The sequence below is a fragment of the Akebia trifoliata genome, chromosome 2, assembly GCF_017979445.1.
Source record: "Akebia trifoliata isolate Shusen 1 chromosome 2, ASM1797944v1, whole genome shotgun sequence".
NCBI lineage: Eukaryota > Viridiplantae > Streptophyta > Magnoliopsida > Ranunculales > Lardizabalaceae > Akebia > Akebia trifoliata.
Window position 1 is genome coordinate 31,980,456 of NC_141376.1, and position 69,297 is coordinate 32,049,752.

Below are 69,297 nucleotides of genomic sequence, written 5' to 3' on the forward strand. Positions count from 1 at the left end.
CTTGAAGAAGTTATCACCAACAAAAAAGAAAATCCGAAAGACACGTTGAAAGATGAAAAAGATAGTGCCAACAATGAAGAAAATCTTCGAGACGAAAAAAATAGTGACAACAAAGAAAGAAAGCCCATTGAATCCCTGGACAAGGGAAAAGCTATTGCAAAGGATGAAGAAAATCGAGGTGAATCGTCGAGATGTAGAGAAGATATTGTCAACAATGAAGAAAATCACAGAGAATTATTATCCAAGAAAGGTGAAGATACTATTAATGAAGAAGCTTGTCCATTAGAAGAGCCTTACCCATATAACCCAGAGTTTAGAAGAATTTTTGATGGTGAGCCTAGTTATTCCTATAAGAATAGTTGGAACCATCATAATGCAATTAGTGGTGATGATGCTAATGTGACAAACTTCTATTATATGTTTAGTGATGACAATCCTCACTCATGTAATATCTTTTAATATGGATTTTTTAGAAAGAAAAAAATATATTTGGAATGGAAATTTTTTTATTATAAATTTTTGTGTTGTTTTTTAATGAAATTTTATATAGTTCTGAATTATTTTTTTGTTTGATTTTAAACCTTTGGAAGTCTTCATAGGCAAGTTTTTTTTGCTTTAGCTTGTGACAATGAGGGGAGAAAATCAAGGTTGAGATATTTAGATATCCTTGGCCCATCACATAGCACACTCTAGGGCTCACTAACCTATGAATAATTTTGTCCTTTTTTCTGTCTTTTGGGACCAAGGTATTTGGGCCATTAGGGCACCCGACTAATACAACATGAAAAAGCCTATATTTGATGGCTCAAGACTGTGGAATTTCATAAAATTTGACGGACCAAGGTGTTTAATTTTTCATTGTCAAAATTTTTTTTCGACGGATTGAAACTATTAAATTAATGGAAGATAAGAGAAATTTGATGGCTCTAAACCTTTGAATAGGGGATCATAAAAAATTTCAAGGGCCATAGACCGTCAAAATTTGCTTTTTTAAATTTGTGGGCTTTGGCCTATCGAATTTTCTTGTCAAAATTTTCAGTTTTCACTTAGTTTAATCTTCGGGATACATGCACATTCTCCCCAAGGCACACCCTAAGGGAGGATTCAACACAAGACCTTTGCTTCTTGAGATGTGGTCTTGACTATCTCACAAACCCTCTGAGTTGACCCACAAATATTTGGCCTACCATTTTGTGAACCTTATCTTTCGAGGCACCTAGAACATGGGTAGAATGAAACTCTCGATTTATACATTAAATTTAATATTATTTTATCAAGAACATAAAATAAGTATCATATTTAATGTTAAAAGTATTACAAATGTATAATATAGTGACAATTTGACTCATCAATCATTGAGTTGACTCAACTCAATGGATTTCAAGTCAAATCAAGCTCTTAACAGAACTTCACAAATGCAAGATTATGTCTAGTTATGAAATTTCATTTATCTTACACAACTATAAACAAGAGTTCGGTGTTGTGTATATGAATACTTTTGTGAAACTTAGTAATTTAATCGAACACTTATTAGGTATTTCACCAAACCTCTTGTATGTTACACCTTCCAAGATCTTGTTTGATAATGACAATGAAGAACAAATTCGTTTAATAGTAGCTGTAAGCACCAAAATTTTGAGTAGGCCTTTACAAATTGTATAAATAAAAATCCCTAATTTTATAATATGCCTCAAATCCAAATTGAGTCCATTAAATGGGAACGTGCCTCTTACAAGCCTGGGTTTTAGGCTTTCGCAGATAAAGTCCGTGACCTAAGCAAATTCAAGTGATCCACACATTAAGCATTGGGCCTTACACCCAAACAAATGAGTTCGGCCCAATAATAATCCATAAAATCCATAAAATTGGATTTGGACAAATTTAGCCTTTTAAGTAGATCAGTTAAACCTTCTTAAGTTGAGGGTATAATTGGAAAGCTAAATTACCTTTAAGTCTATAAATACAAGAGCCTCTCTCATTGAGAGAGGATCTGGATCACTTTCTCTCAGAAGACAGAAGCTCTCCCTCTAGAGAAGAAGAAGCTCTCAAGCCCTCCTCCAGAGACAAAGCAAAAGTTCTTCAGAGATCCGGACTCCGACTAAAGAGAAGATCAAGCATAAAGCTCTTCTCCGGAAGCCAAGAAAACTTTCTCAGCCGATAAAGCGCGAAGCCCGGAGAGAAGAAAATATACAGAAGCCTCTACAGAAGATCAATCACAAAGCAAAGCCACCGTCCAAGCAACCTTCTCAGCCGATAAAGCGCGAAGCCCGGAGAGAAGAAAATCTACAGAAGCCTTTACAGAAGATCAAGCACAAAACAAAGACAACGTCAAAACATCCTTCTCAGCCGATAAAGCGCGAAGCCCGGAGAGAAGAAAAGCTACATATATCATCACTATTTTTGTATTTGACTGTTAATCAGAGGAAACATTGAGATCTGTATCTACTTTTCATCAAAAATCAATAAAATCATTTGCGATCATATTTCACGAATCTCGAGGTAGATCCGTTGAAATTTATTGTCGACAAATTTCTGGCACGCCCGGTGGGACCATCTCAACCTCTCATCTTTCAGTCAACTGCAAGAACATCACCTAAAGCATCGATGGCATCTCGCAACGTCAACGCTATCGCATCTGCCGCTACTGAGAAAGGTAAGAAAATCCTTTCTTCCAATCTTGAATCTGATCAGGTTACTAGTCACGATCATCATGTGACACGAACAAAGACAAAGACTGGTGGAATCAAGCTAATGGAGCCTCTCCAGCATCACTCCAAGAAACGTGTCACAAAAACGGCACTTACCACGAAAGAATCGTGGGCGGACGTGGTAGAAGACGACTCGTCAAATTCTGGATCTGATTCGAAGTCAAGCGAGAGATCGTCTAGATCTTTATCGATCACTTCTCCGTCACAAACTCACACATCCATCAGAGCAGTGATGACAGCTGGAGCGTTAACAATGGAGGAACAAGTTGCCCAAATGGCAGACACCATCAACAAATTAACAAAAGCAATGGAAGACAAAGACATTCAAATTGCAACTCTCGCCAGCCGTTTGGAGCATAAAGACAAGGAGAATGAATCGAGTGCCGGACCTTCCCATCCTCCAGGATTCACCCCTGAAGCATACATGGCTCCGCATGAAGAGGAACAACGGGCAGATTATTCTGGTTCACGAAAAGCTACTCGAGATCCACCACAAGGGTCTGTTGCCTCGCTTTCTGTCCAACAACTGCAAGCAATGATTACTGATACCATTCGTGCTCAGTATGGGGGTATGCTACAATCCTCATTGGTTTACTCCAAACCCTACACTCAACGCATCGAACAAATGCGTCTTCCGGCAGGATATCAACCACCGAAATTCCAACAGTTCGAAGGAAAAGGCAATCCAAAGCAGTATATTGCCCACTTCATCGAAACTTGCAACAACGCCGGTACATTCGGTGATTTCATGGTGAAACAATTCGTTCGTTCTCTCCGAGGCAATGCATTCGATTGGTACACTGACTTGGAACCCAACTCAATAGATAGTTGGGATCAACTTGAAAGAGTGTTCCTCGGCCGCTTCTACAGCACTAGAAGAACAGTAAATATGGTGGAACTCGCTGCCGTCAAACAAAGAAAAGATGAACCAGTCATCGAGTACATAGAGCGATGGAGAAATCTTTCCCTCAACTGCATGGATCGACTCTCCCAATCTTCTGCTATCGAGATGTGTGTTCAAGGGATGCACTGGCAACTCCTTTACATCTTGAAAGGAATCAAGTCACACACTTTCGAAGAGCTTGCTACTCGAGCCCACGACATGGAGCAGAGTATAGCTGTGCACCAGACTCCACGACCAAGCGAGCCTCGAAGGCAAGAAAAGAAGGATGGCAAGTCCTTCAAAACTAAGGAAGTCTTATCCACCACTACCAGCAAACCTATCAAAATCACAGGTAAAAGAAGAGAAGATCAGCCACGAGCTGATTCAACACAAGAAAAAGGAAAAGCCTGGAAAACTCTCAAAGAGCTTGAGGCAAAAGAATACCCTTTTCCCGATGCTGATGTCTTGGGCATGTTCGAAGAGTTACTGAAGTTAAAGCTCATCGAACTTCTAATACCCAAACGACCCGAAGAAGCAGGTCGCGACAATGATCCGAGGTATTGTTGTTATCATAGGGTGATTAGTCACCCAATTGAAAAATGTTTCGTCTTCAAGGAGAAAATCATAGATTTGGCACGTCAAGGGAAAATTGAACTGACTGTGCCGAAAATGTTGCTACTTCCAACATGACGTCTGTCACATTTGGATCTTTTGATCCAATATTCTTGGTAAGTCAGTATGCAACGCAGATTTCATCTTCACAAATCCCAAAAGTTCTACCTCAACCATCACAACTCATATCCGTACATTCCGATGTTGAAAAGGCCCATCCCACGTTGGGGGCAAGGCCAAATCAAAGAAAAATCATCACATTTCCTACTTCACTTCAACAAGGACCACAATCTCACCCGACTTCAAATTCAAAGTCGAGTATCTCACAATCTACTTCAGTTGACGACGAAGGGTGGACGATCGTCACTCGTCGAAAAAGACGTCCTACATACGTGCCAACTCTTTCTACTCCAAAGCCAAAGAGAAATAAAAGAAAGTCAAAACCAAGTACAGGGTCAAAGAAACGAAAGAAAGCAACAAAGAAGAAGGCTTTCCGAGTTCCGCCTGTAGACCCCGAAGACATCCTTCAGCAACCTCCTCGTGTGCCAGTCACACTTCTAGAATTCTTACCCAAGAAGCTCTTAAAGGAAGTCTGCACGGTTTCATGTCATCAAGTAGAAGCAGAAGTGCTAGAAGATGATGTCGGTGATAGGTCCGAAAAACATCCTACTACTTCCAGTAATGGAGATCAAAGACTTGACAAAGACAATAGCACTTCGGAAATAGAAGATTCGCAAGTCGACTTGGATTTGTCCAGTGAATTCCAAAAAGTTCAGCTTACTTCAAAGCAAAGCTCGACTGATTCAAAAAAGGAAGTTCAACCTGACATAAATCCACAACAAGACAGTATGTGTATGGCCACAATCACCTTTACTGACGAGGATCTCCAATTAGGGTCTCGACCTCACAATAGGCCTCTTTATGTTACAGGTTATGTGAGGGAAACTAAAATTCAAAGAATCCTCTTGGATTGTGGTTCTGCGGTCAACATCATGCCAATTCGTACTATGAAACAAGTTGGCATTTCATCGGATCAACTTGCTCGCAGTAAGTTGATGATTCAAGGTTTCAACTTAGGAGGTCAAAGAGCGATTGGCATGATAAGAGTCAAGCTTTCTATCGCAGAGTTGGAGTCCACAGCGCTCTTCCACGTGATTGATTGTAAAACTTCATATCACTTGCTTCTCGGCCGACCGTGGCTGCATGAAACTGGGGTAGTACCATCCACGTTACATCAATGCTTCAAGTATTACCAAGATGGTGTGCAGAAACGTATTTTGCAGATGCGAAATTTTATGTTGGAGGGGATGTCATTCAAGAAGCACTTCCAGTTTCGGTACCTCCTTCTAGTAAGCAAAAAATCGACAAAGGAAAGCATACTATGAAGGATACCGAGGAAATTTTTCCTGGTCTTCCACTTCAGAAAGAACATAGTAAGAAACAAGAACTAGAAACTCAACAGGTCAAGGTGAGTCAATCAATGGTAGACGCGTCATCCACAATTGTGTTGCCAACCCCAATGCTTCGTTATGTGCCGCAATCGAGACGGAAGCTGGGACAATCACCTTTCGAAGAGATTTCTTCAAAGACCAAACCTTCTGTCTCTAAAATCGAATTGGAGACGTTGAAAGAAGAGTTAACCTTTCCGGTTACACCTCTCCAAAAATCTTACATAGTAAGGACACCCGTGGAAAACGTTGTCCCAACTACGTCAATTGCGAAGAACCATGAAGGCAACCTTGCAAAAGTAGAGTCCAAAAGTTGGTTCGGTCCTAAAACTTCAAAGCTATTCAAGATTGCTGGTTACGGAAAAGGTGAACCCGTACAATTGGGTGAACTACTACCAACTGATCAAATTCATGGTTTAACTGCAACACAAGTCAAACTCGTTCGAGCGGGAGAAAGAGTTTCATTTACACGAGCAGGGCTAGGTTATACGCCAGAAGCTCCAATAAAAATTTCTAAGATGAAGACGGCTGCTTCGCAACATACTACAGTAGAAATCATTAATGAGTCTGAAGAAACACCAGTTCCATGAACATCGGTCTTTGATCGAATTGGTGGCCACATCTCGACCACGTCGGTATTTGACCGATTAGGTGCTTTAGATGATCATCATGATGTATAGATTCATAAACCTCGTGCGTCCGTTATATCTAGACTTGGTCAGAATGTTGGGGTAAAAATACGAAAAGAATCGCGATGTCGACCTAAGCCAATGGATAAACATGTGGAGCATAAAGATAGTAGTGGCTTGCATAGCACTATTCCATCTCGCATGAAACGACAAACGACTTTAGAAATCTCGATATCAGATGCATTGGTTGTGAAACGACGCACCATCATCCTCACAAACCAAACGAGCAACAACAGAACTTCAACTGTTGAAACAGACAATTCTGAAGATGTCGTTTCGGTAAATCATATTACCATCGAGGAATTCCCTGAAGAAGATTCTACGTCGTCAGATGAAGAACTCGAAAATGCTCCACCGGTCTTTGAAGAAGGCGGACAAGCCACTGTAGATGACTTAAAAGAAATAAATCTAGGGACAATTGAAGAGCCGCGACCTACGTTAGTTAGCACTCTTCTAAACCAGCATGAAGAAGTCGAGTACCTCAAGTTGTTACAAGAGTACCGAGATGTATTTGCTTGGACTTACAAAGAAATGCCAGGACTTGACCCGAAGATCGCTGTTCATCAACTCGCGGTTAAACACGGAGTTCGCCCAATAAAACAGGCACAACGTCGTTTTCGACCAGAGTTGATACCATAGATTGAGACAGAGGTCAACAAGCTGATAGAAGCTAGTTTCATCCGGGAAGTAAAGTATCCAACATGGATTTCTAACATAGTTCCGGTAAGAAAGAAGAATGGACAAATTCGAGTATGTGTCGATTTTCGCGACTTGAATAATGCATGTCCAAAAGACGATTTTCCGCTTCCAATCATAGAACTTATGGTTGATGCGACTACAGGACACGAAGCCTTGTCTTTCATGGATGGATCTTCTGGTTACAATCAAATTCGAATGTCGCCAAAAGACGAGGAGCTTACAGCCTTTCGTACCCCAAAAGGTATATATTGTTACAAAGTTATGCCTTTTGGACTTAAGAATGCTGGTGCCACTTACCAGCGAGCTATGCAGAAAATCTTTGATGACATGCTACATGACAAGGTGGAATGTTACGTTGATGACCTAGTAGTAAAGTCCAGGAAAAGGGAAGACCACTTACAACATCTACGTGATACCTTCGACAGATTACGGCGATATTAGCTCAAGATGAATCCATTAAAATGTGCTTTTGGAGTTACCTCAGGTAAATTTTTGGGATTCGTGGTTCGGCATCGTGGTATTGAAATCGATCGAAACAAGATTGAAGCCATTCAAAAGATGCCGACACCAAAGAACATTCATGAACTCAAAAGTTTACAAGGTCGACTTGCCTACATTCGTAGGTTCATCTCAAACTTAGCTGGGCGTTGTCATCCCTTCAGTCGATTGATGAAGAAAGATACACCATTTGAATGGGATGAAGCTTGTGAGAATGCTCTAAAAAGCATCAAGGAGTATCTTCTCAAGCCTCCCGTTCTTTCTGCACCAATTCCTGAAAGGCTACTGATTCTCTATATTAGTGCACAAGAATGTCACTAGGAGCATTGTTGGCTCAAGAAAATGATGAAGGAAAAGAAGGTGCACTCTACTACTTGAGTCGAACTCTTGTTGGAGCAGAAGTAAACTATTCACCCATCGAGAAGACATGTTTAGTGCTCATCTTTGCCACAAAAAAACTCCGGCACTACATGTTGTCGCACACAATCCGACTCACTGCGCGAGCTGATCCACTCAAATATATCATGACAAGGCCAGTCTTGTCGGGAAGACTAGCTAAATGGGCCCTTCTCTTATCAGAATTCGAGATTATTTACATCCCTCAAAAGGCTGTAAAAGGGCAAGCATTAGCCGACTTTCTTGCTGATCATCCTATTCCAACTGAATGGGAATTGTCTCATGACTTGCCTGATGAAGAAGTATTCTCTATTGATGTGTTTCCAGCTTGGAGAATGTTCTTTGATGGGGCTGCTAGAAGAGATGGAGCGGGGGCAGGTGTAATTTTTATCACCCCACAAAATGAAGTATTGCCATTCTCGTTTGTCTTGACGAAACTATGTTCAAACAATGTTGCAGAATACCAATCGTTGATAATTGTTTAAAACTCGGGCTAGAGATGAAGTTACACCAACTTTACATGTTTACTCTCATGTATGCATCATCATCAACTCTCAACGGAGTATGACGTTCGAAAACATGAATTGTACCTTATCACCAATATGCTACAAACTTCTAAGTCGTTGAAGATACCATCATCAAACACATACCAAGAGCCGAAAACAAGCAGGCTGACGCTTTAGCTAGTCTTGCTGCAAGTTTGGCTATGCCAGAGGGAGAGAAATGAGTATCCCTATCTGCCATAGGTGGGTACTACCTCCTTTGATAGAAGAAAATTGCGAGTCGCATGAAGCAAACATCATCGAAATAGCCGAAGTCAAAGATTGGAGACAGCCACTTATCGACTATCTACAGCATGGGAAGCTACCAGACGACCTAAAACACAAAATCAAAATACGTCGTAGGGCACCTCGATTTTTATATTTCAATAATAAGTTATATCGTCGCTCTTTCGACGATATCTTAATGAGATGTCTCGGAGATGATGAAATCCGAGATGTTTTAGAAAAAGCACACTCTGGAGTGTGCGGTTCACATCAGTCAGGGCCGAAACTCTATCACAGTCTGAAAAGGATGGGATTTTACTGGCCTACTATGGTGAAAGGTTCTCTAAACCATGCAAAGAGGTGTAAAGCTTGTCAATTTCATGGAGATTACATTCGTCAACCACCGGAGCCATTGCATCCTACAATCGCATCTTGGCCCTTTGACGGGTGGGGACTTGATGTCGTTGGACCACTCCCAAAATCTTCAAGGCAACATCTCTATATCCTCGCCGCAACAGATTACTTTTCTAAGTGGGCAGAAGCAATTCCCCTTCGAGAGGTCAAGAAAGAAACGGTAGTCGACTTCATCAAAAGTAATATCGTCTTCCGTTATGGCATTCCATGATATATCATGACAGATAATGGTAAATCTTTTAGCAATACGCTGATGGATCAATTCTGCATGAAGTTTAACATTAAGCAGAGATGTTCTACAATGTACAACGCTGCAGCAAATGGACTCGCCGAAGCCTTCAACAAAACTCTCTGCAAGCTTCTTGAGAAGGTTGTCTCAAAATCGAAAAAAGATTGGCATGAACAAATTGGAGAAGCATTATGGGCATACAGAACCTCATACCGCACCTCCACACAGGCCACACCTTACTCATTGGTTTATGGAGTTGAAGTTGTTCTCCCACTGGAACGACAAATACCTTCACTAAGGATTGCGATTCAAGAAGGTTTGACCTGCGATGAGAATGCTAAGTTACGTCTGGCTGAACTTGAAGCATTGGACGAAAAAAGATTGGAAGCACAACAACGACTAGAATGTTACCAAGCCCGGCTGTCACGTGCATTCAATAAGAAAGTTCGACCACGTTCTTTTCAAGTTGGCGATTTAGTTCTCGCTGTACAACGACCAATCATCCTCTCACACCGTTCTGGAAAGAAGTTTGATCCAAAATGGGATGGGCCTCATGTAGTGAAAGAAGTATACACTAATGGTGCATATCTTCTTATAACACCAGAAGGATTACGTCTTGGTCCAATCAACGGGAAATTTCTCAAACGATACTATGCTTGAAAGAATCTCGCTCCCCAGCACGAGCCTAAACTGTTTGATAATGCTCCCCAGCACGAGCCTAAACTGTTTGACAACACTCCCCAGCACGAGCCTAAACTGTTTGATAATGCTCCCCAGCACGAGCCTAAACTGTTTGATAACGCTCCCCAGCACGAGCCTAAACTGTTTGATAATGCTCCCCAGCACGAGCCTAAACTGTTTGACAACGCTCCCCAGCACGAGACTAAACTGTTTGACAACGCTCCCCAGCACGAGCCTAAACTGTTTGACAACGCTCCCCAGCACGAGCCTCAACTGTTTGACAATGCTCCTTGGTACGAGCCTAAACTGTCTAGCAATGCTCATTATCGTACGAGCTTAAACTACATGATACTCCTGATCTGCATGAGTTAAAACTGTGAACAGTCCAAAAAAAAAAAAATTCTCTAGATTGAAAACCCGAGAGGGCAATCTAGGCAAAACTTAGAACATTATCCATCTGAACTACGTTATGGTTTGATCCCATTTTGGGTACGTAGGCATCCTGTAAAATTACTTCAGGTTCAACCACATCAATCTAAAAATAAATCATGCTCAATAATGCTCTGGTTTTAAAAATTAGCCAACCGGCTAGACAAATGGTTCGTCGCATGATTTTTTCTAATCAGTTGACGTTTGTCAACCAATTGACGTTGCGATCCTGCTAGCCAGTTGACGTTTGTCAGCCAATTGACATCATCTACTCCTAAGCGTTACTGATAAATAGTTGCTTTAGAGGTTAGTCAACTAGTTGGACAAATAGCACGTCGCATGGTTCTTCTGTTTGAATAAATCTTACTTCAAGTGATTCTTCAAGCCAATTGACGTTTGTCAGCCAGTTGACGTTGTCCACTCTTAAACACTACTGATGAATAGCTGCTTTGAGATTAGCCAACTAGCTGGACAAATAGGTCGTCGCATGGATCTTTGACGTATACGAATTTTGAGTCTCGTGAATCTACAAGTCAATTGACGTTTGTCAGCTAGTTGACATTGTCCACTCTTAAGCACTAATGATAAACGACTGCTTTAGAGCTTGGCCAACTAGCTGGACAAATAGATCGTCGCATGGTTCTTCTGCCTGAACAAATCCTGCTTCAAGTGATTTTTCTAGCCAATTGACGTTTGTCACCTCCTAAGCACGACTGATGAACAGCTATGCTAGAGATTGGCCAACTAGCTGGACAAAGAGTTCGTCGCATGGTTCTTCTACTGATGAAACTATTGCCCAACATGTAAACTTTGATGCTAAGGAGAATGGTGAAATTCGATCTTCTTACCAAGTTTTAAGTAAGAATGCATGCATTGATCATTCTTGTCTTGAAGCAAATCGTATTCCTAGCAAACAATTGTCCTAGGAATGCATCAATGAGGCGTCCCCATTTGATGTTGGTGAGAAGATTGGAGATGGTTGTGCTGCTGATGCACAATGTGGAGAGCCTATGTGTTTGAGTCTTCAGGTCGATAAGCATGATGTTGCGCCTCCTTACACAATGGTCTTTAAGAAGGTTCCCTGTGAGGGTGAGGATGTTTACATAGAGTCTGATATGTTATCTAATAGGTATGCTTCCAAGAAGAAGTCGAGCATGGGTGATGGTATCACCGCTCAAGCACTACAACCTGAGCTTCTTCATGATGCCATTGATAAATCAGATAAAGTGGGTACTTGTAAAGGATCGCCCAACTGTGAAGAGTTGTCTACATCATGAATGGATCACTTGACAAGTGTTCAATAAACTCACTGTAAAAAAAATATATATAGTTGAGAAGAAAGAGAGTGTTGTGTGTGAGAGTGTGTGAGCATGAGTATGTGTGGCTGTGTGAGGACATACATAGCCTTTATTTTAGTTATAAAAAAAGTGGAAAGGTGAATAAGAAGAAGAGCATTATGGCTGCATCAGATTCAACTGCTTGGAACCTCTTTTCATTCTTTTTGCTCGTTACCATCACTCAATTAATAATTGTTGAATGATGATGATTACGATTGAGTATTGCAATCTTCTCTACTTTTGCTCCACCCTCAATGCCATCTTGATTTGCATCCATGAACTAGTGCTACTGAAGATGCTGCAATATTAAAGAAGAGAGGTGTGGCACCTCAGTCAAAACAGACACTGAACACAGAAAGAGCAGGACAAGTATCAGACCGAAATGCTGCAGTCTTGAAGGCCATGGATTTGTTTCCTTGAAATTCCAATTTTGATCAATCCATCTCTATGGAAGACGTTCCAAAGAAGGCTAATTTCAGATATGAAATGGATCCAAAATCCACCCAAGTGACGATATTGTATGCTAGAAAAGTACTTGTGTTCAACAACTTTGCAGCAAAGAAGGCACAAGAAATAATGCTCTTTGCAAGCCGTAGAAGCAGCTTCACTTCGACTTCTGAAACTGAACAACTCAATTCTAGTAATGTTGCTGCCTCGGGTACGAATTTGGTTTTTGATTTTAGAATCAATTCAACCCAAGAGAGTCATCTTCAAAGGCCTCTTGAAGTTAATGTTTCAGATCTTCCAATTGCAAGAAAAGCTTCTCTTCATCGGTTCATGGCAAAGAGAAAAGATAGGATTGGTGCAAGAGTACCATACCAACTAAGCAACTTTGCTGCAGCTCCTACTATGTTGGAGGAAGGCAAGACATGGCTTGGCTTGGCTCCACAGTTTTCACTTAAGCTTCAAATATAGCTATTCAGATGAATAATAGTTCCCTGTTTTACCAAGCTAGTCTGCTTTGGCTAACATATTGTCCGTTTCAACGCCTAAAAGAAAACGTGGTGGAAAGTTGAAATTAAAAAAAAAAAAAAAAGATAAGGAGGTTACCTGGCTACTTACGTTTATCCTTGCAACAATGTTGCCTTAGTAGCAGACGAAGAGGAGAGAAGATATACCTGTTGAGCATGTTCTGAGTTTGGACAGCAAGATGAAAAAGAGAAGGAGAGAAGTTTACCTCCACAGCAGCAGCACCATAGGGTAGAACGCAAGATCAAGTCATATGCCCCTGTTTTGGTAACCAAATTTTTTTTTAAAGGAACCCAGTTTCGATCTTTTCTTCATCATTGAAACTTCGTACTCAACTAATAATCTACGAACGTTTCTTAATCTCTCCCTTCCTGGATCAGATTCAAACGAACCCAACAATGGTTCGTTTTGTGGGTAGAGGTCGCAGGCCCTGTTTATGCACAATATATATATATATATATATTGAAAGAAGAAGAAGGAGAAGGAGAGAAAGGTACTTGTAGGCATGTAGCATTCCAAGAACCAATGTGTTGCTGCAACATCCCTTCAAGAATCAGATATAACAGCAGGCATGTAGCACTCCAAAAACCAATATGTTGGTGCAACTTCCCTTCAAAAATCAGCCATTAACAGCAGCAGTCATGTGTTCTATTTATAGGAGGAGAGTCCTTCTTAGATTCGATTGTTGGTGTTTGAGATGGATTGAAAGAGCTTCATCGAACCGATTGGATCAGTTTGTTGAAGAAAGAGTCCTTCTTGAACACGCTGTAGGTGTTTGGAGACGGATTGAAAGAGATTAAAAAAAATGAGTTTCATTCGTACTCTTCATGAGTAGGACTAGCCTCACACCAAATAAGTTGCTAATTCTTACTAAAGTTGTTGAACTCACCTTGTGGTATCCGAATGCATAACCCACTCCTTTTGAGCCAACAATCAACAAATCGGGTCCATTGCTACCCATTTAACTCGGCCCAATTAAATCTGAGGTGACTCAGATGCAACCCACAGGAGCTCTTGAAATCATCCCGAAATTCTAGTTAGTTGACTCAAACACAAACGTTTGAGGATTGACCAAATCCTTCGATCCTTCAATTCAAATCCATTCTCAAGATTTTGATTCAGCCATTGATTATCATTTCCTCAACAAATAAAAAAAAAAACTATGATTCAACCACCATAAACAATTGCCACTCCAATCCAGCCATTGGAATTTCTAGAAGGTGAAAAACTTGATTTCACCATCTAATCTAACCCCCAATGTTAATTTTTTCTTTTGAGAGCTGAAATTTTTGGATCTCTAAGCCGTTACCGGATGATTTACATGCCTTTGAACCACAACAGAGAGCTTTTCTTGAAGAAGTTAAATTCCCCAATTTAAGTTTTGTTCAAGTGCTGAAGATTATGACAAGAAGATATGATCCTATGCTTCTCACATAATTAACTTTGGGTATAATGATTCTAGGCCCAAAAAAAAAAAATATTTAATGGGCTTGAGTCTTTTGGTTACTTATAAAAAAACCAGTGGGCCTGAATATGTGGGCCTCTAAAGCCAATACATGGGCCATTGATTTGCTTGGGATGGAGTTTAAGTGAGAAATACCTTGATCAATGATTATTGTGTATCATGATCAATTTTATTTTAGTCTCCATCAGCAAGATCCTCACAGGAAATACTCGTGCAAATTTTTCAATGTTAAAGCCAGGAGGGGTTCAAAGCCAAGCAGCCCAACAATTATTTCTAAGTGCTTTTGATGAAGTACCGATACTATCTTCTAGTATATGCATGTACCAAACATATGAATTTAATCTCATGTATTTCAACTACGGGAAAGGTAAGTATACTGGGGTTATACATCTTCATGTGGGTTAAATTATTCTCAAGGATCACCCATCCTAAAAAGAAAAAAAAGTTCTACTACAAGGTTCCAAAGACACGTGGCAAATCCTTTTAAACTCGAAGCTTTCACGTGTCAGTCGACATAATCAAGGATACCTCATCCTCAACCTCACATTCGATGATGCATCCTTGAGGGGGCATTTGTAAGCACCAAAATTTTGAGTAGGCCTTTACAAATTGTATAAATAAAAATCCCTAATTTTATAATATGCCTCAAATCCAAATTGAGTCCATTAAATGGGAACGTGCCTCTTACAAGCCTGGGTTTTAGGCTTTCGCAGATAAAGTCCGTGACCTAAGCAAATTCAAGTGATCCACACATTAAGCATTGGGCCTTACACCCAAACAAATGAGTTCGGCCCAATAATAATCCATAAAATCCATAAAATTGGATTTGGACAAATTTAGCCTTTTAAGTAAATCAGTTAAACCTTCTTAAGTTGAGGGTATAATTGGAAAGCTAAATTACCTTTAAGTCTATAAATACAAGAGCCTCTCTCATTGAGAGAGGATCTGGATCACTTTCTCTCAGAAGACAGAAGCTTTCCCTCTAGAGAAGAAGAAGCTCTCAAGCCCTCCTCCAGAGACAAAGCAAAAGTTCTTCAGAGATCCGGACTCCGACTAAAGAGAAGATCAAGTATAAAGCTTTTCTCCGGAAGCCAAGAAAACTTTTTCAGCCGATAAAGCGCGAAGCCCGGAGAGAAGAAAATACAGAAGCCTCTACAGAAGATCAATCACAAAGCAAAGCCACTGTCCAAGCAACCTTCTCAGCCGATAAAGCGCGAAGCCCGGAGAGAAGAAAATCTACAGAAGCCTTTACAGAAGATCAAGCACAAAACAAAGACAACGTCAAAACATCCTTCTCAGCCGATAAAGCGCGAAGCCCGGAGAGAAAGAAAGCTACATATATCATCACTATTTTTGTATTTGACTGTTAATCAGAGGAAACATTGAGATCTGTATCTACTTTTCATCAAAAATCAATAAAATCATTTGCGATCATATTTCACGAATCTCGAGGTAGATCCGTTGAAATTTATTGTCGACAGTAGCAAATGCAAAAAAGATAAATAATTATAAAAAGAAAGAGTAAGGATACAATATTCACAATACGAGATTTTACGTGGTTCTCCCAAAGGCTACGTCTACGGAGGTATGTACATTGGAGTTCGATTTCACTATGAAGAAAACGAGGCAAATTGATACAAAGAGTCAACTCTATTACTTAGCTTCACTTTTTTTTAGATTGCAATCTTCCCAAACCTTTCAACCTCTCTTCTCTAGGTTTTGTTTGTTTCTCTATTATATTCTCTAGAAAAGACTAAAACGTGGAGTTGCAATGAAAGAAAATAAAATCCCTTTTAAAAGCATCACAAAGTGGGCCACTTACATAAGTTAAAAGTCCAAACCAAATTACTTTGGACCGACACAAAAAAAACACACACACTTAGATAGAGCCCAATATGTTTGGAGTCACATTCAACACTTGGATCAGATGAAATCTCCTTGATCTCCACTTTAATACTTTGGAAATCACTAGAATCAATTCCATTAATGGAATAACACGAGAGATTTTGTCGGCTGATTCCCTCCACGAATGGAAAGCCATAAACAAATCACAAGTCGTAATTTAAATGCTATATTTAATACAGATTTCATTACCAAGGTCTCGTCGAGAACAAGTGTACTAGTTTTATCACTAATAGATTATACATAGGGAATGAGAAAAAAATAGAAACAAGCAATTTTTTTCTTAAAATACATAAATAAATTTAGAGAACTTGAAAGGAACTGACTTTTAATTTATTTTTCAAAATGATTCATGTATCATAAATGTCCTCTATGAAATTACAAAATTACTCTTAATAATAGTATATAATAAATTGATGATAAAAGGGGACTATAAAAGTTTATATTTACCTCTCCTTTCACTGATGGGTTAAAATTTAGATATGCTTTTACTAGTTTACCCTTTTATTTTTTGTTAATTTTTATTGGAAAAAATAATTTTTAAAACAATAATTAAAATGCCCCCACCTAGGAATTCATTGAACTCACTTTTTCACAGGCATATTTTTGTTTATAAAAAATAACATTTTAAAAACGGTAATATGAGTCTTTATAAAAGGAATTTAATTGTTATATTAACGGCAATTTGATGGAAGGGGGTCAGTGAACCCCTTAGATAACTATAAGGGAGGTAAGTGTAATTATCAAAATGTTAGGGGTCAAAGTGTACTTTACGAAAAATAAAAAATAAAAACATACATGGACATATTGATTATGTTGGTTGAAATAAAGTGGCATGGTAGTTTTGTAAATTTAGAGAACATTAAAGGAATGACTTATAATTTTTTTTTCAAAATAATTCATATATCATAAATATCCTTAATGATTTAGCAAAAATAAATAAATAAACGTCATTCCATGTAATTACAAAATTACTCTAAATAATACTAGAGTCGTGCTAGAGTGACCTCATATCACACATCCCAACTGACGTGAAAGTGTATAGGAACCATAGATGCGTTTCATCGAGGTCACTTTAGTATTATTCATAATTGTATATCATAAATTGGCGGTAAAGGGGACTATAAGGCTATGTTTGGATTGAGAGAAAAGACGAGAAGAGAAACTCATTAAGAGAAGAGACGAGAAACTCTATTTCTCTGCACCATGTTTTGATTGACTGGAGAGAACTTTGGACAATTTTAGAATTTTAAAATATCATAAAAGAGATCTAGGGGCAGAATTGGAATTATAAAATATTGTATAAGACTATCTCTTGATTTCTCTCTTCTCCCCACTTAAATCCCAAGAAATTTTTTTACCAGTTTGCATCCTAATATCAGAGATGAAACACCCTTTCTTTCAAGTCAAACTCATAAAAAGAAGGGAATTTTGGTCTTGCACCACCTATCTTCCCAAAAGCTGACTTTATTTGCTGTCCCACTAGCCGAATACACTCCATACTTCTCTTCAATAATCTTTCTCCACAAGAATCACCCCCCCACTCCCTAATTTGCAATATGCTAAGAAATTTGGAAAGAAAGGACTAGATAGATCTTTTAAGAAAGATTAATATTAAATCGACGCTGTATATAGTACACGGCTGACATGGCAAGGGTAGGGAATCATATATCTTTTTTCCTTGTGTATCATCTTCTTTCCTGAAAATGACAAACAACGGGATATTCCACCCAAACACTTGTTCTTGTCGAAAACTCGAAATTTTTTATATTTTTTGAAATGCTTGTATCTCATTGTCTGTTCATCCCGCAGATTCGTAGTTTATATCCACTTGTCCGTACGGAAGTTAACTACATCTCCATGTTCCCGGAGACGGGGATCCTTCCCGAAAACATGATTTCCTTAAAGGTATTCCTTTTCGTATCCCAAGAAAAAATATATGATTCTATGCCCTTGCCACGTCAACCGCATATTATTTACCTTGTCAATTTATCAGGTCTCTTTTAAGAAAAGGAGTTTGCTACAAATAAAATAATCATCATCATTGTGGGTTGATTGTTTTTTTTTTGTTCAAGCTCTTTAAAAATTCCAGGGACTCTCTCTTTAACATGTTAAAATCTCTTGTTTAGCTAGGTGAGCTATGTTGATCAACGAGACCCTCTTCATACATCACCCATTTATAAGAATGTGAACCTATCAAGCCCACCAACACTACCATCTACACCTATATCCAAAATAATATGGTCATTGTCAAAAAGATTTGTTCTTACTTGAAAAGGGTATGTGTCCTGAAATCAGTCCCTTTCTCATGCTTTTGGCTCAGATTAAAGTGTCATTAAATCTGTTCTTATTCAGCATTTGTTTTACTAGTTTAAAACCTTCAACCAAATTGTCCAAATCAATTTTATCCTATTAGAATTATTCCTAAATTCATATACTTATGGTTATCTTTATCTTTGCAAATCATCCCACTTATCCATCTCACCATCTTCATGTGTTTTACACTCATCTATAAGATCCATTGCGTTAGCTACAAATGGGGTTTATAAAATAACTGAGCAAACTACCTGAAGTGCCCACCAAACAAACATATGCACAATATAATTTAAAGGGAGCTTCTATTGTCATCCCAACTTTTACTTATTACACCCCAACTAAAACTAAAGAAAAATAGTGAGTGGTTGAGAATAAGTAAAAGTTGGGGTGCCAATAGAAGTGCATTTAAAAAAAAATAGATTTCTATTTTTTGGGTTTAAGATTTTATGAGCCTAAGCATAATTGTAAACAACTACTGAAATTGTTTCAACAAGTGTTGTAATGTCAAAATTATAATTTGAGCCAAACCTTTGTGATGCTTGAAGAGTGTGTTTTAATCTTAATTGGGGTGTGATAAATAATTTAAGAAATTGGAGTGTAATAAGTATAAAAAAAAAAATGGAGTGCCAATATCAGCTCTCAATTTCAATAATAAAAGCAACCATTCTTTTCTGATGGTCCTTGTCTTTCCCTGGTAAACCATTCAATGAATATCAATAACTAAGTATAAAATCTTTCACAGATTGCGTGGCCAAGGGAGATTCAGATTTTCATTCCTCCCATAAGCAAAGCCACTATTATTTTCGGTAACAACAACATGCACATTTGGTATACATGAAAATAAAAATAATACAGATGCAGAAGTAACAAAGAGAGGGTATGCATACCAATGGATGATGGTCAGGGCTTTTCTCAAGAGGCAACATCAATTGTTAGATGACCAATTTCTGAACCGTCACTAATGCCGATACCTTTCATCATTTTCCTCATCATGTCACCACCATTATTTTTCCCAATTCTCTCTTCTTTTATCACCTTACTACTACTCTCAGATCCTTGATGTTTCTGCACATTAACAACACTACCCTTATCTCTCTCTTTCTTCCCTAGGGTTTTCTCTCCAGCTAGCAGTGCAGGGACAGTGTTATTCAATGGGGTTGGACAGTTTATCACCTCTGTTGTTTGTGGTCGAGTAGTCGTGTGTGTTGATTTGTTGGCCGAGATTTCTACTTGGTATCCTGACTTTGAAAATGCTGGAGATCTGGCTGCAGCTCTATTCCCTGGACTGGTGGACTTCCTTAGCAATTTAGTAGAATTTGCATGTGTTGATATAGCCTAAGAAGGACATAGAAAATGATTAACCGGTATTAGTGGCTTTTCTCTTGCCTAGAATTTATTCTCCTAAAATACATAATGTCAATATAGTTTCCTCCTCTGTAAGTGAGTAGGATGCAATAGGAAACTAAGCATTGGACAAATGACGAGTGCATCTATGCAAATTTACCTATTAGTGTCTCGCATATTCACCATGTAAATAGGAATATAAACAGAGACAGATGCGACATTGCATTAAAGGGAGTTGGTGGATAAAAAATACAATTTCAATCAATTTATCTTTTCTTTCCACTCTCATATTTGTGTTATGCCAACAAAACATTGACTATGTATCTTTTTTATCAATTAACGTTATGTTAATGGCCAGGAACACAAGTTGAACAAGGAAACACATTGATCATGTATGCCATGGCTGTCACTAGTGTGAGGGTAAATAGAGAAGAGATGAATGAATTCTCGGTTACAATTGATCTACATCAGGGATCAGCTCTTTCAGTCTGTATGTTTGCTCTAGTTCTAGATGAAATAATTGTTCATATACCAAGGTGTATGTTATTTGCAGATGTAGTATTAGTTGATGACAATAGAAAGGAAATCAACACAAAACTAGAATGATGGAGAGAAATGTTGGAGTCCAAGGGTAAGTACAACTAAGACCGAGTATTAAGAGTTTAGTACCAACACATGGGAGGAGGCATGTCCAGTAAAAATTGATTGTGTCTAGAAATACTCTGAAGCAACCACTTCCGTTATTTCAAATCTATCATACATAAGGGTGGAGAAATTGAGGAAGATGTTTCCCAGAAATCAGAGCTGATGGTGAAAGTGGAGGTGCACTTCTAAAGTGCTATGGGACAGGCACTTTCCCTATAAGACAGTAGTAAGACCAGCAATGCTTTATGAAGTTGAATGTAAGGTAGTCAAGGGAAACAAATATAAGGATGCTGAGATGGATGAGTGGAAAGACTAGGAAAGATAAAATTAGAAACAAACACATTCGGGAAAATATTGAAGTAGCTTGAATAAGCAATAAGCTAAAAGAAAGTCGATTGAGATGCTTTGGGCATGTTCAACAAAAGCCTATTATAGCCCTAGTTAGAAGAAATATTCAAGTTGAAGGTCCTAAAAGAGCTAGAGAAAGACCCAAAAGAACATCAACAGAGATGGTGGAAACAGATATTAGCAAGTTTTCAATATCAGAAGACTTGGCTTTGGACTGAATAAATGTAGAAATAGGTCTCGTTTAGCCAACCCCCAATCTTTGGGATACACATCACCATAAGGTATACGTCATGGTCAAAAGGCGTGTATGTCCCTTAAGTTGTAATCTTTTTCAATGCCCCTTTGAATAGGGCATAAGCCTTTTGGGGGTGGGAGGATCCTTAAAAAGCTTCCAGGCATTTTGTAAAAAGACTTGACCTTGAGGCGAGTCACAAGGTGTAGACTCCAATGCCTCTCAAAACATTGATATCCAATCTACTCTTAGCTTTTATTTCGGTCAAAATTTGCAACAATTGTCCTTATTACATAGGTTTTAATCTTTTATTAATATCTAGTCAGGTGAAAGAAACAAGAATACATGCATACCCTTTGGTCATTTGACCCTTGGGCTTCATGGTAGAAAGAAGGCATTGGTTTTGCTTTGAAGTTGAGGCTTCTCCGAAATTGTTTTATCTCAGCTTTTGTCTCTTCCTGAAACAAAGAAACTAACCCAATTATTTCTGTATAATTACAAGAAATGGAACCAAAATCCCATGAGTTGAATGCACCTAAGTTATGAACTCAACCTTGTTTAAGAATCAAGCTGATGTATCTTTTTACAAGGAGAATTGTTAATGTCCTTAGTATTCATGTACTTTTATGATCTCATATCTAAGGAGAAGGAAGGTGTGAATAGTACTACCATCCACAGTTTGAAAAATATCTTTGTTTTAACTTTCAAAGTTTCAATACTGAACATTTTAAATAAGATAAGGTGAATCACATAATTTCCTAGACGTAATTTAGTAAAAGTATTAAATTTTGACATATTTCCACGAAATACAGCTGATCCAAATCTCTGAGATAATGTATTTTCCAATGAAATATACCGAAATACTTTCATTTCCACAAGAATCGACATGGAATGTAATATAACTTCCTTTTTATATATTCTGGTGAAAATCGGTATTCATTTCATGAAATATTTTAGCACAGTTAGTTAAGTATGGACATACAATCATCTGCCCTTTAACTAGTTAGATATATTAGTACTCTTTTCATACATATTAGCATACCACCCAATTATAAGCATAGTAGTATATTCATATAAACATGTACACACAATTGTCTCTATTCTAATTAGTTATGTATATTAGTAACTTATGCATAAATAGTTGCAGAAAGCCTTGAGTCATCTAATGTCCAAAGTCTTATCCATCAACACTTTATCGAGTTTTATGTTGAATGAAGAAAGGTCAATAGTGTCCCACCTTCAGTTTGCAATTATACTTCAATTTTTTTTTTTTTTTTTTGGACCATCACTGATCAAGTGAGAATTTTGGAAAGAGATTCTTCGGGTTTTGCCTCATTTTAAGAAAAAGGTAAGGTACAAGGTTGGGAGGTGGGATAGAGTTAGTTTTTTAGAGGACTTGTGGTGTGGAGAACTTCCTTTGAAGGATCAGTTTCCAGTCTAGTTTTCAATCTCAAGGAAGAGAAATTCTTCCATCTGTGAGTGCTTGGGCCCGATTGATGGGGATTGGGATCTTGGTTTCTGGCAGGCATTCAATGATTGGGAGATTCCGATAGTGGCTTCTTTGTTATCTTGTATTGATGGCGTCTCTCGCAGTATATGGAGGGAAGATGGCAGTATGGGTTGGGAGTGTAATGGGCTCTTCTCAGTGAGTAATTTTTATAATGTTTTGGCTCGATTGGAGCGATCTTCTCCTTTCCCTCATGTTGTTGTCTGGGGGCCTCAATTACCTTGGTCTTGTTTTTCTTATTTTCTTTTGGTGTAAAGTTTTCAAAGAGCTAAAAGGGTTTTTTAAAGGATTTTATGGGTCAGTGGGATAGGGTTTGTAACTTAGCGGGGGGTTGACTTGAGTTTTGATTGTTTCTTTGGGGTGGCCTTTCCACTCTTGTTTTATTATATATTCTCTTTACTTATTGAAAAAAAAAAGTCTCAACTCTGGCAATTAATTTGCAAAAAGGAAAAGTCTTCAGGTTTAGATAAGTCCCCAACATTCGTGTTCTTGCAAGGTAAATGTGATACCAAGTAGGCTCATTCTCAGCTTACTACAAAGGTTTACCTCTCAGTGCAACATAAAAAAAGAAAGCATCTGGATCCTGTCATTGAGGAGTTGGAAAAAGATTGGGGTCATGGAAGGCAAACTTATTAAGTATTGTTTCATACTTAGAAGATTAAGACTTTTTCACACAGAAAGCAAATTTTGTAGTCTGCACTCCCCCGTTGTGTTGGGGTATCTGGAAGGAAAGGAACAATAAACAAATTTAAGGTGAGAAACACTTTCTTTAGGCCATGATCATTAGCATATTGGGCATCTTGTTTTTCTAGTGTAAGTCCTTTCCAGAGTTCAAGGGAATCTTTTTTGAAGACTTTTTATTTAGATGGGATCTAATGTTTAAGGTTTCAGCCTAGTCTTATTTCTTCTGATGTAAATCAGGTAGGTCTCCTCAACCTCCATTTTTCATAAATTAAATTATACTTATAAAAGTGTGAAAATGTAGTACTTACTAGTTTGTTTGTTTAAGAAAGTATTTTACATACTAAGGTGTTTGTAGTTAACGTAACACTATTATTCCCATTTCCAAGAAGATATTAGTTGTTTTGAGTTGTCAAACTACCAAATTCGTACACCATTGTGGAGCGGAATATACTAATCGTCATTTCCATAGTCCATATGGGTGTTTATTATAGTTTGATAACTAATTAGTGCGTTTTTTTATGTTTGTTTTATGATTTTCTACACTTTCAATAAGAAATTCTTCAATAATTTCATCATTTCATAATATTTCAATTATTTATATGAAAATTATATTAATCTCCAAATGGGTAAAAATGATTCCATTCCAAACTGACCAAAATAGACATTGAAATAAAAAATTGAACTCTTGTGATTGGTTGTTGTGAATGCATGAATGATATCAATAAAGGGTTTGGTGATTTATTATGGAAGTTTAGTATAGGACTTGATGATACAATATGAGAACACCACCTAGTAGGAACAATTACACAGTCCTAACCATATCTTTATTTTTTTCTGATTTTTCCCAAATTCAATGATTTTTTCCTTGCCAACTTATTCCTGACTTGGTGACTATGGTAGGCATTACTCTTGCATTGCTAGTCCTGACCCAGGATAAAGGATGGTGGTTGCACCAAGTTGATAGCCAGTGTAAAAGGATGGCAAAACCTTAACATTCAGAAAATGGTATGAATATGTAAATTTCTGAGATCATTCCATATACCTGTGTTCTTGCTTGGATCTGATTCATCTCAACCTCTTTAGCATTAATTTTCTCATCTAACTTCATGTAGAACTGGACCAGATGAGTTTATCAGTGAATCAGAAAGACATTGAGATCCAAACACATATAGTTAAGTATATTTTAAATGAGAAGAACCAGATAACGGCTTACTTCTTTCCTCTTTTCAGCTCTTTCATTGCTTTTAAAATTGAATACAGCTCCATTTGGTTTCATGTCTGATTTACTTGAACATACAGTCCGCTTAGGCCTGCATTTCCAACCCTCAATCAGAAGCTAAGAAACTAAGAAATAAATGATAATCCTAGACAAAGTTGCTTATAGACCTGTTAGCAGTTTGGCATGGTTTGTTTTCGCCCTTATTGGATTCAAAAGGCTGAGCAATGGTGCCTGGTTTCTTCGTCCTACGATTTTCACTGGTACAACAAGGTAAGCATTTATGAGTTGTAAGTCAAGGAAGCTTCTGATACAGTTTGGCAGTTCAGGAAAAGTTTTGCACACCTTCGATTTTCTTGACTTTGTTTTGCCATCAACTTTTTGGGATCCTGTTTGAGGAGATTAACAGCCAAAGAAAAAAAAAATATTAACCTATGTGACATTAAAATTACAGCTGAACAACAGGATTCATGTAAGGAGGCAGCCAAATTCTTATCAAGCATATTCATAGACAAGTTAATATAGCTGAAAGAAGGTGCTGTAGTTTGCCTTATCATTTCTTCTAGGCATATTAACTGTCAGTAGTGTTCTTTTAATGCTGCATTGCTGTCCCAAGACTCAATGGAAGGACACACCAGTTAGTGTTGGGCTTAGAAAAAAAAATGGGAGTGAGGGGAATTATAAAAAGTTAACTAGGGAAGTTAATGCAATTAGGGGTAGATTTGTCAATTTTTGCCAAATCACGAGTGTGGATCTTGTATGGTAGAATCCTGAATAAGAGAGGAGAAGCCCTAGGGCAGAAAGTTCCTGCAGCTAAAGCTCCTTCTCTGTTTTCTACTCTGTTTTAGCCACCAAGATTTAATAGTTTTAACGTGAACTCAAATAACTTGATAATTTGGTAACAGAAGGAAAACAAAGAGTTCTCAAGGATACATTCTGAGAAGAATATGGGATTGATTGCAGTGGAGGATAAGATTTTTAGTATGACAAGTGTGGAAGGGAAGAGAAATTCACTTAGCTCTCAGAGGGATGAAGAAGCTAAGGACCTAAGGAAATCATCTTGGTTATGTAAAATCAGACACCATTTCACAATCCACATCCTTCTTTCAAGGAAGCCATAGAATAATTTTATACTATTTCATATTTGTTTAACTTACGAATCCTAGGATCTAACAGTGTGAATCACGTTTTGAATGAATACCACTCCTTATAATTTTACAATATGATTTGTTTATGAGAACACTGATATGGTCATTATTTGAAAGTGCTCATAGAAAGTCAGTTCATTGAAGAGAGTTTTTTGACAGGTAAGTATGGACAGATCCAACATTTGAATCCCAATTCAAATCAAACCATACTTATGATTTTACAACAATTCAATTTTGACAAAATCATCAATGGCTTGAAAAAGGACAAGAAAATAATTTAGGCTAGCCCAAACATAAGATGTACAATGATCTATAATATGTTAAGATGCATAAAGAATGACAATCATTTGTCTTAGTGAAAGATAAACTATTAAGGAATAATGGGAGGATTTGTTTGAAATTTTTTCCAAACGAAGACTATACATTAGAAATCAAACTGACAGGTATGCTTGGGAAAGTAGAGAACATATACACATCCGTAGAATCAAAATAGCAAAAGTGAAACCAATTATTGAAAGGATAAGGATAGTTAGGCCTTGAGAATATATGATATTCCAATACAGGTATGAAAATGCATCCAAAGCTAGATTGGCTTGACTAATTATAGAGAGCTTCCATTGCCACACCAACTTTTGCTAATGCCACCCCAAATGTGTGCTAATTCATTGATGATTTACATATGAATTGGGGTGGTATTAGCAAAAGTTGGTGTGGCAATAGTATCTCTCCTAATTATATTGTCTGACAAAAAATTGAAAAAAAGTGTTAGGTCAAACAGAGAGAAGTATTGTGGTGTTCACGTACAAGAACAAATGAAATATACGACGTGCATGTGCACCACCTATCCTAAAATCAAACTTACTGACTAAGAAAAATCAAAAGACCGAAGTTCTTAAAGAGTTAATGTGTTGGATACTGAGAAAGAAAGTAATCCCAAGCATCTTGTTTTGAAGCAATGTTTCAGATAGGAGAAAAACCAAAATGGTCTTGACCAAAACATTTTGAGACATTCCGAGACAATACACAACATTCCCAAAACATTCCATGTTTTGAGGTCAATGTTTCATTTCAATCTCAGCCGAAACTGGAATGTGTGGCTGAAACATTCCAAATGGCACAAAACTTGGAACCATAGTCCAAGTGAATATATTGACTATCAGTAAGAATATGCATGACGAGAATATGAAACATGAAAAGAAAAAAAGAAAAGGAAATTTAACTGGTCAATATTGATAAAGAAAGGAACCCAGATCAATATATCAACATCACTATGGACATGTGTGAGGGAGTGTGAATAGAGGGAGAACAAATGATCATGAGCCAATTGTCAAAAGATGAGGGAACTTTTTGATAATTCCTAGTATATTTTCTTTCTACTGAGATATTGTTCTTTCATTCTACACATAGAAGTACTATATTCTAACTTGGTCGTAAAAAAATGTCTGCTGGGTTGACATGTTCAACAATGAGTGAGTCACCAGTGAAATCATGTATGATGAAATTAAAACAACAAAAGGTTTAAACAAGAATGCATTTTAGCAGACAAATGTTTACCTCTATTTTAAGGGATTTTAGAGAACACATAGCTGGTGGAACCTTCTGCGGTAGCTGTTTCTCTTGTTTAGCTCTCATCACACTCACTCTTTCTAATCTCCTGGGATTGATTGAAGAATCCTTGGAAGATTCACTTGATGTCTTTCTTGAAACTGGAGTAACCGTTACCTGTGTCCTCAGTCTGGTTTTTGCAGTTTTGGTTTCTGCTGTGGCCTTTACCTAGAAATCACGATATCGAGGAGAATAAGGAGAAAAAAAAGATCAAATACCATAGTATCCATATCATTAGATATCCCCAAAGGATAAAAAACGTTAAGTGTAAAATCCAAATGCCAAATTAAGAAATAGATTTTTTGAGAATTTTCCTACAACCTAGTTTCCCTAGAATACACATATATAAAGATTGAAGGATACAAGAAACAACAGGAGCAAACTTATACACATACGAGTAAAGAAATTATAATAAAAGAAAGAGATTATTATTGTGATAATATAGTTGAGAAATCTCACGTTCAAAGAAGGCTTTTGTGATTTCTTTGAGCTAGACGCATAAGTTTTCCCTGCCATTAGACTCTTTGGAGATGGGTCGGAGGTTTTAGGTAATCTATCGACATTTTCTGCCACATCAGCAAGATTTTGTTTAATCTCTACATTTAACTCATCCTTAACTAATAGTGCTGGGCAGCATTTAAAATGAGTGTGATGCATTTCATAAGGTTCTACACATTGAAGACCGTCTGTCAAGGTGGGCTCCGTCTGTAGTTCAAATTGTGGAATTTCTTCACCCTCTTTTTCACACACCATCACCTCACATTTTCCATGATCTTTTAGACCATTTTCGCTATAATGAGAAAAATGGCTCCCTTCATTAGTATTCTCAAATTCTTCAATAAAAGTCATGTGATCTTGGACACCGTCACCACTAGTTTGGCATTCCATCCCATTTTGGCAATCTGAAGCCTGAAGCATAAGAGCCTTCCTCTTAAAATGAGCTTCAAAATAAGCTTTCTTTTGAGTAACTGAACCTGGTCTTGAGCATTTCTCTACCTCTTCAAGATACTTATTGTGTGAGAACGATGACCTTCTTTCCCAACATAAGGATTCAACTTCAAACCTTCCGAAAGATATGGATCCCGAGTGAAAAGTGCCAGCCTGCAAATGTCCAAAAGAAGAAATTAAAAGGGAATATTATGATTCCAAAGCTAAGCACAATAAACATTATTAAACGGAAAATAAATTCTAATATAGCTGACATAAATCATAAGAGAAGGTAAGAACTAATGATTATTTTTTCCTTATTTTTCTTTTTGTATTTTTTTTTTATAAGGAAAAATCAGACTCGTTGAAAATAACAAATAGATAATCAAGGGTACAAGATAGGAGAACAATGAAAAACACCTTTGCAATATTAGCATAATCAAAACCCCATTCGATGTTTCAGCAAACAGAAATATGGAGACCCTAATCTTAAATTTTGATATACTTTCATGAAATTTCCATTTCCACAAAGCTCAATAGTTTCTTTTGTATATACTTTGATGGAAATCACTTTTCATTTTGCAAAATTTTTTGGGGAATTGTAAATTTCAATCAAAATAATCAAAGTTTGGAATAAAAATGCAAATATTTTAAAGATATATTTTGATAACAATAAAATTCGACCACAGTATTCTTTTTTTTAAATTATTCTAAGTATACTGATAAAATACATAAAAATAACAAAAAAATTAAATTGCTAGTAAGGACTTGTAAATGCCACATAATTATTCATTTATTAGAAGAATAGTAATATCATCTCATTTTGATGTATTCATATTAGCATGTTCATTAAACATGCCCTATTGTCCATATTCTAATTACTTGTTTGTATTAATAACTTATTTACATGCATGTGAAATTAAAGAATATATAATGATATGTGAATGTAGCAATAATAGCCTATTTATTTATGCAAGGGTTTTTTACATATTAAATGTATGTGAATATGACATTATTATTCTCATTTCCATCGAGAAGAAAGTTGTTATGGGTGGTCAGGTTTTTACATATATGCACCAACACATAGCAGAATGTTATTAATCTTCATTTAATCACTTCAATAAGGTGATGAATTACAAGTCCTTTTATCATTTCTTGTAGTCTCAATGGAAATTTCCTCAATATCTCCAGCCTTTCTATGAAAACTCTATTAATTTCCATACTAAATGAAATATTTCTATTCCTAAGCTGACCAAAATAGCCAAGACTGAAATTTAATACCATGAATAAAACGAAACAAAACATTTTAACACATACCGAAACAGGGTGTTTTGAGACATTTTAAATGTTGAACAACATTCATTTTTCCGCCAAAAAAATGCATTTTATGCATAAATAAGTATTGCTTGGGCATAGCTAGGGGCTAGTCATAGCCTAAGTTGGCCTAGGCATGAGTAGAGCACAACACGATCCAAGTTGGCCCAGCTAGGTCACTACAAGGAAAGGCCTAGCCTAAGCATATGCTAGTCTGTGCAAGACCAAGCCATGGCCCGGATTGATCTGGTCATGGCCTAAACTAGCCCCGCAAGGCCAACTCGAGGCTTGGTTGCCTCTTTCAGAAAAACAAACAATAAGCTATTGTATGTATCATGAGACAAAAATAAACCAATAACATTCAAAACTTATTGAAACAGAACAAAAAAAAAAACATGTATTCAGAACAAGCAACATAATTTTCATTATGATACCTCGAACTAGTGAGATGTCTCAACTGAAACACACTAAAGTGGAGTGGAATTTTGAACAATGGTTTTGATATTATGTCCACAATCATGGAATAACGATAAAATCTCACAATTAATCAGTAATCTACAACCAATCTATCATTATACTCTTTAAAAACAAAAACAAAAAAAATAGTGTAATAAATAAAAATGGCATATCCTCTACATCGCAACGACATGGGTATGTGTGAGTCTAACAATGGAATGGAGTGTCGAATTAGGAAAATCTCACAATACTAATGGACTCAACGTTCCATTTTAGATAAATAGAATAGAGTAGTTTTTATATAAGAGTGGAACATTATGTATTACGAGATGGGATTCCGAACGAGATACATATCATCGACATAAAACAAAAGAATTTGTAAGTTAATGTCTCACGTATTTCAATGGAAAGGGAAAATCTCATATAAACGATAAATTTGGGGGTCCAACTCAAAATCAATTGGCAATGAGTGGAGAGGCCCAAGAGCTTATAAGGAGAGTGACAAGGCAATTTATGTCCGATGTGGGACTAAAATCAACACGCCCCCGCACGTATGGGCCAGACTGGGCCAAAGCACGTGGAAATATGAATTGGGTGACGTGGAGGAGAGAAAGGCCTGCTCTGATACCATGATAAATTTGGGGGTCCAACTCAAAACCAATTGGCAATGAGTGGAGAGGCCCAGGAGCTTATATGGAGAGTGACAAGGCAATTTATGTCCGATGTGGGACTAAACTCAACAACGATAAAATTTAATAAATATTCTTCGATAGGGAAAGGAAAATATAAACACTAGAAAAAGAAATTTGGAAGTGTCTTGCTTGAGCTTGTTATCATGGACTTACCCATGCATAACACCCATTCAGCACTCAAACTAATCCCCTAAGGTAGCACTAGTCATCTTTCTCCAATGATCCATGTGAGGTTCGTCAATATCTATGGTACTCACCAACTAAGAAGAACACTTTTAGGAGAAACAGATGACGTTTATTTCTCTCAAAGCTAAGTGGTTTGGGTTAACCCTGGAAGAAGAATACAAATGAGGACCTCTCCCTCTTATATAGATTGGGGAGGACATTCTAGAAAACTCTACTACTACTAACATTTTCCAATCTTCCTAAATAAATTTAAAACTACTCTAGAACACCCTTTTCTAGAACAATCCATAGCATACAAGATTGTATACAACTCTAATGGTACAATAGAGAATCTTCTAAGTCCTCTAGATCCTTCCAGATTATGCCAAACTATTTTCTCAACCACCTTTTAGAGCTTTCTGGGGCCTTGCGAGACTATAGCTTCCCCATGATTTAGTAAAAGGGAAAAGCATAATAGAACCATGACTCTGCACCAACTGATTGCCACGACGTCCTCATCATCCACCATCATCCCTCAATTCTTGAAGTAGTTTTCTTGGCTTCTTCCATCCCATACACAACTCGGGTATATCATGCATTTTTTGTGATGGTTTGTTGCCCTTCCAAACACTCCTCAGCCCTCATCTAGCTTTTGTATACTTAGCGACATCATTCGTCTCTCTAAGTCAATCTCTTAGATCCTACATCCCTCGCAGAGTTAAGGTTAGTGGTGTTGTGCCACTTCCTCAAGTCCTTTGACGCTTTACTAGCCATACCTACCTGCTTAGCTAAGTCAATCCCTTAGATTCCTATCCCTCGCAAAAGTTGGGGTATATGTCGTGCATCTTTAACCTTAGTGTGCACTTCCTTGACCCTCCGAGGGCCCCTTGTTTATCCCAACATGCCCGTTAACTTTCCCTCCTAAGCTAAGTGACATTTTCATATCCAAGTACTTTATGAGGTTCTCCATCCTTTGGTGAACTCAAGATGCATGCCACACATTGCCAAAATCATCACCATGCCACCTCCTTAAGCCTTTCTTGGGCCTCACCAAACCCTATTCACTTGTTATCTCTTCCTCTAAAGTGTAATGTTGAGGCCAACTTCATGTGAAGCTTGGTCACCACCTTCCCTTGGAGTTGGCATATCTTAAACAAACTTCCTCCCTGAAGATGGCCCTAACACCAACTCCCCTTATAGTTTACCTTCTTCTAAATGAAGCTCCTTTAAACCATGTTCTTGACAGCAACTCTCCTTTCTAGAAATATTATTTGATTGAGAATCCATGGATGAATATTACATAAACCCCAATAAAGCATTTATAAGCATTACATCAACCAAGATAGATGAAAACTACCTAATATAAATATTCTAGAAAATCCTAATTGATGTATTCTAAATATCAATAAATATTCTAGAATATCCTCCATCACAACCTTCCATATGTGATGAGATACACTAAAAATGATATAGTGTATCTCATGCATCTTAATACAATAAATCTTATTCTCTAACATCCTTGAGCCAGCTTTGATACCACTTCCTCTAAGAAAGGCTATGATACCAATTTTCACAAACATAAAAGCTCCATGCATAGCACCCGTGCAATAATAGAGTTGATACACTATTGTAGTCTGAGACAGCCTTCTTTAATGAGTCCTGCAAGTTCCTTGTCCCTAAGGCACTCACCCAGTGAAGACGACACTAAAGACTAAAAAAATACTTATATTGCTCTCGATTCTGGGTCTTTTGGATGATCCCTGAGGAGCAACCTCTCCCCTTTTGTATAGACTTGGGAAGGACATTCTAGTGAGCATTGCTACTACTTAAATTTTCTGAAATCTTCCAATATAGGTTTAAACTACTCTGTAAACTCTACTCCAAAATCTTCCCATGATATACAAGATTATACACCTTCTAGAGATTTCTAGGCCCATCTAGAACTCTTTGGCTTCCCCATGACTTTGTGAAGAGGTAAAACCTTATGTCGTACTACAAGGCTGTGAGATCATAATGCATCGGAATCCAACATGCGTAAGATAGTTTTTATCCTTTAAGAAGAGTCCGTGCAACATAGCACATTTGGTTGTGATAAATTGTGTCAATTAATAAAATAGTTGCTTTCTTCTTTAGCAGTTACAAAAGACATGGATTTTCGAAAAGAATAATGATGAATGCACACCGTTTTTGGTACGCGGCTGATGTGGCAAAGGCACAGAACCACAGATCTTTTTCCTGTGTATCCCGGAGAAAAAGATCTGTGGTTATGTGCCCTTGCCATGTCAGCCGCGTACCAAAAATCGCTTACGTTCATCACGACTCTTTTGAAAAATCAATGGAAGAACAGGATTTGTTAATGACCCTAAACTTTTGGGTCAAGGCTTTGATGATGATACGGTATACTTTAAAATAAATGTGTCTTGCCTTTATGAAAACTAAAATAATCTTCGCAGAGTTATCGATGCAGACAAATAAACCAAAAGAACATTTTGGAGTAATAATCTCCGACCTCATCTAAAAAATTAATCAGATCACGAAATCAGAAGTCAGTGCCGCTTAATTCCCTACATCATTAAGATTGAAATCAAACCTGGAAACTAATGGGTTCTTCAATTTCTCCAGCCATTAGAAACTGATTCAAGCATCACATTCCACAAACACCTGTAAACACAAATTACTAAATCAACATTTCTACTTCATATACAGTTTTTGCAATAGATCTTGATTATCATCGGATGAAGAACTTCAATTATAGATCTTTCCATCTAGGATTTTACTTATCTAACATGATAAACAAAACAAATAAATTAAGAAGTACCGTAGTCTTTCTTTTACTGAATAATGAAGAATTTCAATTATGGATCTTTCGATCTTTTTGAATTTTACTTCTCCACCACCATAAATAAATACAAATCAAGATTAACTGAAATTACATTTCTTGGAGCACAATTTTTTCACCAAATAATATATCTTAAGAGATTCTTTGTGCAACATTTTTCCTTTTTTTATTATTTATAATTCGGCCCAAGAATGGCAATCCAATGTCCAAACAGGCAGCAAGATCTACAGGGGGTGTTTATTCAAGAATGGAAAATTTTATTTCTTAAGAACCAAAATTAACTTAATTTATGCAATTGTCAAATAAAGATCAACAAAAAAATCCAGAAAAAAAAAATTTTAATTAAAAATTCACCAATATATGATTTCTAAATGAAAATAAAATAGAGAAAATTACCTTCAAATTTGTTGAGTCGAAGACATTCTGAATAAATCCAGTACAGGACATAAATCCCCAAATTCCATGTCGAAGCCCCAAAAACTATAAATAAAAATAAAAATAAACCTTAAATGATAACTCCACCGTTCGAGAAACAGACCAAGAGAGAGCTGGATGAAAAGATCTGTTTGATCTCCACAAATTAAATAGTCTCTAAAGCTTCTAGTCTATCGAGAGAAATTTATCGATCAATCAAACAGAGAATTCTATGCTTGCGTGTAGTGTGGAGTAATTGTGTTCTTTGGAAGTTTAGATTTCTTTCTTTTTTTTTTCCTTTTTTTTTTTTTGTTGAACTTTTTGCAGAATGAGTGATACTGATGAGATCATGAGAGAGAGAGAGAGTGTTATTAATGTAAGAGTCCGATAGCCTTTTCTATGAGATGATACTGATGTATACAGGCCTTATTAAGCCTCATCCACCGTCAAAAATACTCCGAGATTGGTAAAACATATTATGGGCCATTTAAATACATCTCGAGGTATATTTGACGGTAGATGAGACTTAGTAACGGTTTCTTCCTTACTATTAAAGTAAGGAAAGGGTTTCTCTTAATGCAATGAGTAGCTTAAAAGGTTCACTCCGTGCTGTGGGGTGAATGCTGATTTCCTCTCCTTTTTGTCTGTTTCTCATGGGGAAATAACCCCATCTTATTCTCCGTCAAACATCGTTAAATTCACCGTTAAAACTGGAGATCTATTTTTGCTACCTATCTTTTACTTATTGCACCCCAATTTCTTAAATTATTTATGACACCTCAATTGAAGATTAAAACACACCCTTCAAACATTACCAAACCTGACTCAAATTATAATCACAATGTTACAACTTACAAAACATTATTACCTCTTGTTCAATCAATTTTTTAATTAGAATTATGATTAGGCTTTAATAAAATCATAAACCCAATAGATAGAAATCTAGCAAAAAAAATAAAAATAAGAGATCTTCTATTGACAACACCGGCTTTTATTTATTTGCAAGCATTCACTTATTTTTTTAATTGGAGAATAATAAGTAAAAGTTGGGGTGCCAATATCAGCTTTCTAAAATTGTGACCATCCATGCAAATTTTGAGAGTTAAGGTAGCTTGCTCAACTTAGTTTGGAAAATCCCCTTATCAAGGGTCCTTAAGCTCACATGGATTAAAATGCAAGGAAAATAAGATCAAAGTCCTCGAAGTTTCATGGCCTTGGATTTAAAAAGAAAATAAAAAATAAAAAAATATTTTGACTTGATCCAAGGCTTTGAAATTGGATGGCCATCGAACTCAAATTTAAAATTTAAAATCAACGATTAACATTTATGATTTTTTTTATTTAAATTATTATTAAAATTTTGTGATCTACTTCATGTGGGATCCAATTATGTTTTTCAACGCTAGGAGGAGTTGCAGTCAAGGAACTTTGGGGCAAACTAAGATGTGAATATATTTGTTAGTGTTAACAACTACTAGAAAACTCATATTAATTCCTAGAAAGTATCTTCCCATTTCAATTGTTTCTATTTTCATAGAAGCAAATCAATGGGTGTTCATGGTAATTGTTAGGACAATAAGAGCTCGACTTAGAAATGCCAATGAATCATTTACATCGAAAGTCCCAAAGAATGCTTAGTAATTTGGTCCAATCCCTTAACCTAAAAGGGGAAAAACTTTCAGGCAATAGGAGTGCTCTCATTTTCCTAGGGTATGATTACTAAACTATTAGGATAAAGTGAGTTCCCAATATTTCCCCTAGTTAGACTTTAGGGAAAATCTCATCATTCAACCCCAATATAGACCCCATTAATATTATTCAATGTATTCCATTAAAAGACTAGAAAATCAAAATGGCAGTTGCACGCACCATGGGCAACCTAACGCTAATGACAGAAGTTTGGTAAAAAAAAAAGAAGTCACTGATTGATGCTGACACATGTCAAGCGCATTAGACTGTCCCAATACGTTCAAATCTCGCAAGGAGACATCAAAAAGATTGCAATACAACTAATAAGCATGATGTAAATACGTTAGCTTCAAAAATTTTGGGGGTTTGAGTTCATCTATACGAGTTTATGAGTCGTCATCATTTAATTAAGGTGTGAATGGGCACCATAAAAAAGTTTTAAAATTTATTTTTCTTTGGCTTGTAGTGACTCGTATATCTGAAGGATAAGGGAAAAATGTCTACCAAGAAAATTAAGGCAAGTAAGTTCGGTTGAGGGACAGTTAGACACCTTGTCCCTCCCATCCTAAGATGGTTACAAATAGATTAACCAAAAGTGAAGTTAAAAACTCATTTTTTTAGATTTTAAAAGTAGAGAAAATTATAGAAAAGAGTTAAGAAAAATTGACTATAATTTTATTTTGGAAAATAAGCAAAATTAAGACAATGAGCAAGCCACTAATAGCAGTGTTTGATGAATTTTTTTTGTGAGCTTGATACTTTGATGGAAATCCACATGGATGTCATCATTTGGGGTAACCAAAATTTCAAAATTAGTTTATGTGCTCCCTTAGGAGACTTTCTTTATGGGTTTGATCATTTGGTGATATTCATGATTTGAGCGGCACCATATAAGAATCAAGACTATATGCATGAGATTTTGTCCATTTTTTACTATTTTTGTTAGCTTTAAAGGTTGGATATAAGTCTATGAAGACCTACCTCCTAACTTGTAGCCATTTTAAAAGTGGGTGTGTGCAAAGTGTATGCATTAGATGAACTTTGCAAGAGAAGATTACCTCCTAAGATGATTTACTATCTAGTTTTATTGTCATCTAAGGAAAAATAAAACAAAAAACAATTATTATAAGAAACTTACACTGTGTTTGGATTGAGGGAAGGGAATGGAAGACTAATTTCTCTTCACCCTGTTTGGATTGAAAGAGAAGAGAAGAGAAAAAATCAAGTTTCTCCTGTTTAGTTAGGATTCATAAGAGAAGAGAAGAGAAATTGTTATTGTCAAATGACTATTATACCTTTCATAGTCTAAAAAATAAAATTCTACTTGTACAATGATATAAAATATAAACAATCAAACGTTTAAGATCAGTTTGAGGGGTACCTTTCGTTTGAATTCTTATAAATGAGAGTTTCTATTGCCACACCCACTTTTACTAAGAACATCCTAAGCAAAAGTTGGTGTGGTAATAGAATCTCTCTAATATTGTAGACACCCCATTTTTGCACTCGCCTGATTAATCAAATCGTCAATCCGATCGCAATGATTCCCAATGATGGATGTGTATTCTATTGCTTTATTTTGTTACCAGATGTGTTTCAGAAATTCGGATGAGGTATCTCGAATTGACAAAACCTTAGAAACCACGCTACGCTAGGAAAATACGACCCCAGAAACATAGAAATCATCATCTTGCAGACCAAAAAGAAACTTCACGATAAAAATCATTAAAAAATTATCAAATTATCAAAATACCCCTAACCTCAAAACAACCCTAAAGCCTACGTTACGCTTAGGAAAACCCATTCGAACACATAAAATGACAAATCGGAACCAAATAAATCATTTCACCAGTTTTAACAGAATTTGACAAAATTATGAAAATGCTCCTCATAAAGTTCACAATTATTTCACATAAAAATTTTCATAAATGACATAAACCAACATTCTCATTGAATTCCTTACGAAAAATCGATTCTAAAACATCCTAGAACATTAAAAACCGACTTAAAACGTGAAAAGTCCTCTCCGGGGGTAAAACGGTAATTTCACAATTTTCATAATTAAAAAATTCGAAATTAATAAATAAAACATTAAATAATTAAAGTGAAACATTAATAAAATTAATTTAAAATTTTGAACCTAAAAAATCGATTAATCGGACTCTCAGGCAAAATTGTTGAGGGTTCGTGGGATATTTCTTTAAGGACCCCTCCATTTGGGGGTCCAAAGAATTAAAGAAATAATGGAGGGGGGTTCTCCAAAAATTAAAAGTCAATTAATTAAGACTAAAGTCAAAACATTAAAAGTCAATCAAATAAAACCAAAAGTCATAATAGAATTCTAATTAAATAATAACTCTATCTAATAGAGTTCTAACTTAAAAACAATTCTACCTAAAACAATTCTAATTAAAACACAATTCTACCTAAAACAATTTTAATTAAAACACAACTCTAATTGAAAGATCTTTAATTAAACACTAACTCTATCCAAATCAACCCTAAAAAACATCTATAAATAGAGGTGCTCACACCCTATTTTCGTATCAAATCATAAATCCTAAGAGAAGTAGGTCTAGAAGCTCCCCTAACCCCCCATAAACCCTAGTTTTGGAGTCCCAACTCCTTACCTAACATCCCTCCTTCAATTTTAGTCTAGAAAACACCTAAAATCCCTCCAAAAATACCCCCAAATCCGTAACAAACTTGAAGAGTCCAGATTCAAAAACAAGGAGATACCTTGATCTAGGAGATCTGAAATCAAATCTGGAGACAGAATGAAACAAGGGAGTACAGTACAAGGAGCTTTTTTTGTCAGATCTGAGGGAACAAAATCCTTGTTATCGAAAATGTATGTAATTTTTTTATTTTTATCTAGGTTTTTAGCAATGTGATATATTTGGGAAGTTAGTAGAGACCGGCTTTGGCCGGGTGGGGTTGGTGCCTAACACCTTCCAATCCCATAACATGATCCCCGAATTCAGATTTTTTGTGGTAGATTAGTTCTTTTTATCTATGTTAGAGTCAGTTTGGTTCCTAGACCACAATAACTAGGTGGCGACTCCCAAACCTCAAGGGTCAAAAGCAGATCCGTGCACCCAGCGGATCGAGGGCGCTTTCAGTGGCGACTCCACTGGGGACTATTGAGGATCAAACTTGAAAAACCCCAAGTATGGGAGCATTGCCAAGATGACGTAGTTTTTTTTTATTATTTAGTTGGATTTATTTTTTCTGTTTATTTATTTATTTTTTTATCTTGATTGTAGATGATTTTGGGCATTGCATTTTTTTTTCAATTAAGGATCACTTTTTAATGACCTCTAAATAATGAAAGATTCAAATTTATGAAATGATGAAGGTTTGACAGAAATATTAAAATATTTTTACAGAAATTCTAGTAAGAATTAAGTCTGGGAACCTCTTAACAAAACGTAGATCTCATCGAATAGATTAATTTAGAACTTGAGTTCACTCAATTTCGTTATCGGAAGCCTTAGATATCATCGATGCAAGTTCAATCTGTAAATCTGGAATTATTTCTGAATGAAAGTTGGGACAGCAACGTTAAAACGTTTTTACAGAACATTCTGGTGAGAACTAAGTCTGGACACCTATTAATGAAATGTAGATCTCATCGAGTAGATTAATTTAGAACTTGAGTTCACTCGATTTCGTTATCGGGAGCCTTAGATATCATCGATGCAAGTTCAGATTGTATTTTCTTAATTTACAGAAAATCTGAATTTATCTAATGTTGGCACAATTAATGTTCTTGAGAGTGAGCTCATCTCAACCATTGTCATTCTATCATCAATGTAACACCTATTGGAATCTCGATTTATTTTGGATCACCCAAAAGTGATCATTGATTGGACCTTAAAAATTATAAAAATTATGCCTATTGCAATGTTTGTTTGATCATTATCATATGCCATATTTATTAATTAATTTACCATGATCTTGCTTGAAATACATGATTGATGTTGATCTTAATGTTAATGTGCTTATGTGATGGGAATAATGTGATCTTAATTGAATATTCATATGATTTGAATGATTTTGGTTTTGATTAAATGTATGATTGGTTTGATTGGATCCATGGGCCCATTTGTTTGAAAAAGGTCCCGGGCACACCCCACCCTGTTTTGCACACACCACATGCACGTTTTCTGTTTTACTCACTTACACGTCCCATTTAGCCAACGTGGCACTAGTGCGTAGCCTGGTCTCTTCGGAGATGCGACGTCATTCATGAAATCCACAACTCCAGTCACGTACCTTAGGGTATATCAAACTGGGGGCATCAATACCATCTGATCAGGTGATTCTGAGAAGTATGTTGATGCACCCAGGCTGGAGCGACCTGAGCCTTTGACCTATTGTAAGCCACACAGTCACATGTCCCGATTGCCAACGTAGTACTAGTACATGGTCGGTCCCCTCGTGGGATGCCAAACCATTTATGAAAGCTACAACTCTTGACTCGTACCCGTAGGTATAAAAGATAGTCTAAATATATCAATTGTACTTCTTGGTCAAAACCGGTGCCTAAGCAAGATCTTGCCCGCTGTACCCTACTGTACGAGGGGGATAGACTACGTCTATTCTAGACGAGAGGTATTTAAGTGGGCCCTTGCTCAGCATTGTGCGCCACCTCTCAACTGGAGATCGAACTAGTTGTTTTTGGCTTCAGAGAAGTGAATTGAGGTTTTAGATTATCACCTATACGGTATATCAAACCAAGTCACCACGTATCGAAAGGTATATAGGTGTGCTTGGGCAAGTGTGGCTAGATAAAAATGCATTGCACGTAGTAAACCTAGAGTCTAGAAGCCTTCCTATAGGTTACGACCCGAATTGACTATGGGTGTTCCTGGGTTGCTTTATTCAATCCAACCAACAGGTAGGTGGGCAGACCGATCCAGAATAATCAAACAAAACCCGTAATATCGATCCTACCCAATCGGTGAAATGTACTGATTAATTTGAATCACTTAAACCAGTTGACCCAATGGACAAATGGATCAAACTGATCAATACCAAATCAGTTGGACTAATTAGTTTCACTTTTAAAGATCCAGACCACTTTATCTAGAAAGATTCGATCTTAAGATCAAATTAATTTATCTGATCAAAGGTTCAATCCCAATCAGGGGTAGACCCGCATCTAACCTTTCTCACTTTCTTGGTCACTATAGACTTATGGTGCATTTGGATTTGATATTTTCCATCGGACTTGGGCTATTTTATATCGAAACTTTAATCATGTGGATAAGAGTCAAACCTTCAGAATCGATGGTTAATCTTAGGTGTCCCTAAACGTTCTAAACCCTCATCTGTGTCATTTTGGGTCATTCAAAAGAATCGTCTAGTCCAAGTACCAATGTCAAGTCTAAGTAGTCCATCCACCCAGAAGGACCTTCTCTCTTTGTAGATAATTGTCCCTGAGTTTTCTTTGAGTTTCAATCAAATTTTTGTCAGTCTTTAGATCCAGTTAGTTGTCTCAGTTACGTTAGCCTTTCTTCAACTTTCAAATTTTAGTCGAGTTTGTCAGTCTATGTTTTTTCAATTCCAATAAAATATACAAGCTTATAATTATCATGCGTGTAATAATGATTTGAACATACAATCTAACATGAGAAATGACTTAAACCTCACTAATCAAATTTGATAAATATTGGAATTAAAGAGTACACTCAAGAAGTGCAAATTGGTGATACATTATCCTCAGGAGAACATGAGAGAGTAGTAAACTTACTTGAGAAATTCAACAATGTTTCTTGCATGATCTCATAAGGATATATGGATGGATTGTATAAAAATATAGATCAAGACATAAAGTCGAGTGATTTCAAAGTCAAAGATTATTGGTCAAAAATGATATAGTTGAAAGCATCGACAAAGACACTAAGACTTACAAGTGGATCTACCAGGTTTCTCACTCAAAAGAGGAGAATTTTCATTCATAAGAGAATAAAAGATTTTCTCGAAGTTTTAGAGTTAGAAAACTCAATCATACTCGATTTCACAAAAGAAGACTGAAGAATATTCATTCTCAAAAGAAGACTTTGCTCGACAGAGCAATTCAGATATCGAATTCCTGAAACTTTGACCAAGTCAAGCAGCATTCACCAAAGGAGGCCTTCTTTGGTCGAACCATTTTCCTGTCTTACCAAGAAAAAGAAAACCTTCTTTAGCCCCTTGCAGCCTCTAAAAAAATCAAATAGCATATTTCTTTCTAAACCACACCAACCAACCTTGGGAGGGAATCTTATTATGAACTACGTTTTGACCTGATTCTCAAAGGAAAAAAAGAAATATTTGGGGTACGTAGGCAACCTGAAAAGTTACTTCAGACCCGGTCATTAAAAGAAAAATGTATTCTCTTAAGGAAAGTGTCATCCAAAAGAAAAATCTACTATTGAAATGTTCAAAAGAAAAGAATGCCAAACTAAGGACATTAGAAAAAAGAATCAAAAGAATTGATAAAAAGAAAAGAATACCAAATTAGGGGCATTTAGAAAAAAAATCAAAATAATTGATAGAAAAGAGAGAATATCAAACTGGGGGCATTTTGGGAAGTTGAGCCTTATATCTTTTCTTTCTAAACCATATCCTAAGCCCACCTATTAAGTCCTCCTAAAGGCTAATTGACTCGGTTAAGGTGCAGGGAACTGAGAAGTTGTCGAGTTAGTTATACAAGATCATCAAGAAAAAAAGAGAAGTCCGCTAAGTCGAAAACCTAAAAAGGCGGCTTAGGCAAAATTTAGGGCATAACCATAAAAAAGAAAGCCTGCTAGGTTGAAAACCTGAAAATGCGACCTAGGCAAAAATCAAGGCATCATTAGAAAAAGAAAAACAAAGCCCGCTAGATTGAAAACCTAAAGAGGCGATCTAGGAAAAAATTAGGGCATCATCAAATGGGAGGAAAGGTCCTGTCAAGGAGAAAAATTCAGAAGGAAGCTTGTACAGAAACTGCAGAACCATTCAAGCCACGATATTTGTCTTTTAGCCAAGAGCTCACATCCGACAAAGACAATATTGAAGTCGAAAAAATCAGAAGTCATCTTGAACATTGTAGGATCTTCAAAAGTATGTTTACTTGTTCAAGTGTTCGCTAATGGAAGATGTAGAATCATCAACCACTTTGAAGAGGAAGATCTTTTATTCTAATATTTATCAAGATTTTTTAAGTCCAGCTCAAGCATTTTTCAAAAGAAATTCGAAAGAAAATGATCAATTCTTTATTGCACATATGATAATCTTAAGAGTCTTAAATTTAAGAGAATGTCAGTTCTTCTATCTATCATATATCAGAGTCCGTATTTTTCAAGCGTAATCCATTCCATCAGTCTCGTAGTCAAGTCCCAGTTAAAGCCAACCTTGAAACTAGGGGCATTTTTGAAGGTCATTTAATTCCAAAGTTTTTGTTCTTAATCACATGATAAAAAGAAAATCATACAAAAGTTTAAAAGTCCGGCGAAGTCAATGATAATTATGAATCCAAATACATGATAAGCTAATAAAGGCCTGATCTTTCAAACTTTGAGCTCGATTTTGAATCATAGAATCAATTAATAGGATTGTTTAAGTTCCTATAAACTAAGCCTGAGAAACGTGACTTAGTAAGTTCGAGTCTGAGAAATGAGACTCCAATTTTTTGAATCGTAGAATGAATAGGCTTTTTGAAGTGCCTACAAACCTAAGTTCGAGTCCGAGAAACGAGACTCTAACTTTTTGAATCATAGAATGAATAGGCTTTTTGAAGTGCCTACAAACCTAAGTTCGAGTCCGAGAAACGAGACTCCAACTTTTTGAATCATAGAATGAATAGACTTTTTTAAGTGCCTATAAACCTAAGTTCGAGTCCGAGAAATGAGACTCCAACTTGTTGAATCATAGAATGAATAGGCTTTTTGAAGTGCCTATAAACCTAAGTTCGAGTCCGAGAAACGAGACTCCAATTTTTGAATCATAGAATGAATAGGCTTTTTGAAGTGCCTACAAACCTAAGTTCAAGTCCGAGAAACGAGACTCCAACTTTTTGAATAATATATAGGCTTTTTGAAGTGCCTATAAACCTAAGTTCGAGTCTGAGAAACGAGACTCCAACATTTTGAATCATAGGCTTTTTGAAGTGCCTGTTAACCTTAGTTCGAGTCCGAGAAACGAGACTCCAATTTTAATAGGATTGTTTAAATTCCTGTAAACCTTAGCCAGAGTCTGAGAAACGAGACTCCAGCTTTGTTTGAAATCATATTGAATTAATAGGATTGTTTAAGTTCCTTAGCCTGAGAAGCTTGGCTACAATAGGCTCGAGTCTAATAAACGAGACTCAAATTTTTTCGAACTCTGAAAAAAGAATTTCAAATAGGATTTAATGAAGTTCCTACAATGTTATGACTCCAATTACTTTATTGTTCAACCTTGCCATTATTGCTTTCGTTGCATAAGCACATTTCAATTTTGAATCATTATTGTCAATGAGAGAAGATCTCTGGGACCTGACACATTTTTACTATGTTTCACACAGTACACATACTCACACTTGCACCTTTTAGTCAAGGAGAATTCTTTAAAATTAAAGGATCTGACACTGTCAGTGAAAGCTCACGCTTGAGGACCTGACAATATTTTTGTTCGGGGAGAGTTTTACGCTCAAGGATCCGAACGCCCTGACGAATTGCTAAATCAGGCTACAAAATGAACTGTCACTAGCTTTGGCATTCAGATATCGCACTATCTACCAAAATAGATTTGCTATCTAGTTTGCTTCAACCCTCTGCCAAAGAGGGGCATCTGTATACACCCCATTTTTGCATCCGCTTGATTAATCAACTCGTCAACCCGATCGCAATGATTCCCAACGATGGATGTGTATTCTATTGCTTTATTTTGTTACCAGATGTGTTTCAGAAATCCGGATGAGGTATCTCGAACTGACAAAACCTTAGAAACCATGCTACGCTAGGAAAATACGACCCTAGAAACATAGAAATCATCATCTTGCAGACCAAAAAGAAGCTTCACGATAAAAATCACTAAAAATTGACCAAATTACCAAAATACCCCTAACCTCAAGACAACCCTAGAGCCTACGTTACGCTTAGGAAAACTCTCTCGAACACATAAAATAAAAAATTGGAACCAAATAAATCATTTCACCAATTTTAACAGAATTTGACAAAATTACGAAAATGCCCTCATAAAGTTCACAACCATTTCACATAAAAATTTTCATAAATGACACAAACCAATATTCTCATTGAATTCCTTATGAAAAACCGATTCTAAAACATCCTAGAACATTAAAAACCGACTTAAAACGTGAAAAGTCCTCTCCGGGGGCAAAACGGTAATTTCATAATTTTCATAATTAAAAAATTCGAAATTAATAAATAAAATATTAGATAATTAAAGTGAAACATTAATGAAATTAATTTAAAATTTTGAACCTAAAAAATCGATCAATCGGACTCTCAGGCAAAATTGTTGAGGGTTCGTGGGATATTTCTTTAAGGACCCCTCCATTTGGGGGTCCAAAGAATTAAAGAAATAATGGAAGGGGGTTCTCCAAAAATTAAAAGTAAATCAAGCAAGACTGAAGTCAAGGTAGTAAAGTCAATTAAGTGAGACTGAAGTCAAAATTAAAGTCAATTAAGCAAGACTGAAGTCAAGATATTAAAAGTCAATCAATTAAGACTAAAGTCAAAACATTAAAAGTCAATCAAATAAGACCAAAAGTCATAATAGAATTCTAATTAAATAATAACTCTATCTAATAGAGTTCTAACTTAAAAATAATTATACCTAAAACAATTCTAATTAAAACACAATTCTACCTAAAACAATTTTAACTAAAACACAATTCTAATTAAAAGATCTCTAATTAAATACTAACTCTATCCAAATCAACCCTAGAAAAAACATCTATAAATAAAGGTGCTCACACCCTATTTTCGTATGAAATCATAAATCCTAGGAGAAGTAGGTCTAGAAGCTGCCCTAGCCCCCCATAAACCCTAGTTTTGGAGCCCCAACTCCTTACCTAACATCCCTCCTTCAATTTTAGTCTAGAAAACACCTAAAATCCCTCCAAAAACACCCCCAAATTCGCAACAAACTTGAAGAGTTCAGATTCAAAAACAAGGAGATACCTTGATCTAGGAGATCCGAAGTCAAATCCGGAGACAGAACGAAGCAAGGGAGTACAGTACAAGGAGTTCTTTTTGTCAGATCTGAGGGAGTAAAATCCTTGCTATCGGAAAGGTATCAGTTTTTTTTTATTATTTTTATTTCTATCTAGGTTTTTAGCAATGTTATTTACTTGGAAAGTTAGTAGAGACCGACTTTGGCCAGGCGGGGTTGATGCCTAACACCTTCCAACCCCGTAACGTGATCCCCGGACTCTTTTTCTCTTTCGTAGATTAGTTTGCCTTTTTTAGAGTCAGTTTGGTTCCTAGACCTTAACAACTAGGTGGCGACTCCCAAACCTCAAGGGTCAAAAGCGGATCCGCGCACCCTGCGGATCGAGGGCGCTTTCAAATATAAGGATTTTGTTAACAAGTGTCCTAAGGGAACACGTAGAAATCCCTTATATTAGAGATGGATTTCTAGTTACACTTTCGAATGATGAGGGAACATATATTTGTACATGTGTTTTTTTCATGGGTCACCAGATCCTAACCCAATTATAAAACGTTAAATTCATGAATAATTGAGATGGATTCAAATTATTGAAATAAAAATAAATAAATAAAAGTGTAACTTTCCCTAATATATTGGAGAAGATTTGATAATCTCTTTTTATGTGCCCAAATGCTTTTGCAAAAAAAATCACATTCATATCCACATCAACATTCACATCTCATCCCATCCATTCACATCCCATCTATACCAATTTGCATTCAATTCATAGTATCAAAGAATAATAAGATTAAAAAAAAAAAAAAAAAACTTATATAAGTTAAAGTTATAAGTCAAAATTTTAATCACATGTTGGAAGAATTCCTGAGATCATGTTCACATACATCAATGTAATGAAATCTGAAAAAAAAAAAATCCCATTTTCAATATTCCATTTCTCAGAAGATTGTGAGGTACATATGGCATTAACACCCGCTACATGGGTAGATAGCTCTGCAGCACTTTGCAATATCACCAAAGCATGAGAAGATGGGTAGCTTCACAGACCGAGAAGATGTGCGGCTTCACAGACTGATGCAACTGACAAGTCCTTGGGAAGCTGTGTCATTATGCCATCACAATAAGGTAACACCTTCTCCTCCAATGCCTTGCATATGTGCCCAACCACACTAACAGTGATGGCACAAACCTGGTACTCCTCAAAATGGTAATTTAAAATGCACTACTTGAACTGTTCTACGTTGCCAAGACCCCCCCCCCAATGGATATGTCTTCAATTCCAGGAATAGAGGGTGGTGATGTCCAAGTTGATAGTCCTCACTCCACCAAGGTGATTTGAAATCCACGAAAAATTCCATCCTGCGTTGTATAACATTAACAACCATTATATCATGAAGGGTATAGGGGCTATATGGGACTCAAAATTTATAACTAAAAATTGGATGGGCTGTACCCAAAAGTCCCTACGCAAGACAATCCTAATTATATGATATTTACCTTCTTGGGGAATTACATAACAGCTGGTCAGGATCATACAACTGGAAAAAAAAAAATTTCTATGGCCAGCCAAATAAATGAAAATAACATTTGAATGTCTCAAATCTACGAGAAAACTTGACACGTGCAGAACGTAAACATGGGTGAGCATAATTCAACTAAAATTCAGCAAAGAGAGGTACATGGAGTAGCTTCCAGTTCTCCATAGACATACCTTCAAACAACAATGGCTTTTTTCATAGTGCGCGATTTTGCTGTTCTTTTATTTAGGAATTATCTTGAATCCTGGAAGTGAAGTAGTTCATTTCCTCAAGATTGATCTTGGAGACCATTTTTAAGGATTTCTATCATGAATGTTTACCATTAGGATGTTCTAGTGTAAGTCCAAGAAAATTTAGACATATAACCTCCAAATGTGTAGAGTGCTTTATATACAAAAATCCTACAAAAAACAGATAAAATAAGTAAATAAAATGGGTATAGTTAAAACCATATAATAAGTATAAAATTCAAACTTTGCACATTGATCATTCAAGTTTGTATGCCAAATCATGAATAAAGAAGACATAATACGATTATCAATAATTTTTATGAAAAGAAATGTAAATGTTGATATATTACTGAGCTCCAGGAGCCATGCTGCTTGCATAACCATATTTGAATCCATTAGCAATCACCGGAATGTGGTAGTTTCCAGCAGAAGCTGAGGCTGTATGACTGTTAATTTGCATCAGTGAATCAAAAAACATTAACAGGAAAATGGGTTTAGTGTATTGGGATTAAATTTAAAATTTATATATGGGTCGGGATCAAAGGACAACTTTTTTAAAAAGATAAAAATCCAACCTTATGTTTACAATCACTTACCCCAAAAGACCAATCAGATGGGGAAAGTGCAATTATGATAACACAACACTCGACACCTAATTTGTGTAAAAGAAGATTAGCACAAACTTATAAACATGATTCACATTATATCATTGCAAGGCATAAATGCTTTATTGTAGCAACCAAAGGCTCTTTGTTCATGAGTCAATTCACATGATTGACTCAACTAAACAACCTAGTTTGACTCTAGGAAAATTGAGGTTTTTCACAAGAATCAATTTAATTCAAAATGGTACAAATTAAATTTTCATAGATAGATCACTTCCAAGGATTGTATAAAATATTATTTCTTAAGATCTATAGTAATTCTCGAAAGATAAAAAAACTAACAAGGATCAACAGATCTTAAAAATGAATTGCTGCAACTGACATTACAGCATTGGAAACTTCTATTTTAGTAATCTTTTATTTACATCTCATCAATTATAGAGAGCTTTCAGTGATACTAAATCAACATTCTATTTTATTAAGCAAAACCCAAATCTCTTATACCAAATTAGCAATCTATTTTATTAAGTAAAACCCAAATATCTAAACTACAAATTCTCAAATCAGCAATCTATTTTATTAAACAAAATCCAAATCTTTGATACCAAATCAACAATCTATTTTATTAAGCAAAACCCAAATATCTAAACTCTCAACTACAAATTCCTAACCACCAAACACTCATAAACCTCTAAAATCTATAGAACAGAAATTCTAACCCAAATCAACAAATACATTTTTAAGCACAACCTAAATTACCAAACACAATTTTGGGAAAAACCTAGATCACCTCAACTGGTACAGAAACACACAAATCTAAATAAAATGACTAAATTTCAAATTTTTCAAGAGCAAATGCAGCAAATCCAGACCATCAAAATGGGGAGAGAGAAAAAATCATAATATTTGCTAATAATACTATTGGTTTTTTGAAAAAAATCAGAATAATGAGGAAGAGAGAGAGAATACCTTAGTTCGTCTCCTAGTCGAGGTCGCCACCTTCGTCCCTTCTCTAAGGTTTCTTCTTCGTCTTTTTTAGGGTTTCTTCTTCGTCTTCTTCGTCCCTTCTCTAGGGTTTCATTGTGTTTTATAACTTGGGGTGTAACTAGTAATAGTTGGCCTGCCAATATCATGTTTCTTTGGAAATTTTGAAAATGTTAAGGACAAATTTGGAAACAAAATTTTGTTCTCTTCCCTTCCCTCCTCGTTACTCTTATTTTGAGGGGAACAAAATTTTGTCATTTTTCCCTTCCCTTCCCTCCATTTTTCTTCTCTTCCCTCCTCACTTAACAATCCAAATAGGAGAAAGGAAGAGAAAATTACAAATTTTGTCTTCGCTTCCCTCCCCTTCCCTCAATCCAAACACAGCGTTAAAGTACAAGAAAAGTAAAGAAAGTAAAGTATCTACACTATGAAATTTAAATTGCATGAACAACTTAATATATTGTTCTCAATGAACTTATTGAGGAAGATTACCTCGAAAAGGGATTACTCTTCTCTCCAAGCCTCTAACTAAATAATTGTAAATCTCCAGTACTAAATTAGAAAAAATGTAAATAAAGTAAAATTGTTTAAAATTAAAAAAGTAGAAGTAGTAAGATGAGGGAGATTAGATGAGAGAATGAAGGGTTTAACCCTACCTTAGTCTTCTTTTTCCTCTTGTTTCTTCTTTTTCTTCTTCTTAGACTTTCTTCTAGGGTTTTGAAATAATGGGAGGCTAGAGAGGTTAGGTCGATCTTTGGGAAGAATTTTGGATTATCAAATGAGCTCCCCTTCTTTGCCTTGGAAGGATTTTCTATTTATAGGAGTTTGGGAGATCATTGGGGGTAAATTTGTCTTAAAACCTTAATTGCCTAAACATTCTTGTAAAAATCTTTATGAAAAACATCAATTTCACTATCTAACATTGGCCTAGATGGTCTTTAACCTCTTGTAGAGTCATACCAATCTTTATCATCAAGGGTTAGGATAGTATTTATACCCAAAACTCTAGGGAATTCTTTGTGAATGATAAGATAGTTCTAGACCTTAGGCTTTGAGTCAATCGTGAGGGAACCAAGTCAAATGGCATATCATTAGATAATAGATTTTTGACTTCTTTGGTCACTTCCTTTGATAGAGTCTCCAACAAACTAGGGGTGTAATGGTTAATTGGCACAAATTTTAGAGAATTCTCTAAGGGAGGACAAAGTAGTCATAGATTATGGAGGATAGTCAATTTACATTGAATGTAATGGGAACCATGTGAATTTTAAAGAAGATTAAAAGGGTAGAAGTGGGAATCCACTCTAATGAGTCCTAGCAAACTTGGGTTAGGTAGGTAATTATCCTTTGAGTGGGGAACCAAGCAAGACTAAAAGTCTTTATTAGAAGATTTAAAAAATTACAAAAAGACCAAAGTGGTAGAATTATTGGAGAATTGATGAGGGGTAGAAGAATAAAAATAAGGGATTTCTTGAGGGAAAAACTACTAAGAAGGGGGTTAGGAGGTCATTTTCCTAATAAAAATTCGAGTGCACATGGGTTTGCCTAAGCTAAATTTCAACAAAAATTAAGTTTGGCCAAACTTTAGATTCAACCAAGCAAAATTTAGTAAAAAATTAAGCCTGCCTAAACCTTAAGTTCGATCATACCAAAAATTTCCTTTGACGTGGGTGAAGTTATTCTAAGATTAAATATGGCTTAGCCGAAAGTAAGGTTTGGCTATGCTTAAAATTCCCTCTGAAAATGGCCTTTAAGCCCATTCTTAGAAGGTTCTTGATGTTCTCAGGCTCGACCTAACCTAAAATGGGATGTCTACGTGTGATTCTGATATGAAAATGTTTAATAAAATTAGAGATCCATGACCACTATGTAAATGATCACTTTTATACGTAAAGATAGATAATTTTACTCTACCAAAATTATCATGTACTTGATCATCAAAGTGTGATCACAAGATATAAAATTGAGGTAGAAGTACTCGAAGGAGTCTAAGGATGTGTTGCTCAAGAGGTGAGATGGAAATTATACCCATGGTAGTTATTGTGAGCTACATATAAATGTCTTTCCAGTACAACTATTTTAGTAAGAGGAGAAAACTTGAAGTGAAAGGGTTACTTCAAGAATGAGCCTCTTTTTTTAATGTCACGTGTACCTTAAATTAGGGATGGAGCCAGGATTTTCTTTTAGAGTGGGCAACCTATAATTTCTCAATAAGGTTGAATAGCGTGAATTTGTGTAGAAAATACAAACATTTTTATTAGAGGTTGAAGAAAAGGGCATTTAGGTTACGTCTCATTAATCTATGATAAAAAACCTAAGTCAAGGGGACAATACCATTAGTGGAGTTGGAGTAACTTTTAAATACCAACCATATAGAATAGGGATTTAATAAACCTAAAACCTATAGTGAGGTGGGCATGGGGACAATCACCAAAAGTTTATAGGGAAATTCAAAGTATATCAAATTATTAATGGGATGAAGTAATTTCTGAAAAAATTTATGGGGGCAAGTGCCCCCATTATAAATCCATTCCTATCTTAAATCCTCAACAAAACATTATTGGTGAATAATGGAATGGGGATAGTTTGTAAAGGCAATGTTGAAGAAGATTTCAACTTTTTTGTGGAGGCTTTTTTGGGTTTCCACTCTTTTTGATGAGAATTATCTTTTGATTGTAGTCTTGATCTCAATTTAAAGATCTTCCTCCTTTATTGGTGTTAATTTGGTTGACTTCTTCTGATGGTGGGCTTGATCTTGATATAATGATCATTTTTCTTCATTGACGATAGTTGATCTCAACTCTTTTGTTTCTTCTTAATCGATAAAAGGAAAGAGTGAGATAAAGATGAGGCCCCGATGTCATGCCTGTCAAGGATGCTTTGACGATCAAGTTAGTGCTTAGATAGAAAAAATTGAATGAAGAAGAAGATAAATAATGCTTAAAGGTCTTCATACTAGAATTAAACCAACATTTTCTATAGTTTTTGGAGTGTATACTTATAGGCAAGCCTTGAAGATAAGTTTCACGACATTATTTCTAGGTGTATGATGAGATGTACTTCAGTGCTTTGGAAGATGTGTTTGTCACTTATAAACAAACACTTTAGTCTGATGTATAAGTGTTTCAGATCATTAATATAAAGTAGAGAAACCAAGAACTATGACATGTGATGTCTCGTCAATCTGATAAGATCTTTTTTTTGCATTTTATTTAATTTGAAATGATATGCTTGAATTTAGGTACATGCTAGAGATTAAATGTGTTTGGGATCAGGTCCAATACAAGTTAAGGATCTTCAATATAGGCTAGGAACTAAATCAAACATGAGCTAGGGATAAGATCATAAACGAACTAGGGATTAGATCATAAAAGAGCTAGGAGCTTGGGATTAAATTAGATACGAGCTTAGGTTTAGATCAAATATGAGTTAGGGATTAGATCTGATATGAGCTATAGATCAAATCAGATATGAGCTCGAGAGTAAATCAGATATGAGCTAAGGATCAGATACGGGCTCGGGATTAGATAAGATACGAGCAGAGATCAGATCATAAATGAGTTAAGGATACCACTCAAATGTGAATCGCTTTAACATATTGATTTAATTAAGTCAGGAAACTCGATCTCCACCTTGTTACGTGAGAATATTTCATATTTGGGAGTATGTGTCACGATCTTAGGTAGGGACAAAAATGATTACCATGCTTTTGAAATAGACCATCCCTTCAAAGGTGTTCTTACTTGAGGAGTATTGATAACAAGCCCCATTCTAAAATACAAGAAAAAATATTGAGTAAATCAGGCAAGCCTTCATAATGCCCAATTTTATATCCAAGTAATTGGGTCATTTCATAGAGATTTTGTAAAACTTAGCCTAATAGTATGATATAGATAAATTTCAAACTTTACAATGTTATGAAAATCGAACATATAATAAGATCAACAAAGTTGGTCAGATTGGTCGGATTGTGATAAACTTTAGTTCAATTTCGTTGATCTGATTTACATTTTTTTTTTCAAATTATCTCAATTTATTTAAAATGATAACACTTACAAAAATTGATGGTTCACTAATCAAAACCATTTTCATTACAAAATTAGAGTGGACCATGTCAGATTATTAAATAGGTTTAAAAGTGATTTTTTTATACATATAAAATATGAACAAATTTTAAAATTTTAAACGCTTGGGATCCATTTTGAATAAATTTTTGTGACTACATTTTTGTTAATCTAATTTATAACATAATTAATAATAGACATTATCAATATTAAAATATATATTTGTTAATAGTCTTTGATATGTTTTGTGAGAGTTTGACCGGTTCTAGTCATCTCGACACTTGTGTGTGGTGAGGCAATCTAAAAAATAGACATTGGAGACCATGGTTTCATTATATTTATTGTCAAGTCGCGTTTGGGGGACATCTAGAAGTGACAACTATTTTTACATTGCTCGGATGCTATCAATTTTACAAGATCCAACAATATATGGTTGTATTGTAGAAAACATTAAAAAAAGGGACAACATCTAAGTGGTTGTGTAAAAATAGTTGTCAATTGTAGATATCTCTCGAATACGTTCCTTAATTATCAGTGTTGAAACAATACTTGATTGTTCCTTAATCATAAATTATGAGATCTTGAAGACCATTAAATGGTCTAACTCAGGGACAACTACTATGCTAGAAATCAAATTTGTCTATCGTCTCATTTCGCTCAGCCTCCCATGCCCACCCCAAAGGGCATTAGGATGACTCGTTAAGCATTACACTTAGGAAGAAAGTCAAACAATTAAAAATGATTAAAAATTTATAATAAATTCATATGTATGTTTAAACAATAATAATTATTTCTTCTATTATATTGTGGATTAGTTATGTGCAATTACAAAATTTATTTTTAAAATTTTTGATCATTTTCTATAATAAAAAATAATCAAACCCAATTGATCTAGCTGAATTTATGAAGGTTGAGATTTTGAAAATAGCAATTGAGTCATTTGTAAGTTCAAACGTGTAGCATTTATTGGAATAGTTAGATTTGATGTTTGTAATAAGATGTATTATAATACATCCAATTATATTTTACAATTTAGATAAAATTATTAGAGATTTGTATAAGATGTAATTAGATTTGATTAGAGGATTCTTCTATTTTCTACATAAATCCTTTAGACAACCCATTTTGTCTGGGCCAAGTTTGGGAGCATAAAAAACCTTTTGAGAATGGACTTGACCCAAGGTATTTCTTAAAGAACCTTTAAAGTCTAACTTTCAAGTAGTCACAAGACCCCTTTTAATTGAAATTCTAAGTCTGACCATGAGTGACCCTTGGCAATGCTATATTTTGTCTTGGTCGAACCTCATCTATGGCCAAAAGGGGAATGACCCACAGCCAAGTTTAATTTTTTCACCATATGAAGGTTACCTTCGGCTAGGCATAATTTTGTTCAGGCCTTAACTCACCTAAAGCCAATTTTGTTGGGCAGTTATTAGCCCATGTGTGTTTGAATTTACTTAAGGGAAATGACCCTCTAATCCTTTTACTTAAGGATTTTTCTTTGAAGAAATCCCTCTATTTTACCTTTTTATCCTTCCATTAACTTTCTAATAATTCTCTCATTTTGACCTTTAAGTAATTTTCTAGTTCTTCTAACAAAGATCATTGGTCAATTGTTGGTCCCCACATAAGTGTAATTACTACCTTAACCTCACATTGTTTGGCTTAAAAGAGAGTAATTAACATTTGTACCCATTGATCCTACCTTCAGTTCAATTATATTTCCTATGATTCAATGTAATTTGACAAAATTCCATGAATTTTGACAATTTTGCTCAACCTATAAAATCCTCTAGAACTTGTGAACAAAGACTAGACTATCCCTAATTTGTTGTAGAGCTAGTCAAGCTAAATGACATTAATGTACACATGCCATTTAGCCTAATTCCTTTTTGTTTGACCCAAAGCCAAAACCTTTAGACCCTTTTAGCCTCCCTTGAGAAGTTTTTAGAATTTGTTGTCTTTGACAATCCTATCATTTGATCATTATGATTACATAGATTCATAAAATTATAAAAGATAATTAAGGACTACCTGATATAGGTATTTAGAATTATCTTTTGTAATTCTAATGAGAATATTGAAAATTCTAGGATTTATGACAATTTTATCCCCAAGGGTCTTCCAAAATCCTATAAATAAAATACTCATCTAAGACAAAAGAAAAGAGGAGCTCAAGTGATCTAAAATTCTATCCAAGACTCTCCTCAAAGCCCTTTGACCTCCCAAAACTAATTCCAAATCTCATCTCATTCTCACAAGAAGCCTAGATTAAGAAGAAAATAAAAGAAAGAAGAATAAACCAAGGTAAGGAAGAGGGTTTATTTTTTTAGTTTCTTTAAGTAATCCCCATTTCACTCCCCACTTCTATCTAATCATTCTCTTTCATATTAAAGTACCTTTACTTTCATGTTATTTTATTTTCAAGTAATGTAGATTAGTAGACTTGTTAGTTTGAGGCTTGTGGGTAGAGAGTAATTCCTTTTTGTGAAGTAATTTCCCTCAATAAGCTCATTGAAATTATTTTAGTTTTAATAAGTTTTCTCTAGTTTATTTTCTTTTCTTTGCAAGTTAAATTACTAGTTGTAAATTTTATTCTATACCAATGACTTAAGAGCTAGAGAGTAAATCCTCTTTGAGGTGATTTTCTTTTTCTAAGCCCATTCACAAACTTGCACACACTACAACATTTCTTTTCAAAGAAGTTAAGAGTTAAAGATGGTGATCTCCCTAGGATCCGACCTGACTTTTTAAATCAACACAAAATAATCCCAAAGAAGACACAAATCATGTATAAAGGTCTCTAGTCTTTCTATAATGATGTCCAACTCATGGATACCTCCTAAAGATTAAACCAACAAAATATGCTTCCAAGTGAACACATAGCCCTCTAAAAATGCTTTAAGGTTCAAAATAGTGGAATCCAATTGGATTTCCACCAAATTCTCAAGTTCATAGAAATTTATAGCACGCACCCACTTTCTTTTTAGCTTGCATACCAACTTTTTTTTCTCCATCTTACAAAATTAGACTATAATTGATTTTCCCTAAATTTTCTCTATAATCTCCTCTACTTTCAAAACCCCAAAAGAGTTTTTTATCTCACCTATGTCCAATCTATAGTGACCATCCTTACATGGGGGGACAAGGTGCATAACAACTTCCTTGTCCCTCAATCGAACCTCCTTACCTTAGTTCTCTAGGTAGACCTTTCCCCTTTATTCGTTGGATATGTGAGTTGCCACCATTCCATTAGGTAGACCTTAATTGAATGGTGGCAACTTCTAAACCCACATAGATGAGCTGAAACCTCCAAAAAGGTTTCGAAGTTCACGTATTTACAAACCCTATTAGGGATCTTGTAATTCTTTTAGAGAGTTTGTATTCTTACACCGACTTTTGCTAATGCAACCCCAATATGAGTGCTAATTCTTTGGTGATGTACATATGAACTAGGGTGGCATTAGTAAATGTTGATGTGGCAATAGAATCTCTCTTCTTTTATCCAAGGGAATAAATTCAATTTCAGATTTTATATGGCATCATTAGAGCCTAGACTCTCTTGAGAGTCACTCTTTATTTTTCTTTTCGAAATTTCGTCAAACATTTCATATGCCCAACACTTCAATAGAATCGTTTTCTAGATACATCATTTCCTTTTTAGAACCTTTTTTTCAAAAAGATTACAAGCAATACATTGTTACCTAGTTTGATTCCAAAAAAGAAAACCATGATTCACAAATTCAGGGGGATTGTTTGTACTGATAGTTTCACTGGCTAGATTTGTTTAGTTCAAAAGATACATTCTTGAGATTGAACTGCATTGTTATCTATCTCACATTACAGTCCATCTCACATGTATTGGTAACCTAGAAATTTATATAATAAAATGCAGTAGTATGGCCCTCTTGCTATAGTTGTATGAGGGGATATATATCCTATTTGCTACTGTTTTGTTGGGAACTAACAACCCATCTAATTATAGTTGTGCTATAGGGCCCACTTTATTTCCTTTCCTCTTCTCCCCCTTTAACTTTATTATATGTCTTCTTTAAACCAATTTATTATTATTTTTTTCATTTCTTACCCCTTTCACCTCAAATTTTTAATAATATCCATCAACTTTTTTTTTTTCACTTTTACCCCCTTAACTGGAGAGAGGATGATCGTGTCGTTGGCATGGGTGAACTCTAATCTTTATATATGAGAGAGATTTATCAGGTAGACCTAACTATTACATTTTTATTACAAAAACTCCCTTGGAGTTTTGAAAACTATTGGAGTACCTTACTTTATGAAGTTTGTTACCACCAAACCTTACTTTATCAAGTTCGTTACCCAACCAACCTTGGAGTGGGTTCCACGTTAGAAAATTCAAATTGATGGGGTTAATTTGTTACTTAACATACTTTAGAGTGGTTGGTAACCACATCAATATATATGTGGAATTCCTAAACATGATCTGGTGGCACAAGGTTATTGTGGAGCCCATTTTAGTCACATCACAAAGAAATGACACTTGTCCCAAAACATCTAGAGGTATTATAAGACCTGACCTAAGAATCTGTGGAAATATTTACCGTAAGAAAGAGAAGATTGTAACACCCGAGCTTTTACCTCGGAGTCAATACAACAAAGAATTCGAGGTGGTCTAAATTAAATACCAGAAAAGAAATTTTCGTATTTAATGTAATATCCACTAACACTTATCAAAACAAAGTTGATAATGACATCCTCCGACTCACCAATCCCAAAATCATGAAATCGGGTCAACTTAGCAATTAATGCACTAAGACACCTAGTGCAACATTAATGAGGCGTGGGAATATAATCCAATAGTGCAGCTAGTTACACTAGCCAGCTCATAACCCACTCAACTTGTATACCCGATTAAGTCAAGGGGTTCAAATTTTAGAAAGGAAAACAAGTTTGACAAGAATCACTGAGTTTTACTATTTATCATCTTCTCTAAACTATCTAAATTTAGTTTTATCTTCCAATATCATTCCAATCTAACTTAATCTTCGAAAAATCATTGGCAAGCACCACACCGGAGTCTCATCCTTCTCCATCTTCATTACCAACTTAAATCCAACCTCACATCTTATAGAGGAACAAGATTGAAAAGATATTCATTGGAGCAAAATAGTCAACAGACCAAGGCTATCAAGCCTGATCAAGAAAATCACGTATCTGGAGGAGTGGGCCTAAAAAACCCTTCATACTTATGGCACCGTTTTGTGGGAAATGACTTGCAATAGAGCTAGTAACCACACCAAAGGCAAAAGACTAATCCATAATGGAAAAAAATATGTCCCAAAATGTCCACCAAGATTTGGATCGATGGGTGACTAATGCAAGGATAGGAAAAAAAAAGTTGGACATTGGGCTTTAACGAGGGTAAGAAATGACACCGGAACTGGAGGAACATGCTACCCCCATGGGCCACACAAGAGAAGGACTAGGATAAGCAGCACTGAAGTTGGCAAGGAGCATGCCACACGGACGAATGATCAGGATAAGCAACACCAAGGTTAGCAGAGCCCCTGCAAGAAATCGCAACAAGAACTCTTATCACCATTTTAAGTTTCTGGGTGGGTTGGTCGTGCCTTCAATTCACAATACTTTGGCATAAAAAAGGAAGTTGTCGTAGTTAAGAAAAACTCAGAAAATCAAACGACATATGACCAACGAGCTCAGTGTAAGAGATCTTCACCAGAACACACCTGGAATCACTTAAAGAATAATATCTAGAGGTATTAACAAGGCTATGATAAAGCAGTTTGGTGATGAGTATGATCAGTCCCACCGAGCCACGCCCAAGAGCCAGGCCAGTCATAAACTCCCACCTATAATTAAAATATCTTTGTTATGTGTATTTTTGTAAACTTGCACATGTATTAGAAATAAAAGCATAGGAAATCAATACACGGAGGAAGAAACAAATGGGGTTCAATGTTTTTTAATCTTGGACGAGTTTTTTTTACGCTTAACACACACAAGTCAAATGTACAACATCATGCCGAGGATGTTTCTAAAATACTTGGGTTACACTGGAAAAGCAAGTCAAATGTATAATAACACGCCAATGATGTTTCTAAAGCACTCGGGTGACTTTGGAAAAGTAAGTCAAATGTATAACAACACGCTGATGATGTTTTTAAAATACTTGGGTGAGTCTGGAAAGGAAAGTCAAGCAGATAACAACACGTCGAGGATGTTTCTAAAACACTCGGGTGACTTTGGAAAGGCAAGTGATATGCATAACAACACGATGATGATGTTTCTAAGACACTCGGGTGACTCTGGAAGGGTGGAACAGGTGCATAACAACACACCAGGGATGTTTCTTAAAACATACTTCGCGATTTTGGAAAGGCAAGTCGGATGTATAAATCACCAGTTGAAATTATTTTTTGAAATACTCATGTAATTCTAAAAAGGGAAAATCATGTGTAAAACATACCCCAAGGATGTTGTCTTTTAAAAATGTTTGTATAAATTAAGAAAAGCAAGACAAAAATAGAAGGGTGCATCAGGGACGTTCCCTAAAAATACTCAGGCAAATCAATTTCAAGCAATAGAAAGAACAAATCTCTTCTTTCAAAGTAGAAGTAAATTCAAAAAGGCAAAACTCCAAACAACGAGAAAGTAACACAATTAACATTACAAAAATCATTGGTCAAAATAAAGCTATATTTGAACTTTCCCAATCAGACAAGAAAGAAAAGGTAGAAATATCTAAGTAAAGTAGACCAAGAAAGGCGTCACAAACAAAGCATAAACAAATAAAACTCTTAGAAATACCTTAATTTAAAAGAAGTTTTAGGTATTACCTTTTCAAGTTTCACTATTCTCACATTCTCTAAGTTATCTAAATTCAGTTTTATCCTCCAATACCATTCTAATCTAACTTAATCTTTGGAGAATCATTGGCAGATACCACACTGGGACCTCTTTATTCTCCATCTTTATCATCAGAAGCTAACATCACCTCTTGGAACGGAGGAGCAAAATTGAGGAGATATTCACTGGAGCAGAAGAGTTAGCATACTTGACCTATTATGCCTGATCAAGAGAATCATGCCTCTCGAGGAATAGGACCTAACAAACCCTCCACAGTTATAATGGGCTAAATTCTAAGAACTTTGAAAAAAATTCAAAAATAAAAAAGTTAATTTTCATTGTTGAATTTTATTTTTAAATTTGGGAGTTTCGTAGCCATTAATTTTTAACACTTACGATCAAGCTCAAAATGAATTTTTGTTTGAAAATTTTCTTTTGAATATGATTTTTCCCATAAAATTTAGAATGCAATGATGTTGGATTTCAAATTTCATAATCTACATAGGCCCAACGACCTTTAGTAAGATTTAATATCTTACATAGGTCTACCAATAAATCTCTATATATAATTTCTATGTTTCAACACTTAGCTTTTTTTGTTTTTTTGATAACCGGGTATCCCTATAGATATGGCTTAAAATGGGTTAGGTTCGGGCCGGATGTGTGTCTAGCCATATCCATATTTGGATTTTTTATTAGGGTCCAAATCCGGATCCTACTAGCTCAAACCATATCCAATTTTTTTTACTTTCATTAAACCCATATCTAGATCCGATTGAATTAATTGATTCAGGTTAATCAGGTCAAATAATTTCAACCCCTTTCAAAGTAATTTATTAAAAAATGTGGCTTAAATGTGATTTGAACTCAACATCTCTCCCTTTTTGAAAAGAAGCTTTAACCACTATACTTAATATTCATTTGTTGAAGAATAATAGACAAAAAATAAAAATATAGCGTACAATATACAAAATAATATATCATTCGGATATAGGGATGGATTTGTATCCGTCTCTGGTCAAGGGACATCAACCCATATCTGACTAATATTTTAATTTGGATATACTTGAAGGAACCAAGTCCCGCTAAAAGTCGAATTTGGATCACTCGGATTTCGATTAAATCTGACCCATTTTAAGCACTACCTCTAGACAATGGATTGGACCCGTATTTGTGCTTAGCCCAATCCATAGACCATGGTCTTAACCAACAACTAGTCCCGGGGCACGTGCAACCCGCACAACACACGCACCAGGTAAGTGAGGGTGCGCCCTCGTAAGTGGCTCCTGAGGAATTAATGCTCATACTGGGTATCGAACTCATGACCTACGAACATTAACTGTTTATCGGTCTGAAATTACCATTGAGCTGACCCCTCGGGGTTCAGCATTCTATTGTCTTAGACTAGAATACATAAGATGACTCATCTAATGTATTTCAGTCAGATCAGTGAAGACGATTCAACCTCCTCGGTTGAAGAAAATACGAAGGGATCAAATGTTAACTCAGTTAAAAAAATAAAATAATGTTGGGATTAAAGGTTTTTTTTTTTTTTTTTTTCTTTTGAGAATTACTATCACCGCACCAACTTTGGTGATTTACATAGCAATTGGTGTGGTATTAGCAGCTGTTTTTTTCCAGGGGAGATTTATCATCTTTTCATAGCTGGTTGCATGATTGTGAGAAAACCCCTTTTGGATCGGCTGGGAGGTTGAAGATAAACCATTTGAAAAGGAATTCTTAGGTCCCACTAGTTCTAATGTAATTGCAAATTTGTTCTTAGACCGTAGCTGTCCACTCTACGAGATCTATTTTAAAAAAATTTGAAGGGAATTGATTTGGTACAACTCACGTATTCCTTCAAAAAACTCATTTACTACATTGATTGCATTTTTACCCAAATCCACTTTTCTTGATCCAATGTTTTTGGCTTAATAAATCACAATTCAACCTATTTGCTAATCCCTAGACCAAAATCCAACTAAACCCACTCCATTTTTTTTCATGAATAATTCTCCGTCTTCAATTCAAAGTCCTTGACAATCTCTATTTTCCATGAAGAGATGACCAAACCACGCAATCTAATTGAATAATTTGTTTAAGAGATCATGACAGATCTGATCTAATATACCACCGAGTCTGACAGATTTCAAGATGAACGAGATGTGACTGTGATAACTTTCATAGACAAACGATAACCATCAATAATACAGTGGTCCTTTTTTGGCAAAGTAAATCATTCAATCATTATAAGATGATGATGTTGATTTAAATGTAAACAAATACATGTTTCTTATTTTAGGAAACATACGATCGTGGGGTATTAGAACAATTAGATTCGAAGTACTGTAATAAAATGTATTACGGTACACAAATGATTTTAGAGATGGAGATTATATTAGATTTGTTAAGATTAGGATTAGATAATATAGACTTATCTAATTTAGTTAAGATGAGGATAAATGCTGACAATATTAGAAATTATGGGTCCATAGGCCTTGTTTTTGGGCAACATGGAACATTCTTTAGTCCACTTATCCAAAGAATATTCAGCCCACTATTTGGTGAGCTTACCACTAAAATCAGCTTCATTTGTCAGTTCTTGCCTCCGTACGAATTTTAACAATTTAGCTGAAAGTGAAACATACCCACAAGTTGTGATGGAAAAAAAAAATAAATATGCATCAATGCAACATCTAACTAAAACTAATTAGTCGAACTAGTTTTTTTCGGTGTTCTTTGAGGTGTATACAATAGATGTGGAGTTAGGTTACAGGTCTTTATTCTTGATGAGTGTGGTTGCAAATCTATTTCCATCTTCAATCTCCTTTTTAATTTGATGATTCATTCCCGTATCAATCTTGAACTTGGTACTCTAATTAATTTTTGACAATCAAGTTAACAATTTTTTTGATAAAGTAGTAAGTACATAAAAATGAAATTGCATATTTTTGACTTCCACTCTCGTTATCTCGGATGAGACCATAGCTTAATTTTAGTAGATCTTCATGAATCAGAAAGAAGTTTAAAATCAAAGCTCATGTATTGAAACTCGTCCAAGTTTACTGTTGTGGTTTGTGAAGCCTGATGATTCCGATCAATAAAGAGGTGTTGGTAATTAAACCATGCGTACCCGGTTGAAGATTGGAGTGCTTTTCCTAGCATTTATTTTATAATGAGATCACAATCAATAACATCTACACCACCGTTTAGAGTAACGATGAATAAGAACACTATGCATTGATGGATGGTGAGATCCATATTGACTATCATTAGATTTTTTTTCTTATTTATATATATATATATATATATATATATATATATATATATATAGGGTCCCGTTCAGCACCCTAAGCTTTACCACACATTTTAACAAACGTGTTTTGTCCTACATGGGTTAGAAGTTTTGGAATGGGTTGATTTTTGGTGAGGATGATCTCTATGGTGAGGAGATCATCCTCACCAAAAATCAGCTCATTCCAAAACTTCTAACCCCATCAAAAATGGTTTACAAAAAATGGACGGTCCACGATTTTTCAACGTGTAAACATGGGGCTAAACATTTCGGAATGGGCTGATTTTTGGGGATGATGATCTTCTAATCATAGAGATCATCCTCACCAAAAATCAGCCCATTCCAAAACTTCTAACCCATGTAGGACAAAAAACGTTTGTTAAAGTGTGTGGTAAAACTTAGGGTGCTGAACATTTCCCATATATATATTATATATATATATATATATATATATATATGGGTCCCGTTCAGCACCTAAGCTTTACCACACATTTTAACAAACGTGTTTTGTCCTACATGGGTTAGAAGTTTTGGAATGGGTTGATTTTTGGTGAGGATGATCTCTATGGTGAGGAGATCATCCTCACCAAAAATCAGCTCATTCCAAAACTTCTAACCCCATCAAAAATGGTTTACAAAAAATGGACGGTCCACGATTTTTCAACGTGTAAACATGGGGCTAAACATTTCGGAATGGGCTGATTTTTGGGGATGATGATCTTCTAATCATAGAGATCATCCTCACCAAAAATCAGCCCATTCCAAAACTTCTAACCCATGTAGGACAAAAAACGTTTGTTAAAGTGTGTGGTAAAACTTAGGGTGCTGAACATTTCCCATATATATATATATATATATATATATATATATATATATAGGTCAGCCCCAATCCTTTAAATGCAAAATCCAATGGTTGAGATTTATCCTTGGGATAAATATCATTGAGATTTGTGTTCTCAAGATACTCATAAATCTCAACCATTGGATTTTGTGTTTAAAGGACTGGGATCATGTGCTTTTTTCATGAGTCATTCTTAAGAGTCAATGGATCCCAACCCATATATATATACAGGGTGGCGTTTGGAGGCCTTAAAGAGAACAAAATATTTTTTCAATGTATGGGTTAGAAGTTTTAGAACGAGCTAATTTTTTGTGAGGATGATCTCTATGACGAGGAGATCATCCTCACCAAAACTCAGCCCACTCCAAAACTTCTAACCCCTTCAAAAGTGGTTTACAAAAATCGGACAATCTACAATTCTTCAACTTGTAAAGTAGGGTTAGAAATTTCAGAATGAGCTGATTTTTTGTGAGGATGATCTCTTCAACATAGAAATCATCCTTACAAAAAATTAGCCCATTCCAAAACTTTTAACCCCTATTTTGAAAAATGTTTGGCACATATTCAAGGGCCAACTATTTGGCCAACGTGTTTCAAAAAATCAGCCCATTCCGAAATTTTAACCCATGTAGGACAAAACATGTTGATCAAAAGTTGACCCTTGAAAATGACCATATATATATATATATATATAGGGTCGGGTTCCGTAGACCCCCATCACGACCCCCATTGCGACACACCATTTTGTCTTATATGGGCAAAAATGTTTGGAATGGACTGATTTTTTGTGAGGATGATCTCTATGGTGAGGGGATCATCCTTGCCAAAAATCAGCTCATTATGAAACTTCTAGCCCCATGTTTACAAGTTGAAAAATTTTAGACCGTCCAATTTTTGTAAATCAATTTTGATGGGGTTAGAAGTTATGGAATGGGATGATTTTTTGCCAGGATGATCCCCTCATCACAGAGATCATCCTCACAAAAAATCAGCCCATTCCAAATATTATTGCCCATATAAGACAAACCGTGAGTCGTAATGAGGGTCGTAATGGGGGTCGTAATAACGCCATCTATATATATATATATATGGGTCGGGTTCCTGCAACACACATTGCAACACACATATAGACAACATGTTTGTCTTATATGGGCAAAAATATTTGGAATGGGCTGATTTTTTGTGAGGATGATCTCTGTGATGAGGGGATTATCCTGACAAAAAATCATCCCATTCCAAAACTTGTAACCCCATCAAAATTGATTTACAAAAATTGAACGGTCTATAATTTTTCAACAAAAATTGGACGGTCTAGAAGTTTCATAATGAGCTGATTTTTGGCATGGATGATCTCCTCGCCACAGAGATCATCCTCACAAAAAATCAGCCCATTCCAAATATTTTTGCCCATATAAGACAAAACACGTTGTCTATATGTGTGTTGAAATAGTTGTTGTTTGAACTTGACCCTATTTATATATATGAGTCCCATTCAGCAACAAACATTTTGGCAAAACATTTTTCAAAACATGGGTTAGAGGTTTTGGAATGGGCTGATTTTTGGTGAGGATGATCTCTACGGTGAGGAGATCATCCTCACCAAAAATCAGCCCATTCCAAAACTTCTAGCCCCATGTTTACAAGTTGAAAAATCGTGGATCGTCCATGTTTTGTAAATCATTTTTGATGGGGTTAAAAGTTTTGGAATGGGCTGATTTTTGGTGATGATGATCTCCTTATCGTAGAGATCATCCTCACCAAAAATAAGCCCATTCCAAAATCTCTAACTAATGTTTTGAAAAATGTTTTGCCAAAATGTTTGTTGCTGAACATTTCCCTATATATATTTAAGCTCATTATTCCATGAATTGTTGGATCCAATCCTCTTTGAGATCTAGTCGGTTGTTATGTTCTTATATTCAAGTTGTTTTTATTAGAGTATTAGATAGGAAACTATGTAATAAAGAGTACTGAGATGCACCAAATCATTTTTATAGAGATTAGAATAGATTTTATATTAGATTAAGATCGTATTATAAAAGATTTGATTAGATTAGGTTTAGATCTGTTGAATTTGTTTGTTTATATAAATCTTATTAAGGTTAATTGCAATTCATCCAAATCAAGAAATTCAATCGTATCTCATTTTTATTTAATTGCTAGATATTTCCCCACTCTTACAATTAGATAATGAAAATAAAACCAAATTTTAAAACCATGCTATTGGTACTAGGGCTGTTAACGGATAGCTATCCGATCGGATACTGCTATATCCGAATTCGAATCCGAAAAAAAAAAATACTATCCGAATTCGAATTCGAATCCAATCGGATATCCCTAACAAACATTCGAATTCGAATTCGAAAAATATATCGGATATCCGATAATATTCGATCCGATCGGAGTTTGTATAGTCGAAATCCACAGATTTCATCTGAAAACTCCGGCGGGTTCAGATCGTAGAGAGAGAGAGAGAGAATATATACCTGGATGCTCGCCGGCCGGAGTAGACATGTCGGAGTTCGCATATTTGAAGTGAAACCCATCACGCTGATTGATTAGATCGGAGAGAGAGAGGGAGAGAGAGGGAGAAAGAGAGAGAGAGAGAATACCTGATGCTCGCCGGCCCGAAAAAACCGTAGTCACGGAGTTCGATCGAAACGGAAACCCACCATTAACGTCCTCTGTTGTTTGGGTTGAAGGTGGGTTCGTTTGAGAAGATAAAGATGTGAAAACAGGTTTTGTTATATGACACGAATATATAACACCATATATTTGTAGATATAAAGTTTTGTTATAAAACAGAAATACATAATATATGTATTATTTTCGGAGCGGATATTATCGAATCGGATATCGCAATATCCGAATTCGTATCCGAAACTCATTTGAATGTAAAAATGGCATCCGAATCCGAATCCGATATCCGAAAATTTCGGATAATATCCGATTTTTCGAATTCGAATTCGAATTCGGATTCGGATTTCGGCTATCCATTGACACCCCTAATTGCTACCCATGTGGTCACACGCACTAGCATCCAAGATCTTACCAACCAAAATCAGCTCCGCTAATGTCAATGTGGCTTCAGATCAAGACAAAGGGTTAGAGTAGATATGAAAAAGATATGTTAGGGGAGAGAGGGTAGGGCCCATTTGCGTTTATTAGGTCTTAACGAAGCAACGAAATGACATGTAGTTGAACCTGGGATCCCAAAGCCCGTGTCAACTTGTTTGTCTTAAGTGGCCAGTCAGGTGACAACCTCACTCGTTACTAGTTTCTTCCCACGTGACTTCACGTGTTATCGAAAGCAATGTTTTAAAAATGGACCCGCACAAGACAGCGAAGTTGGTCTAAGCTCGTGTTTCTTTCATCAACTTAAATTCATGGGTTTGTGGTGACCCCACGCATCCTCGGGGACTCGTCCAAATTCACGAGCTGATTGTTTGCTCATGACCCAACACCATTTTGACATGTGGCACTAACGAAATAAATAATAAAAAAAAAAATTTCTCTCCTGTCTTTAGTGAAAAATCGAAATTTCTTGATAAGATCACCTTGTAGCTTTCAAAAACATTATCCAATGCAACAGTGTTGTAGAGGATGAAATTCTATGAATTAAAAAAAAGAAAAAAATTATTTTTTACTATTGAATTTTAATTTTAAATTTGGGTGTTCGATAACTGTCATTTTCAACACCATTGATCAAGTTCGAAAAATATTATTTTTTATTTATTTATTTTTAGACTAATGATTTTTGAACTCAACCTGACAACCGGACTCAAAAACTCAATGATTTGTCATGCACAAAGAACCATAGATTTTTTTTCGCTCGGGATAGAAAAATGTACCTTTGAGATACACAACTGCAACTAGCAAGTCGGTCAGGTCATTTTTCGCCTCAAGGACTAGTTCCCTTCAGGAGGGTGGGGAGTGGGGACACTCTGGTCACAAAAAAACAAACAATGTTTAAGAAATCAAACTGACGAGTGAAATCATTTTTGGCCAAATAGGAGGACAAGGATTTGACTCTGAACTAATTGGTTTGTAGCTAGCAATATTAAAAATAAATAATGGCATTAGAAATAATAAATAAGAGAACTAATTTATACACCTTAATAAAGAATTTTCTTTATAAATACCCTGCTAATTTTTCGGAAGGGCATTGATATTACCATATCATTATATTATGAATAAACGCCATAAGTGATTTTATTATATGGTGTGATTTTACAATAAAATCACTTATAATGGTTGTTCATAAATAATGGTGTGGTAATATCACAATCCTTTACTAATATAATTTGTAAAAAAAAAATTTCTTTCTAAATGATGCTCTCTCTCCTAGATTCCCACAACCTCTTGAAGAATGATTTCAATCATCCAATACCTCTAAATCTATATAATAAAATACAACAATAGGTCCCACTCATTATAGTTGTGGGGTATATATAAACGTTCCACTCTAGTTGTAGTATTGTCTTTCATCTTCACTTCCTTCAAATTTGCATCATATGAAATAATACGACATGATGATAGGAAGTACATATCATAGAGGTGTGCCCTCAAAAAGGAAACTTAGGTAAGTTATCTTTCCTATCCTTTATGTTTTCATTTTTTCCATTAACCATCCCATTAAATTTTTGCAGCATGCTTTCTCCTTGTAGAACTCTAGGTCAGGTTTTAGGCCACATTGGCTAGAAAAGAATCCAATCTCACATAATCTTCTTTTTAAGTTTTTTGATTTTTTTTATTTTTGGCACCAAAGAATTTGGAAAAGGAACTTAGATGGAAGTTTCCGACTAATTTATGAGCTAGAATGATATTATCGAGATTTTTCTTCCCTTAAGGCTGACTGATTTGGGATAATGATATTCGTGAGATCACAAGCAAGCCAATTAGATAGGATTTTAGTTATGGTTTTATAGATTGTCTGCAAGCTTAGTGTGTGGATCTGACTAGAATGTTTTTCTTTTGGATCTGGTTTGATAATCTGATGTGAACCATTGTGGGCTCATGCTATATCTAGAATTGTGAAAAATAAAGCTCTGTTGAACTTAATTGGAAGAAATGTCATTTGT

The 69,297-nt window shown here is 35.7% G+C and overlaps 1 protein-coding gene and 1 long non-coding RNA gene across 3 annotated transcripts; both read right to left on the minus strand.

The window, feature by feature from the left end:
• Nucleotides 1-11,310: 11,310 nt before the first annotated feature.
• On the minus strand, nt 11,311-15,178 carry LOC147410167 (uncharacterized). Its single transcript, XR_015175658.1, has 3 exons — nt 13,649-15,178; nt 13,257-13,524; nt 11,311-13,189 (listed from the first exon to the last, which is right to left on the minus strand). It is a non-coding gene; the product is annotated as an uncharacterized LOC147410167 (long non-coding RNA).
• A 3,883-nt stretch (nt 15,179-19,061) lies between these two features.
• Nucleotides 19,062-34,301, minus strand: LOC147410168 (protein WVD2-like 7). 2 transcript variants are annotated; one of them, XM_086432409.1, is made up of 11 exons: nt 33,961-34,301; nt 33,316-33,386; nt 27,631-28,272; nt 27,121-27,339; nt 24,764-24,807; nt 24,589-24,678; nt 24,416-24,512; nt 24,245-24,316; nt 21,365-21,469; nt 19,616-19,777; nt 19,062-19,507 (listed from the first exon to the last, which is right to left on the minus strand). In XM_086432409.1, exons 2-11 carry the CDS (start codon nt 33,349-33,351, stop codon nt 19,355-19,357), a joined length of 1,620 nt encoding a protein of 539 aa, XP_086288535.1. In that variant the 5' UTR covers nt 33,352-33,386; nt 33,961-34,301; the 3' UTR covers nt 19,062-19,354. The 2 variants fall into 2 exon arrangements, with proteins under 2 accessions (XP_086288535.1, XP_086288534.1); XM_086432408.1 differs by having other exon boundaries at nt 19,062-19,777; nt 33,961-34,300.
• Nucleotides 34,302-69,297: the final 34,996 nt, after the last annotated feature.

Bases quoted from the DNA above. Each gene is read 5' to 3' on its own strand.
- LOC147410168 (XM_086432408.1), bottom strand. From the start codon at position 33,351: ATGGCTGGAGAAATTGAAGAACCCATTAGTTTCCAG. The intron at 24,317-24,415 runs GTAAGCCGTTAT...CATCTGGTCCAG, and splicing joins GAGCTGAAAAGAGGAAAGAA to TTCTACATGAAGTTAGATGA. The intron at 21,470-24,244 runs GTATATGGAATG...TCTTTGTTTCAG, and splicing joins AGATCCAAGCAAGAACACAG to GAAGAGACAAAAGCTGAGAT.